Genomic DNA, 51,289 nt, shown 5'->3' with positions numbered 1-51,289 from the left:
AAACTTTGACATAAAGGAGCTATGCCGAATTTGAAAGAGGTCGGGTTTCTTTACATGACGAATTTCGTGAATCCTTCAACTGCCGTCAATGAAAATAATGTGTCTACTGTTAAGCGGCTACTTAAAGAAAATCCGCGGATGACCTATGAGACAATTCGAGGACTATTGGGGATTGGTATGAGCCAAATTCAGAAATTTTTACACGAATAATTGAAAGTTCGAAAACTTTGTTGTCGTTAGATCCCTTATAAACTGACAGTGGAGCAGAAGCGAGCTCGCGTGGAATGGTGCTCACATATGCTAATGAAGTACGACGACGGACATTCTAATGCTGTTTATGACATTGTCACAGGAGACGAAACGTGGATTTATTCTTTTGAACACGAATAAAAACAGCAATCTTGTGAATAGGTCTTCACGAGAATCTTCACACACGACCAACAAAACTAAGTCATTTAAAAAAAAAGTACAATTCCTCACCCATCCTGCACATAGCCCCGACCTAGCACCCTGTGATTTCTGTATTTTCCCCAGAATCGAAGATTTGATGAGAGATTTCACTTTTACCAATTCCAAATAGCGTTCCATCAGCTCATAGAAAACATGCCTTCAGATCTGTGGTACTACTGTTTTAAATGATTCGATCGCATAATAATATCTAACGAATGCATAGATGAGGATGAGTTCCCTGACCTCATGAAATACAGCAAAGTTATACCTTTGTTTAAATCGGGCAGTTGTTTTGACGCTGCTTCAGGCTGCAATTTCAGGCCTATTTCAGTGCTGCTTGTTTTTAGTAAAAATTTTGAAAAACTTTTGCTTCAGCAGCTACAAATACCTTTTTGTAAATTATTGATCAAAAATCAGTTTGGTTTCACTAGGGGCTTATCAATAATTAATGCGGGTACTAGACTAATTGAGCACATCTTTGACGCCTGGGAAGAGTCACAGAATGCATTGGGCATTTTTTGTGATTTGTCCAAAGCATTTGACTGCGTCCACCATGAAACTTTACTCCTAAACCTGGAGTAAAAAATAGAGCCCTTAATCTGTTAAAATCATTTTTAAGCGAAAGAGTTCAGATAGCCGATGTAAATGGCAAACGGTCTTCGGGTAAACCTGTGGGGATAGGTGTTCCGCAGGGTTCTATTCTCGGTCCTTTCTTGTTTCTTATATATATTAACGATCTACCATTTGTGGTAGATGATAGCCATGAGATTGTATTATTTACTGATGATACTTTACTTATTTTTAAAGTGAAACGAAGTGCAGATATTGATGACGAGGTAAACAATGCACTCTCAAAGATAGTGCGTTGGTTTGAGAATAATCTGCATATAAACAGTAAAAAAACCAAGTGTTTACGGTTCATTACACCAAACACAGCGGAGGTACAAACCAACGTTAAGTGCGTTGGTTTGTACCAGTATATGACCAGAAATTGGAACTTGTGGACATTACGGTCTTTTTGGGTATCACGTTAGATAAAAAGCTTCAGTGGTGTCCACAGCAGTTAGACTCAGTTCTGTGGCAAATGCTGTTAAAAAGATTAGAGAGTACACTAATGTTGCGACCGCTAGATTGGTGTACTTCAGTTATTTTCACAGCATCATGACGTACGGTAGTCCCAGCCACTGTTCAGGCATTATCTATAAATAAATTTATATGTTTTATAAAAAAATGCCTCTGTCGTAAATCCTATTACCTACTCCACAGCTGAATATCTAAGTGATCGGACAGCCTGGGACTAGATTATGATTATTTTATAGCAATAGCAATAGCAATGAAAGTACAATATTGTATATATTTATTAAAAAGAGCGCAAGAAAAGAATGCTGGGAGAGTTTCTTGCGCCGCTTCTTCTCTCTCAGAGCGCCAGTTGTTTCCGAAGCGGTAGTAGTATCTAGTATATTAGAAATGACATCAAAAAGAATTCTAAAGAAATCAATTTTGAGAAAATAAATGCCTTTTATGCCTTCTACGAATAAATGATTAAAATGTAAAGGAGAGTATTTTGAAAAGCAATAAACATAATATTCTGGTTATATTTTTGTTGTATTTTTAAGTTACGCAAAACTTTTAGTGTTACGACCGAATTAACCAATCATAAGTAAACGTCCATAATTGGTAAACATTTTGTATATTCTTTGTTTACTCTCAGGTATAATTTTATACCAAGTATATTTTTAGGGCCGTAAGACTCTTTCTCGAGAGTCCCTGTACCAAACAATAGACGAAAAGAAGACTAATTATATTTGATATGCTGGTTTTATTTGACGTTATATTGGGAAATCATATTTGCAACTGTCAGGTTAATATACTCAATAAAATTATTTTGTATTGTTTCAGAATAGAATTATGCATCAACTGTGGTTTAGATCTAGAAGAAAGTATTTTGTGCTAGCCGCTTTTGTGTTATCAATATATTACTGCTTAATATGTTTACAATCTGTTTCAAATCTCGATGAAACCAGAAGGTAAGTGGTAGAAATTAGGGTATCATCCCCACCATCTAGGTGTGTGGCGCTCCTCCACAATGAGGTCAAACCAAGCTCTGGAATGAGCTTCCTTGTGCGGTTTTTCCACGACGATGCGACATCACCTTCAAAAAAGCGCGTATAGCTTTCTAAAAGGCTGGCAACGCTCCTGTGAATCCTCTAGTGTTACAAGAGAATCTGGGCGGGGGTGAGCACTTAATATCAGTTGACCTTGTCCTGCTCTTCCAGAAAAAAACCAAGCATGATTCTCCAGCACCACATTAGCAAATTTTTTACTATGTTGACTATGCTTCTTTAATTTGTAGGTCTATCGAGATGAAGTTAGAGGAGACATTAAAAGAAGACAAAGGTACAGGTTGTCAGATACCGAAGCTGGACCCATTCGCCAAAGAGGTCACCCAGTTTGATGTGGACATGCCCAAAGTTGTATGCAGCGGAGAAGACTGGGTGAAATGCTATGTGAGTGTATTCGAATTTACTAGAGGTTTTTTTTATTAAAAAGTTTTTGCTGTCAAAATTGATAGACAATGCAGAATTCGAACTGGAGTGTTTAACAAGAATACTAACATTACGGTTGATACACTTTTTTAAGTGAGAACTTCACTTGTACCTGAAGTGCGGTAAGTTCTTTACTTTATGGGTATTGAATGGGATCAAGATGTCGTGTTCGGGTACGCTCTTTCAGGAATACCCAAAACTCCTTGATCGCTCTCAAGTTGCAACATTTCGCATTCATTCTTCCGAGACCGTATTATTTGTTACTACGCAAGTAGGTATTTGCAGCAATGTCGAAGCGGACTATGGTGACGACACGGCTATAACTCACCGATACATAGGAGTACTAATAATCATTATCATCATCATCAGCTGGAAAACGTCCACTGCTGGATTTGTCCAGCAGTGGACGTTTTCCACTGGCCTCCCCCAAAGATCTCCGCGACGATCGGTATCATCCAACGTATTTCCCACAACGGTCCATGTTGTGGTGGGCCTACCGACACTGACTTTGGCGCTCCTAAGAATCTCTTTATTTCTGATTCGAACTCGCAGAGAAAGTCCAAGCATAGCGATTTATATTGCAATCGGAGCGACCATGAGATTTCTCATTTGACCCATAGTTAGTGACCACGTCTACGTAACGTAAGTCATCAGTTACAACACACACTGGTTGTAAGTAAACTTTTATCAGTGTCTGACACTGTGGTGTTTGGGACGAGAAGAGTACTAATGCCATTAACAAAATTAAAAATTAGTTAGGAGCTTAGAATACAGAACAAACGAGAAAGAGTGTTCAACCATATTTCTACGCAGCGCATTGTGTCCAAAGTAACTCCCCACCTCCTCACTCCTCACCCCCCGCTCAGTCCGTGCAATGGTCCATATATTACCACTTTAGGTTTTATTTAATAAATTCAACATTTTAATAAAATAACTTGAAAAAGTGCTACTTACAGATCAAATGAAATCCCATTGGCATGCCTGGTAGCAGTTGTGTAAGTGAGAACGGCGTATAACGGCGTAATTATTTATAAGTTGATAACCATTTGTTAATTGACAAGTTCAAAGAGGACTGGATCCCGGAAAATTCAAACAGTTGCAATCAAATCCAACGATTAGGTTCTATTTTATTATTAGGTCTAAAAAGGGAGCTGACTACATATGAGGAAAGGCTATCTCACTTCAAGTTACTGAGCCTCGAGAGTCGTCGCAAATTGCATGGCCTAACGACTTTATACAAAATACTGGATGGCACAATTTCTACTTCCCTCTTGTCGAATATCCATCTAAGAGTTCCCAATCGGTCTTCAAGACATGAATAGCCTTTTATCATTCCGTTCTGCAATAATAACGTGTCCTTCCATAACCTTATCTATAGAATTTGTCGTCAATACAATGCACTACTACTCGAAATCAGTGAAGTACCTGACATCCACAGTTCATCTGTTTGTAAATGGAAATCTAGTTTATATAAATTCCTTAATTAGTTTAAATTTTTAAAAAAGCATCTTAATATAACTACCATAATTATTCACTTCTATTTGTCCAAATATATATTCTCTCTATTTTTTCTTTTATAATACTACATTACCTAAAGTTAGTTTTAAAATCGCTATTTCTGTTGTATTTGCATATTAATTATTTTATGCTAAACATGCTGAGTACACACCCTCGTGGATTTGCAGCCTATCTTGTATTTAGCTGATAGTTTATTTTTTTTTATTATGTATTTGTTGTAATTCTGTTGTGTGTACCTATTAAATAAATAAATAAATTCGGTTTTGCTTCGTCTTCCAGATGACCTCGGACTAGGCAATGAAGGTCGAGATTTGAGACCCAGTATTTTCGATACTAGGCGAGGTATGAAGGGAGCCGTTGCCATGGAACGGTAACACAACAAAATGGATTTGATGTGGTTAAAGCGCTTTGGGGGTAAAATTTAACTAGGTTCTAGAGTAGCATTTACGATGTTGGATTTACTATTCGGGTGCCGAGTGGCTCTAATGAGGTACGTTTACACAATTGAAGGTTGATTTCAGTTGTCAGAATGCAAAGTGGTTCCGCATATATTGAAGACGATCAACAACGTCGTTTGTACCTACAACGATATACTGTACGTGAATGATTTCAAGTTCACCATTGGACCGCCGGTCATGGTTCGGGGTATTAACACTTACATGCTCTCCAAGAGTGACCATGTTAAGATATCTTGCAAAGGTTTACATGAGAACAGGTAAGCGTATTCAGTGATTGCTATCAACAAACTAAAACCCAACCCAAATTTCGTACGATTTTCACCTGTAACGTAACTTTAAATCAATCAGTATAATATATAAAGAGTATAGAATCAGGTGGAATAGCTCTTTGGAACACCCCGTGCGGTAGAAGACACGCAATGAAGCGACGGCTCTACCCAACAAGAGATCTAGCTGTATCTGTTTATTAAGTATTTAAGATAGAAAATGTATTGAAGTAAGTCTACTTGCTTGGGAGTTACGATGTCACATAATACAATACTTACAAAACCTGTCCGTTGCATTATGGTCCAGGCACACACTCACAGACCTATTAATATGTAAAGTCTCATTAGTACAGTAATTTAAAAGCTACAGCGCCCTTCACAACGAAACGTACCTGCACATTACTGCTTCACTTCAACAGAAAAAGGCGCCGCTGTGATCTAGCCGCCATTTTCATAAATAAAAACCCTCCCACTGATTTTTTATTAATCATTAACGTTCGCAAAAACTAGACTCACAATTAGGCTCAAAAATTATCTGAAGAAAAACTCTACGCGTCTATTAGGCAGAATTTTCGTTCAGTTGTATTTCGACCGCGCTTTGAATACAACGCCACGCAATAACAAAGTGTTCATTGAAAATCTGTCCAAATAAAAACATATCAAAACTGTAAAAGGATAGAATGTCGTATATGAGGTGAGTGCCCTTTTAAATTCACAAAATTATGTAACTAACTTGACTTTTTTATTCATTAAATTTTAAGGCTTAATTTGAATAAAACAAAATGTTCTTGCCTCGTGTTCGTGTCCATCTCGCGCGTGACGTAGTGTTACTGCTTCTAATAAGCGTATACAATAAATACACTTTGAACACTAGTGCCACGAAATAAGGTGTTAATTTTAATGAATGTTTTAACATTATCTGTATATTAAGTTAATGTATACGTATATATAACGCTGCTCGGACATTTTTTGGCGATCTTTTAGGAGATTTGGAGTCTAGTTGTTTATTGTACGTCGATGTTATTAACAAACAAAATTATTTTTGTAGTATCCTACCATCAATATGGCATGGTTTTGGTGCCGGTTATCGTAATACTGTCATTCCCAAGAATCCACCGCCAGGCAGAGAGAACACATTTAACATACTGCTGTTCGGTTTTGACTCCACATCCAGGAATGGCTTTATACGGAGGATGCCGAAGAGCTATAAGGTTCTTACTGAAGAGTTAGGAGCGACTGTCTTGCATGGGTAAGATGTTGTTAAAATATGTTAATGACGGGTTTAATGTCACGAAAAATCTTTTTCTGTTATTTTAAAGTAAAACGAGTATGGGTAAAGTAAAAGGCGCTAGCAGCCATGGTGAATATGACGTGGCTCACATCAAGCTCACGAGTTGAATGCAGGCAGGCTTAATCGGGCCTAATGTAAAGAGCGTAGCATCTCCCCCCGCTGTCCGCACGCCTCGCCTCGCGCGTCTACAGTGTAGTGATGTGCCGTAGGCGTCACTCATCGTGTTATCGGATTAATTACAAAGTTGCGATCCCGTATAATTTTTTAATTCTAATAATCACTAATCCGAGTCCATCAGTTTCCGTTCCAAAAAACTAGTTTTTATTCGTCGCTAAGCAAGAGAAATGGCGAAAAATGTTAAAGCCATGTGTGTTGAAGAAAGGCAGAACAAATATTCGTCATTTAATTGTAAGATTAAAATGATGAAAAAGTTAATAAAATAATTGTTTTATCATTTTAACGTAGTGTAAAATGATAATCTTGAAGCTTTGTTTTAATTTTATCGACACACTCATGATTATAGTCATCAATTATAATTAGGTCACATCACTATTGCATTCCTGAACTCTGCATTTTACTCGCGTGTTATCTGTGTGTTTTGCTGCGGTATTTGTGTGTTTTGATTAATGAATTGATGTTAAATATTGTTGTTCATTTAATGCATTTAAATACTCAATTGAAGTTCAAAATAATTCAATGATTTATATAAATATTATAGTCAGCTTTTAATATTCGTCTATCATCGGAATGATTGTATTTATTATATGTATCATGTATGCAGATTAAAATTAAACTGTATAGTTGTATATCTTGTCTACTATAGATTTCCGAATGTCATTCCCATCATAGGTTATAGGTTATCACGGGCTATTATCCGCAACTCGACGACTACAGCGTGCCTATTTTGCGTGGTGAGGAGGGCGGCTAATCCTGCCACCCTAGTTCCTCAAGGTAATGTATCAAACCTCTGATGTCACCCATGACCTCGGGGAGTGTCCTCGGTGACCCCAGGTGTTTGGCCCGGTATGAGGCCACACTCCTACACTCCAAAATGACGTGTGCGGCCGTTTCGTCCGTCTCCGTGCAGGCTCTGCACAGTGGGCTGTCGGTGACACCTATATTGAACAGATGCTTGTTAAAAGGGCCGTGACCCGTTAGTACATGAGTTATTTTCCGTAACTTAGGTCGTGGAAGTTTTACTAGCTTGCGAGAGAGCTTGGGGTCTATTTGAGGTAGAGCTTCTTTTGCTTGTCTACACCCACTTACATTCATCCAGTACTTATTATGTAATTCCTTGGTGTGTTGGCGTATTACCTTCGTAGGCCAGCTAGGCGGGAGAGGGATAGTTGGTTCTGGTCCTTTTGCTGTCATCGCTGAGCCTCTCCTGGCCAATTCATCAGCGGCATCATTCCCTCGTGAGTTACTGTGTCCCTTTATCCATTGAAGAGTTACTTGGTTGTTATTTTCGCATAACTCCCTCAGACATTGGTGACAGTTGTATATTAGCTTAGAGGTGATAGTGTGGCTTTGTAGGGCTTGTAGTACTGATTTGCTATCTGAAAGGATGCGGATGGAGTAGTCTTTTACCTTTCGAGTCAAAGTAGCAGTGACTGCTTCTATGATACCCATACATTCTGCTTGGAAGACAGTGTTATGAGCTCCTAGTGATGCAGCTATTCTTATATTTAGGTCATCCGAGAACACTCCGTATCCCGTGCCCGACCTTGTCTTTGAGCCATCTGTGAAAATCCTGAGGTTTTTTGTACTGAGGTCCTCTTTCAGTTCTTCATACAGCTGTATTTTGTATCTCTTATCGAATATGTATTCCTTTGGAGATCTATCACTTACTGCCAACAGCAGAGGCTCCTTTTCAATCACCTCATTTAGAACCTCTGGGTGGTGGGGTGGATTTAGTGTCTTCAACCTTACTGCGGCGCAGTCCGCCTCTTGTTTTATATAGAGGTGTAGTGCCGGTAGGTTCAGCATAGCTTCTACAGCCGCGGTAGGTGTGGTTCGCATACATCCTGTGATAGCCATACACGCTAGTCTTTGGAATCGTTGCAGTTTATTACAAGTAATGTTCAGCTTGGTGCGTGGCCACCATACAACTGCGCCGTAACATATCATAGGTCGTATCACAGCTGTGTAGAGCCATAGTACGATGTTCGGGGCAAGTCCCCATGTCTTTCCCAACATTCTACGGCATTGCCAGAAGGTTACGGTAGCTGTATTTATTTTTGTTTCCAAGTGGGCCGCCCAGTTTAACTTGCTGTCAAGTATAACTCCTAAGTATTTCACTTCGCTGTTTAGTTGGAGATCGGTGTTAAACAGTTTTGGCAGTTTATAGTTACCCAGAACTCTTTTGTTTGTGAACATTACCAATTCCGTTTTATGTGGGTTGACTGATAGATCGTTATCTATGCACCATCTTTCCACGATTTTCAATGCTGCATTTGTTACTTCACATATAGTACTGGCAAACTTTCCGCTTATTAATATAGTTAGGTCGTCTGCGTAGCCTACCGTAAAGTAGTGATTTTCGTTTAGAGTGGTAATTAGATCATTTACTACCAAGTTCCATAAAAGAGGTGAGATAACTCCTCCTTGGGGGCAGCCTTTAGCTACAAATGCTTTCTGTGTCTCACTTTCATTTAGTAAAATCACTCTGTGTTTGAGCATGTTTTCAATCCATGATGACAGAGTTGTACATACTCCATGGCGGTGTAATGCTTCTTTTATTTTTGTAAATTTTGTCTTATCGAAGGCTCCTTCAATGTCCACGAAGGTTCCTAGACAAAAGGTTTTTTCCGAAAGTGCGCCCTCTATAACGTTCACTACAGCGTGAAGTGCAGATTCGGTGCTTTTACCCTGACTGTATGCGTGTTGGTTGGGGTGTAGGGGTATGTTCTTAAGGTAATTCTCCCTCAGTTCTCTTTCACACAGCCTTTCTAGGGTCTTCAGGGTAAAAGAGGTAAGACTTATGGGTCTGTAAGATTTAGCGTTAGAATAGTCACTTTTACCTGGTTTAGGTATGAAGATCACTTTAACTTCCCTCCATATCCTAGGGATGTATCTATGCGCTAGACACGCCCTGAAAATGTTGATCAGCCGGTTAAGGAGACCTTCTCCTCCCCATTGCAACAAGGCGGGAAAGATCCCATCAGGTCCTGCTGACTTAAAGGGGTGAAAGGAATTTATAGCCCACTTTATTTTATCGGTTGTCACCAACTTGTGTGCTTGTTGCCAGTCAGCTTCCTCAGCGGTTATGTTTTCATTTACCCACTCGATATGCTGCATTATTTTGCATCCTGGAAAGTGAGTTTCCGTCAGGACTCGCTCTGTTTCCTCTGGTGAGTTGGTAAATGTACCGTCAGGTTTCAGCAGGGATCCGAGGATTTGTCTGGGTTGGTTAGAGATTAATTTCCTTGCCCTGTTGGCCTGGTTATGGCATTGGATGCTGCTGCAAAATTTACGCCAGCCTTCTGATCTTCTGTATCTGATGCGTTTCTTGTATTCAGTCTTACACTCTTTGTAGATGTCCCAGTCGTATTGATCGCCTGTGTTCATTGCGCGGTTCAGATGTCTCCTCACTTTTTTCCTGAGCCTTTCTAATTCAGGTCCCCACCAGGTCTGGGGTCTTGGTCTGTCTGATTGAGGGCTGGTGAGGGGACATGTAGCATGATAACTGGCAGTCATGAATTCGTATATTTGTGCTATTTGGTTTTCGATGTTGTCTACTCCGATTATCCTTGCTGGGAGTGTTTCGTCCTTTAGACGCGATTCCATCAGCAACTTGTACTGAGTAAGATTCGTTCTGCGGGGTTTCCTCTTGGGAGGCGGTGTAGTGATGTTTACCTCCATGTTAAAAAGTATCCATCTGTGGTCTGAGCAGGATGCTTCTTTCGACACATGCCAATTGGATATATAATCAGACATTCCCTCTGTTGCTAAGGTGATGTCTATAATTGTTTTGCTCCTTCTATTTACAAAGGTGGGTTCTGAACCTACATTCAAGATATTAAGGTTAGTAGAAAAAAGGTAGTCAGTGAGTTGCTTACCCCTTTTGTTGGTTGTTTGCATGCCCCAGAGCGGGTGATGTGCATTGCAGTCTGCAGCCACAATAAGCTCGCTCTTGGTTGTCTCGCAGTAGTTCACCAGTTTGACAAGTTCTTCCGGCGGTGGGTCTCCCCCGTCAGGCATATAGACGGAGGCGACCACTATCGCTCTCTGGTGAGTTGGAAGGATGTGTCTGTCCAGTATTTTTATTGCGCATAAGTCTCTGTAACAAAAATCTGTTAGGGGTTGCACATGTAGATTATTAGAAATGTAGATACAGGCTCTAGGGTGTTCTGGTCCTGAGTAATGTATAAGTTTACCTCCGATATTGGAGAGATGGCATATCCGGCCCCGCCTAACCCACGGCTCCTGGATTAGGGCGAGAGCTGTAGGGTTAACCTCCAACCATTTCCGAAGTTGGGCCGTTGCGGTTTCGCTATGGTGGAGGTTTATTTGGATGGTGCTGCACTAAGAAGGGGATGCCATCTTTAGCACACCCTCCTCGCCATCCCCGATGCAGAGCTCTTCAATGCCTTTGGTGCAGTCGGCATCGCCTTTGGTGCCCGTCGCCAGAAGCTCTTCGAGCTCCTTTAGGCTGTCGAGCACTTCCTCCAAGGGAGAGCTAGTGGCGCAGTAGCCGTCTGCTGGGTCAATTGTTTGAGCGTCCATGGGTTCCGGCAGTGCATCACTGTCGTCTATATTATTCCCTGTTGTTGTCAATGCCTCACCGTTTGTATCCTTAGAGGGGGGGGTCTCGGTGTATTTACCTCCTGGCCCCTGGAACTTCAGATATACTGAGCCCAGCATGAATGATAGCCGGCGCTCATGCTCCAAGATTTTGGGGATTTGGTCCTCCGGGATGCTTACCACGATGAAGCTGTGGTCGTTGTGGTGATAAAGGGTGTGTAACAACCAGCTGTCTACTTTGGCCCAAGAGTTTTGGAACCGTAGCATCCCGCCGATTGCTTTGGTGTCCTTCCATTCACCTGGTAGTAGAATGCCACACCTGACGCGGTTGGGAATTTCCCAGATGTTTTTTACTGCCAGGGTGTCACCGTTAGGGAGTTGGATTTCCGGGACAGCTATTTTCAGCCACTCCAATGTTTTAAGATTAGAGCACCACAGTTTTAGGATGCCCCCATCATAGACGGGTTTGCCCAGAAACGCAGGCCCTTCTCTGTCTTCATTCATAGCGGCCATCATGGCTGTCATGAGCTTATCTTCAAGCTTGCTTTGTATAAGCTGTGCCATATTCGCGTCAATATGCCCTGTAGTGGTAGATGTTATGGCCACAACAGGGTCGGTTTTCGCAGCGTTGGCGTATGATGTCAGTTTGGGCCGATTTAGCAATTTGGCCCTCTTGTGGTCACCCCTCGGAGAGTTGGTGTCGTCCAAGCGAGTGCGTTTGGTGGATGTCGAGGGTTGGGCTACTCCGCCTGCTTTGTTGGAAGGAGGCCTTTGGTTTTCTGGGGCCTTCCTAGGATCATACCGGGCTTGCTTGACCGGCATATCCGAACCTCGTGAGGTGCTGGGTTGCGGTTCGGGTTAAGAGGAGGGCATTGAGGCGCTAGCTTTCTGAGCGTTGGCCTTGCGAAGGCGAGCTGCTATGCGCCTTTGCCTCCTGTTGGGTCGATGGCGATCTGTGTTGTCATGTGCCGAGTGACTTTCCCCTATTCGGGGTTTGTTTTGGTTTCGGCCCTTGTAAGATATGAGGGTCAAACCTGCCTCCAGTCTGCTGACTGATTGGGCAGACACTGCTGATGCGGCGTCTGTGCCCATAGACGGTTCCCTACTAGGCTCCTTGGTCTGTAATTTCTGGGTGCCAGCAGGTGCTGAACACGCTCCAGAGGTCTGTGTGGTCCCGGTGGATTTCTCCGCCGGGGAATTAGTTTGTTTTGGGGTTTTTTTGGATCTTGGGTTGTCCATACTTTACCGGGTAAAAACTTCGTTCCCCTTGCTCCCCACACTCCACCGAGCCCGCAACTGGGGATGGTTAACTTAACCATCAGGGCTGCAAGGGGAATATAGGTCCAGCTGGTTGGCCTCTTGCGCGACATCGGGAGCTCGAGATGAGCGGCTGATGGATTCGATCCTATCCATCAGTTCCTCCACCCATTCTTACCCCGTCAGCATGGCTGAGCACCTCCCCTTGCGGGGACCAGCCGAACCTCGCCTGTGGCCCCGCCAAGGCGGGGACACTTGACCATTACCCTCGTGGCGGCTACTCACGGGGCTACCGTTTAGCTTGAAATCAGGACCGAAGGAAGCGTATTACGTTACAGGGGTAACTAATCCCCGACCCCTGTCCCGCTCAACCTCCCAGGACTCCGTTATCCCCGCGTACGGCGATCAACTGCGCAGGCCAAAGACGCAGGTGGATGCTGTAAAATCTTCCGGTTGGCACCCACTAACCGCCGGAAGAGTGGAGCAGATATTAGCCACTGGCCAGCAAAGGACTGCCATTACGCAGCGATTAGTGAAAATCGAGCGCAATAACAAATCAGTCACAGGCGCAATGTTTCCAGGGTGCACCGGAGAGGTAGGTGTCACTCTATTCAGAACGCCTAAGAGAGGTTTCATCGTGGATCGACACCACCGCCCACACGTGGAGGTTTCTGCTAAGCACCCCATTCTATTATTAAGTTAAGGCTGACTTTGAACCGGGGTCTTCTGCTTTCCGGATCACCCAATGTCCCATCTGAGCTATTATAGTCTTGTATATAGTGGCGAAGTTTACCTTTGTATTATAATGTTATTCTAGCTGTTCCTCATTAAAACACGGATAAAACTACATTTTTTTAAAATTGAAACCTAGTTAGATCGATTTCTCGTCCCCGAAACTACCTGTATACTAAATTTGATTAAAATCGTTGGAGCCGTGTCCGAGATTCAGATTATACATATACAAGAATTGCTCTGATTAAAAACTCAAGTACAATACCCAAAGTCGAAAACTTTCCGAAAATTTCAGTTAAATGTCTACGATTCGAAAAATGTTCCACTTGCATCGTGGTTTCATTAAACCACATAGTTTGTTTTATTTTGATATTATTTTCTCTTTTAGTTACAACGTATTGGGCGACGGAACGCCAGCCGCGTTATTTCCCATATTAACTGGCAAGACTGAATTGGAGCTGCCTGATGTTAGGAAGAAGGCCAAAAACAACGATACTCTTGACTCTATGCCGTTTATTTTTTACAAACTAGCGGATGATGGGTTAGCTTTATGAATATTTGATATTTTATTATCGAGCCATTTCAACTATATATTTATTTGGAGAGAGTGGCTTTTTTCTCTTGTCCTAATGAGTCCGCTTCCAGAATTGAATAATTGTGTTTGTCACTCATACTTATAGCTCGTCGTCAATCCGCTAGTACTAAAAAAACACCGGTGAACTTAAGAGAAAACATGAGCTGTGGTATTTTCCAAAGAGAGAATATATTGAGGATCGTAAAACAACATACCGTGTTTCCGGGGGTATACGACATGGGTACCTTCAAAAAAGCGCGTACACCTTCCTTAAAGGCCGGCAACCCACCTGTGATTCCTCTTATGTTGCAAGAGAATGTGGGCGGCGGGGATCACTAAACACCAGGTGAACAATACGCTCGTTTATCCTCCTTTTCTATGAATGATGAGCTCCGACTAAAAATTATGAGTCAAAAACTCTAGATACAGATACATATGTTTCATTCAAAAATTAAACAATCTTTTGGAAACTGTATGGGGAGGAAATATTATGTGTCGGACTGTATTCATTTATGCGCTTATTGTTGTCAGATTTGTATTTCATGCACATATGATTAAGCTATTGGTTTAATATTCAAAATTCTAAGAACCTTAGGACTTGTCATCATCATCAGCCAGCTGGACGTCCACTGCTGGACAAAGGCCTCTCCCAAAGATTTCCACGACGATCGGTCCTGCGCTGCCCTCATCCAACGTATTCCGGCGATCTAGAACAGATCTTCAGACACTGCATCTTCCGGTCGCCATTCGAGGACTTTTCCGCCCCTATGTACCCTACCCACTGCCACTTCAGTATCGCAATCATTTGAGTTATGTCGGTGACTTTAGTTAGAATATACCTTCAATGTAATGGTAGCACTGTCCCCAGCCATAGCACTGGACTACTTTACCTCTCTTGATCTTCAGGTTTCGCCGCACGCTTAAAATTTCTATCTACCCTCGTTTTAGTTACCGTACGGCGTACTACGAAGATATGCCCTCGGTGGGCACATTTCAGTACCGGTTCAAAGGATTCAAGCGACAGCCGTCTGACCATTACTTAAGACCTTTTCTCATGAAGGTCGAACAGTCAATGAAGAGCTGGTTGTCTAAGCAACAGTACTGTATTGGGGACACGCCCCAATACCAACTTATGTTTAATCTTACTGAGCAGGTGAGTATTATGTAAATAGAGTTAATATCTGTAGATACCCTCGTTCAGAACAGCAATGAAAATCTGATAATATTGGATCAATGTTTTTTTTTCATTTTTTGGAGACTATATTTAGCCGTTAACTGGATATTTTTAGACAGAGTGGTGTTCCGCAAGGCTGCGTGCTATCCCCTGCACTGTTCCTTCTGTTTATCAATGATTATTATAGGTATTCATTGCTATGACGACGACACTACACTGACCGTACCAACATCTTCCGGGATAGCGTCGACGAGTTGCGTTTTAAATAGTAGAACTAGTGTTTGAAATATAATAATTTAAGTGAAATATAACCTAAAGTTTATAAACAATTTTAAATTATTATTTAATTTTAGTTTAATTTTTTTTATTATGTAGTTAATAATAAAAAGTATGTGTTAACTACACATACTTGTACATTGTCAAAGCAGTAACTATGAATGTTGTGTACATCTGTTATTGGCACTCAAATCACGTATTTAATTTCTTAGATAGTTTTATGTATTTAATAGCAAGATTTTTAAATATTTATTGAGTAGAACATTCCTATTGAATTAAAAAATAAATATTCTTTTCAGGCAATTTATTTTGAACCATTTTGTTTACTTTTACAAATTAATATGTGAAAATGTGAATACTAATAACATAAAAATTAAATTAATCATAACACAATTACCTTGTTGGTATCAAACCAATTCATCAGAAATAAAATTGTTAAAGTACCTTAATTCTTAAATAAATTTAAATTTTGGTTTTCTGTTTTTCTTCTCTTAGTTTAGTTTGTTTGTGCCAAAAAGTAGTATAGTTTATACATGCCTTAATGCTAGATATATTTTCATCTTTTTCCCAATCATTTTTTCCTGCAGAAATATCTCTAGCAAATATACTTTTAATAATTTCAGATGTTCAAGCTAGACGGCAAGAAGTTTTGCATTACATTCGTAGCTGACATCACCCACAATGACTTCAACTACATCACCACGGCTGATGAAGACACCGTGGAGTTCCTGAGGAATTTTCTAAATACGGGGAGGGGAGAGGATACCATGCTGCTGGTGTTTGGTGATCATGGACCCAGGTGAACTAAATTATTCAATTTAAGGGCGCACCCTATGTCAAATTGCTAGATAGCAAGATAAATAAAGTATGGATTTAAAATAATTCTTTATTGCCGTACAAAACATTACAAAAATAAAATGGATAATTGGGCTATATCCGGTATCGCATAGTATATGGCAAACTAAGTTGACTGCGATCTTTGAAGACTGCACACGATCGACACAATAAAATGGTTAGTCTTGAAAGCTCATCGAGCGATGATGACAATGTGAAATTTGACACTATCTTGTCATAAGCTACGAAAGAAGAAAAATGCTAGACCGCGGATATCAAATGATATTAAGTTCAGAGGAGAACGTGGTGATTCCAAACTTTTTGAAGATGGAAGGAGGAAGAGGGTGGCTCACGATATAGCACTGCATGAACTCAGAATACGCTCAATTTTATTGCGTATAGTAAGCCAATAATATATTGTACGAAGTGCGCGTGTACAAATCTGAGTTTGAGCTGAGGTATAGCAGGCCTTAGTTAGCAAGTTATTGCGTTACAAATATAAGAGAGTGCACAAAATTTGACATATTAGTATTATATTAAATCACGCCATAAAGATATTTCTCTATAGTAGTATATAGTGTTGCTAAAATTATTATAGTTTTTGCTCTGCAGAGGAGGGTGGGTTGATCCTACCACCGATTCCTAGCTATGTCACTATGACATAAAAGGAATTGATTCGATTCTCTGATTTAATTTTAAAACAATATAATTCATAATGACCTCCTGAGACTTCTCTCAATATGGGGGTACCACAAGGATCTATTCTAGGACCGTTCCTCCTCCTTATCTATACATTTGGTCTTCTTACCTTAAAGAAAAAATATAATGTAGTCTTATTTACGGACGGCATGAAGTAAACGATATTCACATCGTGTACTGTTTAAGCGCTTGTACCCTAATGTTAAATAGCAAGAAAACGAAATATATAAAAATTACCGTACCAAATGTCAAAAATAATGATGTGAGTGTTTTATTAAACGAACGGCTAATAAATTTTATATATATTTTTTACACTTTGTCATATTTAATTTATTTTATCTAAAAATAATTTTTATACGAACGTTATATTGTAACAACAAATAAATTAAATATCTCATTAATAATTAAAAAATAAGGAAATATATAAATAAATAAACCCTTAAAGTATGGGCACGTTTCTTTAGGTTTGTTTTAGAGTATACGCATGTTCAGTCTATAGAATATTTGATAAAACTTTCCTTCAATATTTTTGGTGTTTTTAACAGATATGCCAAAGTGCGAGCCACGTTGCAAGGTAAGCTGGAAGAGCGGCTGCCACTGATGGCCATACGTCTGCCCGACGCGCTCCGGAGACGACATCCACACGCTCAGGCCATCCTGGAAGCGAACGTGGACGTGCTGACCACGGCGCATGACATACACGCAACTATTCTAGACGCCATGGATCTGAGGAAATACTGGAACCCCTACAGAATCAATGGCGCTGATCTGACCAGAGGATTGACCTTGTTAGAAGAAGTAAATCGACTAATTACGTAGCATTTAAACAAAAATTTTTAACAAAAAAACAACTTCAAAAGCACTATTCCAAAACAATAGATATAATATCCACTTAAAAGTATAAAAAAAATTGCGTACCTATTTTTATACAATTTAATTAATAAATCTATTTCTAGTTATGATTATTGTAATTTTTGGATATTATTCATATTATATCTATTGTTTGGGAATAGTGTTTTTGAATTCTGTTGTTATTTTTGTTATTTTTTGATTTTTAATGAATTTGAATTACACTAACAATTTGTCTAAATATGTGTAGATACCTATACTAAATTTTTCAATGCAGCAATGAATGTAAGTGATTTGCAATTTGATTACAGACAGTTAGAAATTCTGCCACAGATCGCACTTGCCTTACTGTAAGTCGGTAAGGAGTCCCATTGATCATCATATTCGACTACGACAATTACTTGACCATAACAATGTTATGGTAGATGACTTAAATATCCGGATAGCATAAAAAAGATTCGGCCGAGTATCGTTAATTTGCTCCTAAGAATTGAAGAGTTCCGTTACTTTACGATGGATTCCATAATCAAAACCTAACCACACTATCTTTGGAGTATATCCTTTCCAACAAAAAAAGAATCATCAAAATCGGTTGGCGCGATATTGAGTTATTCGTAAATTTATCATCCTCTTTGCTATACGTATGTATAGCAAATTTAAGACCTTTATGTTTTTCTCATTGATGCCATTATCAGATCTGGACCAAATTACAATGGGACCATACGGGAAGCACCGCTTTCAAATAAAAAAGAATTATCAAAATCGGTTCACCCAGTCGAAAGTTTTGAGGTAACGACCATAAAAAAAAACATACCGACGAATTGAGAACCTCCTCTTTTGAAGTCGGTTAAAAAGAAAATATGCTAGCATTATAATTCTAATAAGCAACAAAAAGAAGACCATAATAATTATTTAAGCAAAACTTTTTCCCTTACTCCTGATATCGGATTCTCTTTTGTTGAATAGTTCTCAAAAGGAGGAGTACAGACTTCACAAAGGTAGAAGTAACTGTAATTAATAATGGTTTATCTAGAAATTGTGATAATTATAATATTAGTACCAGGAAGAAATGCTAGTTGTGTGTTGTGCCTGGCTGGTCGATTTAGTTATAATAATATCATGATTTAATGAATTTATCGAAATGATATTTTATGTAGCATTTTTGTCTATGCATAACATAAGTGCCCAGTACTTGCGCCCATTTTTCTCAGGAAAACCGAAAAAGGCCAATCTTTTCGAATTGATCGTACAATTTTCAATGATTTATATAAATATCCAACTTTAAAAAGATTCTGGATTTCTTTTTTTAATTTTATAATTGAAACGGTATACCAAACGCCTAGCCTCACCCTCATCTCATGGCTACTAAACTCCTTGTGTCCTCTCAAGCCGTAAACACTTTTAGTCCTCCCACGGCTTGAGAGAGGAAGCAGGTCTCATTAGAATAAGGGCTGGTTGAGGCGATGGCCTCCAAAACCCAAAGCTTTCCACTAAACCTTGCGGAACTGAATGGCAGTTATAAATATTTAAAAAAGTAAGTAATTGAAACAATCTGAGTTCAATGATCAATGTTGTTTCAGATTCCCAAGAATCGTTCTTGCAGCGAGGCAGGAATCGAACCCCATTGGTGTTCGTGTCTGTCGTGGGAGAATGTATCACCACAGGAGGTGATATACACAAAGACTGCAAACGCGCTCGTGGATTATATTAATTCACTTACAGAATATATGAGGTAAACTAAATCTTACTAATTAGAATTGTTTGTGGCTCATGTGAGTGTGGCAGCGGAATTGTCGATTTTGTTCTTTCACACGCACTTACGTGAATTTTGGCCAGAATGTCGATTTTTTGATATTTTGTTCAAATATTATATTTCCAGGCTAGTTGGCCATAAGTTCTGTTAAGTAAAAATGACGTTATATATAACTGAAATAATTGAAATGTCAGCAATACCGAAAACAGAATTCTATTCGATTCTATTGGTCAGTCTTTGATAAGACACCGCACCCCAAACCATGACTGACGCAGAATGACCATGATGGCTTCTTTTGAGGTAGGAACGTACACTTTGTCATTTTGCTTATTGTATGTATGTTGTCATGTTGCTTAAATTTTCAAAATTATTTCATTAGTGAAAGCATGTTTCAGTACTTTTCACCCGCGAGTCAAAATGTCTTGAATTTAGATATTTAAAAAATATTTTTTTAATTAATAAATAAAATTACAAAATTCTTATCCTACTTTAACAAATGTATTACTAACGGCCGTTCCCAATATTCAGTCTATCTACCTACCGGTTGTGGCCTACTTGCGATAAAAATCGTAACTATCGTTGACTTTTCTGTCCCAATAAACTTATCACCTTATCCGTTACACGCTGTCTGGGAGGACGTATAGCTTACCAGCGATAGAAGTTTGTATGGCAATTGCAATTCACGCGTCCCAATATAAGACGATAAGAATGACTTATCGGGTATATTGGGACAGCTTCAAATTATTGACAGCTAATTACTGACAGTTGAAGGTAGTAATTTATCTCTATCTGATAGTTTTTTGGGAACGGCCGTTAAGCTATGGTAATGTGAATGATGCTGCTCGCCAATGCTACTGTATATATACTGTCGTCCGGTACTCCAGCGCGAGAAGAGGGTTGTCGTTGTATAGGATGTTATTGAATACAAATACCCAGTATTCTTCCATTGTGTTCTTTAATGAGTTCATTATGTGACTCATTGTTTAATAAACTCTTTCTTCGAAGTCCAGGGTGTTGATATAACTGCGTCCTCTGTCTGACCTTTATGTCTATAAGGCCATGTTATATTGTTATCTGTATCTTCATTATGCTTCTTCTTAAAATCAACTGTTAGGTTCTGGGTGGCTTGACTCGAGTATCGGGACAGAAAGCATTTTGATAGAGCCAGCCATATCTTTAACTGTAGACATTGATTTAGTGCATGTGGTATATATGGACCAACAAACGATTAATAGGTGTCTTGAAAATGACCCCATAGTCTGTGTAAGACAACCAGTGCAATTTTGTCTGCCCTATTCCATTTTTTTTAAATTACCCTTTCTTGTAACGGGTTCCAAATCGTGATTTTCCTTTGAAGAAAATTAAAGATAAGCTACTCGTATATATGATTTACAAAAGGCAAGCTTTGAAACAGTTATTAAGTTAATGTTGAAACACAATAAATATATAACCAATATTCTATGTGGCATCCCCAATCAGCTCAACCACCATTTGACCGCGTGCAGGGTAGAGCTGATCGAATTGACGGGGTCCAGTGCTCTAAGTTAAGCCTGAACGGGTCGATCACTTAACGTCGCTTCATTGTGTTTCTTCTATCGCATTTATCACGGGAAGTCTTCCGAAGAGCTGAGCTGAGATTCCACCTTCGCACGACACGCCACAGATTAGGAAATCATCCCCACCATCCAGATGTGTGGAATTTCTCCACGGTTCGGTTTTCAAGGAACTTTCTTCCACGTACCACCAAGCTGTGGAATGAGCTTCCTTGTGCGGTGTTTCCTCGACGATACGACATGGGTACCTTCAAACAAAAGTGTCAAAATCTTTCTAAAAGGCCGGCAACGCTCTTGTGTTTCCTCTGGTGTGTGTGACCGGTACGATCCTCGTCTTCCGTAAATGAAAAGTACCACCTGATACGTGAATTCTATGAACGAAGCCGGGAGTCTCAGGTTATAAGAACATGATTTCAGATCACAATGTGCGATTCGTACTCTAACCAGTATAGAGTGGGTGATGCGACAGCGTGTTAACAACGGTGTGTTGACGTTTGTTGAGGCCAAAGACGCTGATGGTTACGAGGGGAGGTTTGGTGACAAGCTGAGACCTGCTAGAGAGAACTATCAGGTCAAGGTAACCAATATTTCCTCTTAACCAAAACATCTTACTAACCTTTGAGTTTTGGGTGTTTTAAATAAACAATTTTTTAAGTTTCGCCTTTCTAACTGGAAAACAAATAGTTGTTTCTTTGCACAATGCTTGGAGAATTAATGCTTGGCGGGCATCTTGTACTAAGTAGCCGCTTAAGCATAAAATTTAGTGTTCTGCAACAAATGTTCTTAAAACGGTATGAGTTATCATGTTAACCAGCTGTAAGGCTAGCATGCGAACTCGAGATATCGCGACGGGAGAATGAAACGATGTCTTCATGGGCTAATATCTTGTTTACCTACCCTAACATGAACACTACGAGGGACAAAATTTTCGTCGAAGACTTGGCATTGTCGTGTAGACAAACAAACATTTGGCTGATTTTACTTTGACCAAAGGACACAACTCTGAAAAGCATTTATTTATCAAAAGAGGATTTAGCATATATCTCTATCACATAGAGGACCCATGGGCTTCGAGATCCGCCAAAACGACTGGAGTTCTCCATTGCCTAAATCAAAGGGGTCGCACAAATCTCTTATTCTGCTACATTGAAATTAATGCGCCTCTTGCTCTTTGTATATGGATAAAATATTGCTATAATAAGGGACTGTCATTGTAGTTACTTGAAATATCTTCGTCAAATACACATACATAAAAACACATACCAGTAAAAGGCTGCCGGTTGATTATGGGTACGACAACGGCGCCTTTTTCTGCCGTGAAGCAAAGTAAAGTGTAAGCATTACTGTGTTTCGGTCTGAAGGGAGCCGTAGCTAGTGAAATTACTGGGAAAATGAGACATCATGAGTTAATTTATTCGTGTCGAGTAGTCCTGCTGGGCTGCGTTCTTTCGATTGATGTTCTCATTCCAGTCTACCAACGCATAGAGTCAAACCAACATTAGTTTCATTCATACTATATGAAACTAATGTAGGTTTGACAACGAAAGATTATTGATTTAAAATTACGATTACGTAGGTACTTATTTATATTATAGAAAACAACTAAGCTATTTTTACAAGTTGACCTTTTGCGAGGTAGGTACAGTTTTAGATGAAAAAGACAACCTTAATGTCGTCAGAAGGGGTAAGAGTCACACAATAGAAAGAGAGGCAACTTCTAGGTGAATCAAAATGTAGGTTAGAAGCGCTGTGCGATCTGAATTACACCTTATCGTATGGCCGAAAGAGTCCCTATTTATTTAATTGATTTTGGGGAGTGAGACTTTCGTACTTAGACTATTACATATTCTTTGATAACGGTTAGTATTCGGAGGAGCTGTTCAGTTGAGGTAGGTGTTCTTCCTTGTGATACTAGAAACCAGATAAGAGTAAGGTACTAGTCATTATATCTTGTCTCATTGTCTGTTTTGAAACGCTCCCCCGAACATATATTCAAAGAAATTGCCGTCTCTTTTTATCAGGTAACAGTTGGCCCTGGTAGCGGCGTGTACGAGGCTTCGATGACCTACGTTGTTAAAGAAGACAAATTCTATCTGAACTCCCGGGATATCTCCCGGACTAACGCGTAAGCTATTTAACATCTACTTAAAAGCGATTTGGAAGGTACCCCATCGTCCCGAAAATACTGCATACGAAAGTTCATTCCACAGCTTTGTAGTACGTGGAAGAAAATTCATTGAAAACCGCAAACCGTGGAAGACCGCCACACATCCAGACGGTGGGGATGATATTATAATTTGTGGCGTGTCGTGCGAAGGTGGAATTCGGCGGCAGGAACCACCTCAAACAGCTCTTCGGGACACTCCCCGTGATAGATTCGTGATAGAAGACACACAATGATACGATGTCTCAACACATCACCAGGTGATGGAGCCGTTCACAGAATGCTGGATAATTCCCGAAAATTCGAGTAGCTCTGCGTTGCACACGGTCAAATGATTCGAGCTGATACTGTGGTACGCCATACAAGAGATAAAAATCAGTACTCCTTATGTGGCCGGACCTGCGCTGTGTTGAGCGCCGGCTTCATGTACTGCCGTGCTCTATTTATAATGCCCAACTTCTTCGAAGGCAATTTGGCTTTGTCATTCAGATGACCGCAAAATTGGCTCGCTCGAGATTTCGAGACCCAGTATTCCGATACTGGTTAATAATATACTATACATGTATATTATCTGTTTATATGCCAACATACAAAGATACATATTATTTTATATTATTATTTTCAGATATAACGAAGAACCGAGCTGTATCAGCGAGAATCACCCGCACCTCAACATGTACTGTTATTGTAAGAAAAAATTATAGTAAATTGTGAATTTACAAATTGTTTCGTTATTTCACATTTCACAATTAATACTATGGCCACAATACAGTATCTAATAGAACAGTACTTTTACTTCATACTAGAGCGGGAGGATCGACGCACGCACACATACACATGGTGTACACGGACGCAAAGCAATCTAGGGAAGACAAAACTATTGAGTGCCACGCCGTACGCCGCCGAGACTTGTCGCTGTCCGAGTTAAATTAAGCTATGGTCTCCTATTTTATGCCGCGGCGTCTGGCGATAGCGTCAACGTTCAATTCCGTGGCTTCCAACGTCTGGACGCAATGCACAGCGTTGGCGGTCAATACGTCTAGCGTGTCGCAGGTGGCTCAGTGGCTGCATCACAAATTTTTTCCCAACATTGATGCTTTTAAATATTGTTTTTATGATTCTTGCCACTTTTATCATACACTAGTAAGATTTTACTGATTCAATCAACAACCCGTCTTTTCCTTTATCAAACCTCATCATTTTGTGTGACGCGAGCGACGACCTTCACGCTGCAATGGTTTAAAATGACTAGAGATGCGGCGCACGGTTTTTGGATGCCACGTACGGCGTCAACACAGCAGCGTCGACGTGTGGAAGAGACCACAACAGTATATTTATATATTAAGCATTGTGACGCAGCGTACGGCGTAACGAGACGTAAAATAGGAGACCATAACCTTAGCTGCCGCCTTACCATCAATCCTTTTGTATGTAAACCCTAACGCTCCGTTCAGAAATTTCAAGGAGACCGCTGAGTTAGGCTACTGTTCTATTACGTGTATTGTGCAATGGACTTGTAAAATGGGGTGAACAGTAATCAGTTACAATCAGGTTACGACATTACGACAAAATGTGAAATTCCACTGCATCATTTTGGCGTTTGGCAGAATTTTGTTTTAAATATTAATTTTTTAATGAATTTAATCCCAGAAGTGAGGGTTATCATTTTAAAAAAATAATAAATTGTTCCTATATTTAGTTCTTTATCAGGCGTATTGGGTAATAAGGTAGTTTGCTTTCTTTTCTGAAATGTGTAACGTTACTCCACAGTCTTTTCAAGGAAAATTCTGCCATGTAAATAAAACTGTAGAACGATATCCTTGAGCAGTGCTTGCACCTCAAAAGGCGGCTGCGTACTTACTTACTTCTAAACAACCGAAAGACGTTCAAGGGTGGACAAATTCCTTCTGCAAAGATCTACACGGCTATCGGTCCTGCGCTGTCCTCATCCAACTTCTTTGATGGATTTACCAGATCGTCAGTCCATCTTGTGGGGGGCCTACCAACACTGCGTCCTCCGGTACGTGGTCGCCATTCTAGGACTTTGCTGCCCCAAGGGTTATCTGTCCGTCGAGCTATGTGCCTACCCACTGCCACTTCAGTTTCGCAAACATCTGGGCTATGTCAGTGACTGGTTCTCCTACGGATCTCCTCATTTCTGATTCGATCTCGCAGGGAATCTCATAGCCCTCTGAGCAACCATGAGCATCGTCAAAAGGCTCATAGCTAGCGACCACGTCTGCGTTCCGTAAGACATTGCCTGCACCGGCCGCGTATACTGGTTTCTCCTCACCATGACTTACTAGCGTATAAAAAAATTAAGTGTTTCTCGTTCCCTTTTACCAACACTCCGCTGTGTGTCCGTCCATCTGTCAGCGAGCTTTATCTCATAAACCGCAGTAGGTAGACAGCAGAAAAAACCATGGTTGTGAATTCCAAATTATTAAAAAGTCGGAAAAGTTTTTTTAAATAATATAAAATTTTATTTACCATGCTATGACACCCTTCGCGTACAAGTCACTTGACCGGTGCGTGCCTAAGTACTATAATACCGCTTTTTAAAACTATTGGTTTTTTATCTGCCAATTTCATTCAAACAAGATACCGCAGGCGTATTTGCAAAGTCCGGTAACTAATACTACGACCAAGTGAGCGTACTCGAGCCAGTCTCGAACAATGTGTGACGTTGACGTGCCACATTTTCTGTTAAACTTTGTAAATAATTGAAACTTAAATGCCGGGTTTCGTAGTAAGAAATAAGAAAAACTGGGATCACATATCATCAGTAAGTATTTTGTATTTTATTAGTTTCATTGTAAAATAACACGAAGCGTATGTTACAAAATTTGAAAGATACTATTTAGTGTCAAGATTCCACGCACACAAGCATGTACCAGTTGCCGTGATAAAAAGCTATTGTTGTTAGGTAGTGCGGTATCTAGTTGGAACGCAGCTGAGATCAAAACATTAATCAACAATGAAAGCATATTTAATACAAATATTTCCAGCCTTGCGCTATTACCTAATAATATTATTTCCATAATTTTAAACAGATTTTAGGTTTTGTTATTGTTCAGTACAAAAACATTCAAAGTGCATGTTTCCTTAGGTATTCTAGATTAGTTGTTGCCTGCGATGTCGTCCGCGTGGACAAATACTTTGTCTCCAACAGTAACTTGTAGCCTATAATGTTATGTTGTCCCCACCTCTCGTAAATTCATGAAATATTAAATAAACAGACAAAAATTCTATATTAAACTTGTTTGTTAATAAACTTGTATTGCTTCAGTATTTACATAACATTTTAAGTAACTAAACAGTTTGCAAGTCGCAAATTACTACGAACTATTCTTACAATAACAATACATGTTTAAATGAGGATTATTCTCGGTAATACAATGCGGTTCACTGTTGTATCTAAAAAGAAAAAATATATTAAATGCATGGACGAGTAAAAAAAAGAACTCCGCGCCGTGATATTAACAAGTGAAGCACCTTTATGCTAGTGTGTGTGCGGTTACGGGGGATACCAGTTACACAATTTTTTCTCCCTTAAATAATCATACATGACCACAAATTCTTTTATAGTATTGTTTTTACACTTTTGCACAACGCATGAAGGCATTTTTAAAATATTTTATTGCGACGCAAACTGATCTGTCACAGACGATGGCAAATCTCATAAAGGCGGCCGATCGGCTTGTATTAGTGTAAGTGTGTGCGTAGGGCTATGTACTTTCACGTTTACCGGCTTGTGTTGGTGCTTCACTGTTATGTAAGGTGACACGGAGTCCTTCTTTTTGTACTCGTCCGTGATTAAATGGAGCTAATATTATTTATTTTCCATATCTCTTTGGAATACTCCCCTTGATAAACGTGGGAAAAGAAACAGAATAAAGCGACCTCTCAACACCATGTCTTTCCTGAGATTTCCCCGTTTCCGTCGATCTCCGAACACTCTCCACACGTGTGAGGTCTTGCGTACGAGTAAATCATGGAGTAATAATGGCGATGATGGCACATTCTAGCGCTCTACAGGTCCGGCCACATATGGAGTATTGCTGTCATCTCTGGTCTGGCGCACCCCAGTATCAGCTCGATCCATGTGACCGCGTGCAACGTAGAGCAGCTAGAATTGTCGGGACCCAGCTCTCTGTGAACGGCTATATAACTTGGCGAAGCGTAGAGACGTCGCTTCATTGTGTGTCTTCTACCGCATTTATCACGGGGAGTGTTCCGAAGAGCTGTTTCACGTGATTCTTGCTGCCGAATCCCATCTTCGCATGACACGCCACAAATTAGGATATCATCCATCATCTGGATGTGTGGCGGTAGTCCACAGTGCAGTTTCCAAGGAGCTTTCTTTCACGTACTACACAGCTGTGGTATGAGCTTCCTTGTGCGGTGCTTCCGGGATGATACCTTGAAAATAAGCGCGTACACCTTCCTTAAAGGCCGGCAACGCTCGTGTGATTCCTCTGGTGTTGCAAGAGAATGTGAGCGGCGGTGATCACTTAACACCAGGTTACCCGTACGCTCGTTTGTCCTCCTTTTCCATAAAAAAATAATCGAGTGACAAACTCTCTTTTGATTCCTCTCGTGTTGAGTATGGGCTGCGGTGATCAATTACCATCAGCTGGCCCGTCTGTTTGTCCTCCTCTATAATATAAATCAAATCAGTGGCATCCATTTCTCAAGCTTTTCTGTTTAACCGATGATGCAAATAGTTCAATATTGTGGGTATGCTAACATGAACATAATATGCCGATAATTCCTTGCTAGTTCGATTGAAGATCCCTAAGTCGTATCGGTTCGGGAAAACAACAGTCGGTAATTGAGTCCACAAAAGTGCCTGTTCGATTAGAAAATAACTCACGCGTTAGTCCTAGAGATATCCCGGGAGTCCAGATAGAATTTGTCTTCTTTAACAACGTAGGTCATAGAAGCTTCGTACACGCCTCTACCAGGGCCTACTGTTATCTGATAAAAAAGAAAGTGGAATTTGGATGTATGTTCTGTGGATTTTTTGTTGACAAGATAAAAATATATCTCTTAGCTATCATATCAGCCGAAAGACGTTCACTGCTGGACAAAGGTCTCCCCCAAAGATCGATCCTTTGCTGTCCTCAAACTTTTCCGGCGATCTAAACCAGATTGTCGGTTCATCTTGTGTTGGTAACACTGCGTTTTCCAGTACGTGGTCGCCATTCGATCACTTTACTACCCCAACGGCCATCTGTCCGTCGAGATATTATGTGCCCTGCCTACTGCCACTCCAGTTTTGCAACTATGTGAGCTATGTCGGTGACTATGTTGTATTTCTTTTCCTATAATTGTTCGTAATAGTTCTATCTTATAAAGCTTTCCTTAACTCGCATGGACCGGTCTCAAGTTCGATATTGATGTGTGACCGGCATTACATTACTTATTTATTTGAATTATTTTTAAGAGGCAATTTGAGATCAACAAAAACTATACGGTATATATATAGAATAGAAAAAAATAGAACCATTGAACTGATTTGATAATGAGGCCGTAAGGTTGAGTTTCTCCTCAATCCATAATTTCTTTGGATCAATTATTTTCATACTAGAATATTGCCGCTGCATCTCTAATATTACATAAGTTTTTCCTTTATTTCCTTTTATCAGCACAGAATACTCGTAATCTCAACACTTTATAAATATTATTTTTGTGCTCCTCTACTTTTATCTTCTTTGATCAGTAATATAAGTACATACTTTATTTCACTTAGTGCTTGACCGACGATCAGCGCTGACATCGGTCGAGCGTAGCTATAACTATGAAGACATATTATGAACGCGTTCAATCCAGCGCTGATGATTTGCTACGCGCGTACAGCTACGTCGCGCTGACGAGAATCGTCGGTCGAGCTCGTCGGTCCGCTGACGCGCTATGGCGATAAATTAGTGGGTTGAGTGCGGCGCTGACCGAGCGAGCGACCGTACGCGCGTGTATAACATCGTAATCAAAATATCGTGTTCAGGTAAATTCGAATATATTGTACAAAATTCTCCTTCAATTAGCGCTCTGTAATAATTCGGTAAACATGATGTCTTCTCCGTCTTATTCTCTAAGTAGTTTTCACAAGTAGTGCACACATATTACTTAAAGATGTTTAAAATGGATTCATTTTTCTTGCGAATTGTACACAGACAATCAAGTTTGCTGTCAGCTGAGCACTAAACGCAACATGGTCACCGCGTATAGTACGCGCTACGCTGCCCGACGTCAGCGCTGACCGTCGAGCACTAAATGCAGCCTTAAGTCCTTGGCCTAAAACAGCATTGTTTAGCGTACTATAAATAATTTCGCCAAAAAAACACAATTTTTTGGTACCACAGATAATTAAATCTAGTTTTCGTGTGGTAGGTTCATAGAAAAGAAATATTAGGTAATACATCATATTTTCATGTTTAAATCATTATGAAAAAACTTGTTGATATAATTTGCCAAGATGCTAGGTATATTTTGTAATTTTCAATTTTACCGCGTTGGCTTTATGGGTATACCTTTGCCATTCCTTGAAGGAAAAATTAAATCACTCACCAGAGATAAGTATGTTTACTTTTTCATTTCCCGCCCATCGAAGCAGCAACGTGAAAACTTATGATATGTTTTTGTTTAATTTAAAAATACCTAGTCGTAGAAAAATTATTGTATGCGACACGTTGTTTAACTAGGTCAAAAAACATGAGTAACGTAGGCTCGAGCCACGAGCGTGTTCGAGCGACTCTCGTGTTGTTTAACTCTCATTGTACAACAATTGCATAAAATCTAATATATAAAATTCTCGTGTCATGGTTTAAACATTGAACTCCTCCGAAACGGCTTGACCGATTCTCATGAAATTTTGAGTGAATATTGGGTAGGTATGAGAATCGGACAACATTTATTTTTCATCCCCCTAAATGTTAAGGGTGGTCCACCCAAAAATTTTTAATTAATTTTTTTTTAAATTTGTTTGATTATGAGTCAGCATTAAAAAACACATACAACTTCAAATGTTCACCTATCTACGATTAACAGTTACTTTTGTATCGCGATTTTAATATCGGCAATGCAACGTTTGCTGGGTCAGCTAGTACTATAATAAATTAGTTTATTCACTTAAGACGTGATTACCTTGACCTGATAGTTCTCTCTAGCAGGTCTCAACTTATCACCGAACCTCCCCTCGTAACCATCAGCGTCTTTGGCCTCCACAAACGTCAACACACCGTTGTTAACACGCTGTCGCATCACCCACTCTATATTGGTTAGAGTACGAATCTCACATCGCGATCTGAAATTACACACTTATAAACATATGGACAAAGTAAAAGTCAAATAAACTTTATTCAATTAGGCTTAAACTAAGCGCTTTTCAGTCGTGACCATAAATTATTTCTTTTATATTACTTAATTTACCATATTTTCGGGAAAAGTAGAGCTCGTGAGAAGATCATACAAGAAACTCAACGGCCACTCTTTTAAATCAAACAGAGTATTTAACCATGGTTTTAATATACATAAAAAATTAGTTGTTGTAATTTGTATGGTGCTGCATCCAATATATTATTATAACGCGTGATCAAAATTAAAAGCGGACTAAATATAAATTATTTGCTTGGCTTCATTGTTTGTGTTGCTTCTTGATGCTTCGTGAACATAATGGTCGTGATTATGTCTTAATTAGTAATCGCATCCAACGTGCAAACAGGGGACCTGGCAGGTGCATTCTGCATTTACCTGTCCCAGACTCTGCTCTTATAGCTGCGCAATTATTCGTAGCAATGTCTAATGGAACCAGTAGATCGGCGAGTGATATACACGTGTAATCAGCTTTAAAATGTGTGAAGGCTGATGTAATACCAGTTATTTAAGAATTGGAGGGATAGGTAGTCAGTACCAAATCACATAATTCAGGTTGAAATGCGCTACAAATCAGATCATATAGTTTATTATTATTTGCTCGATCTTTAGAGAAACGCTTCACTAAAACGAGTTGTAGCACAGCTCGAATAATCGCGAGATCTAATAATTTGTGAACGGCTTGATCACTTGACGCTGCGTAGAGACGTCGTTGTATATCTTCTCGCGTTCTTAGAGCGGGGAGTGTTCCGAAGAGCGCTTTGACCTAATCTTTGCCGTCATATTCCACATTCTCACTACACGCAATAAAGTTATCATCATCTACTACTAGTACTTCATTATCTGAATGTGTGCCAATAAACTTCACAGTACCGTTTTCAAGCAACTTTCTACCACGTACTATATAACGGAATGAATTTACATGCGTAGTGTTTTCAGGACGATAACATAGTCATGGGTATCTTAGAACAAGTGCGTACACCAACCTAAAGGGACGACAACGTAACTATACCTACTACTAGTGTTACAAGAGATTGCTGGTGATGATCTCCCCATAAAACAAATACAACTCATTACAAAGTCAACGTGCGGTTCATCTGTCCGATTTGAGACTCTAAAGCTGGCCATTCACGACCGTTGCAATAAGTCTAATGGATGGAGGCCAGCCGCGCTATCAGAAACGATTGATTGTGATGCTAAATCTAAATCGTCATGCTCACTTAAATGTCACAACTTGTGGCGACGTCATGGGACGGGTCGTCCCCTTCCCTAAAATATGGTTGAGGGAGGCGATGGCTGGCTCATGCGTCATGCTCGTGAACGGGAGCTGCTTGTGGTGGCAGGATGATCCTGTTACCGGGGAGTCGGTCTCAGATTCTTTAAAATTATTGTGTGTAGTATTGTTAAAGTTATTTATAATCGCTTACAAAATGCTCACAGAATACCTTTATTTATGGTGTATGTGGATGATGCAGCTACTGTACTCAATAACTTTTGTATTAATTTACATTTACTTTTTTGACTTACTCGTGTAAGACATTGACTATTTGACGTTTGAGTGTGTCTGTTGCATCATTTTACATATTATATTGTAATTTGAAATGATTTGTAAATCGATGTACTTAAATATAAATCTTGATATAAAAGAGTGGCAATGAGTTTCTTGCTACTTCTTCTCATTAGCTCAACCCTTTACGAAGTAGCGGTAGATTCAATAAGAAAAATATTTTATTTTTTGTTGACATTCATAAGTGTCATTTCCGTGACCTCCGTGTAAATGATTTTGATTTGATTTTGATTTGAAATGGCATTATCGTAAATGCGTCCGCTGGGCGCCAATTACGCTTAGTTTGATGATGAGTTTACTCCGAGACGTCAAGACGCAGGCATTTGGTGAATTTAATCGTACTTAATCGAATTTAGTGTACTTTGAACACTGACACACACTTTGAACTGATCCTCAAATGATAACGCAGGCATTCAAAGATTTATTTATAGATGAAATTAACAACGATTGCAAAAAAGTGGTTATAATGATAACCCCAAATACATCACTAGACACCATCAACCCAACTCACTTTTTTTTAACCCAACATTCTCCTATGGCATTCTGGATGCAATAAAGTCATTAAAAAACACAAATAGTAACGGATACCATCGTATCCGTTACTATTTGTGTTGTTTTTATATCATCATATAAATACAACAGTAATAAAATATGTCGCTACCAGAATAGCTCCAGTATTAAGTTACATTATGAATCAGTGTATCCAATATGGTATATACCCAGATAAAATGAAACTTACGATATTAAAACCTATTTTTAAAAAAGAAGACAAACTGGATATGCAATTTTATAGGCCTATCGCCTTGATTCCAATCTTATCAAAAGTTTTTGAAAAAATTATACACAAAAACCTGTATTCGTACTTTGAAACATTTAATATTTTGACTAAGGAGCAAGTAGGCTTTAAGAAAAATAAGTCTATCAATGAAGCAATTTATAACTTTTTGGAAACGGTAATGATTAGTTTAGAAAATAAAAAACGAGTGACAGCAATATTATAATTTATGGACATGACCAGAGCTTTTGACTGTGTCGACCATTTAATACTGACCAATAAATTAGAAAGGTATGGCATAAGAAACAATGCTCTTAATTTAATTAAATCATATTTATCTGGTAGACAACAATCAACAGAAATAACTAAAATAAATCTTATAACTAAAACCAAAATGAAATATTTATCAGATCCCCGGAAAACAACATTTGGCGTGCCCCAAGGCAGTATTCTAGCACCACTGCTTTTTCTTATTTATATAAATGACCTTCCTCAAACTATTAAGGATCCAATGGTCCTTATTTGCAGACGATAGTACTGCCATATTTATTGACAACAATCCATTAACATATGAAAATTACATAAACAATTCGCTTAACGAACTTATAGAGTGGTTAAATTATAATAATCTAAAAATCAATCTAAATAAAACATGCATGACGAAATTTGCTTACAAAAATACACAATCTTATGGATTAAATATAAATTATGACGGTAAAGCGATTAATGAAGAGAAGTCCACAAAATTCTTGGGCATTTGTCTTGACCACAATCTGTCATGGAGAACACACATTGATTATGTCATTAATAAACTAAATAGGTTCTCATTTGCTCTACATATGCTGAAGAAAGTAGTTGATATGACTGCGGTGTTAGCAGCATATCATGCGTATGTAGACAGCACTCTGAGATATGGGATACTATTCTGGGGTAATGCTCCAGGGATTTATGAAGTATTCAAAGTTCAAAAGAAATGTATCAGATCTGTCTGCTCACTAAAAGCAACCGAATCATGTAAACCTCACTTTATTAAATTAAATATTCTTAGCATGCCATCAATATATATTTATGAAGTAGCAGTTATGGTAAAGAATAATATCAATAAATATGAAACGCTAATTTCGAAACGAAACGACAACAAATTACGACCTTTGAAGTCCAGAACAGAGTTTTATCGAAACAGCATCTTTTGCATGGGACCAACAATTTACAACAAATTACCTGACAATATTAAGCGCAAAAATAAATTCTACTTTAAAAAGTCTCTCAAATCTTACTTAATAAAAAAAGCATACTACTCATTAAAAGATTTTCTTGACGATAAAATACTAAATAATAAAAATTAACTCCGACTGAACTCAATATCATTGTATAGCTAATGACATTATATTATAAATAAAACTTAATAAGCCTATGAAATAATAATTATTGTATGATTGATGTTAATCTAAGTTTGTTTGGGATGTATATCTTTTTTTAGTATAGTACAATATATTATAATTGTTACAGAAATTAATACGTGAACTATGTATTTCTCTATAAGTTTGAATGCCTTGTGGGTTAGGATAAGAGCACTTGTTAATTATAAGCCAACAACATATTATTACCTTATCTTTCAAATAAAGATGATTTGATTTGATTTGATTTGAAAAAAATCCTTTGCAATTCTGTTTTCAGAAAAAGTTTGATAAACTGCAAAGAAATATAATTATGTCTCTTTAGAAACAAAGCTCATCGTTGAAACACACACAACCAACCTTGCGAAACCAGAACGGAAAGAAGCGGAGACTTATAAATCAGTTCTACAACAGGAATTGATACAGCCAATAGATACCTATTTGTAATTTTGTTAAAGTACGCGAAACTATCATACAGTCGTTATTAATATTAATTTAAGCTGTACTACCTCATATATTCTGTGAGTGAATTAATATAATCCACGAGTACGTTTGCTGTCTTTGTGTATATCACGTCCTCATGTGATATGTTCTCCCAGGTCAGACACGAACACCAATGGGGTTCAATTCCCGCCTCGCTGCATGAACGATTCTTGGGGATCTTAAACAATGATTAACACTATCAGCGTTATAGGTGTACTTGAAAATTAACTTTTGGGTGTAATGGAAAAATAAACTTTTTATGCAAAGGGCATACTCATCTTGGTATAAAATGGCCGAGGCAAAAAAAATTAAGCGTTTCTGTTCGAAAATTTCGGGATCTACATTGCAAAACATAGGCTTTTTGACATTTTTTGACATCATAATAATAATAGTAAATCTTTATTTGTTGCAAAAATAAAATACAATTTTGCTTAAAATTAACCTGGGCCCCCAAATTTAGGACAGCCCGTGACATGGGGATCAGTCTCTTCCCAGTTGTTCAATGTAAAATATCAAAATAACAAAGATGCATTTATTTTAAGGTAACATATTTTTTAACATATTATACATGTGTGTTGTTTTTTCAAACCAATGGATTCGATTCCCTAGGAATATTGATTATTCAAAAATCAAATATTTCAGACACATTTGAGAACTTTTCGTTATCCCTCATAGTTTCGAACTTGGCTATACACAGATATTCGAAAAACTCAACCAACCTCTTCTAACAACGTCAACCCCCTAGTTAGATCAGCGCCATTGATCCTGTAGGGGTTCCAGTATTTCCTCAGATCCATGGCGTCTAGAACAGTCGCGTGTACGTCGTGCGCCGTGGTCAGCACGTCCACGTTCGCTTCCAGGCTGGCCTGAGCGTGGGGATGTCGTCTCCGGAGCGCATCAGGCAGACGGATGGCCATCAGTGGCATCCGCTCTTCAAGTCTACCTTGCAATGTGGCTCGCACTTTGGCATATCTGTTAAAATCACCAAGTATATAAAAGTTTACTTATTTAGTAGACGATCATCTATAGCCGGAGATGGCCAAAGTACGGCACGCGGGCCAGCTTCGGACCATGTAAGCATTTAATCGGGCCGACAGTCCTTCGACATGAATAGTATATAGCCCGAGATCATAATTATTTTTACGGTCCAGAAATATAAAGTAGATTCTACATAGTAGAATAAAAGATGTAAAGGTAAAGGAGCCTCTAACGGGTCGCGGGGCGTTTGGCGTAAAGAAGCGTGGTGAAGTGACAGGGCCCGAATATTAATTACTCATTATTCGAACACTACAACAAATTAAATAAAAAGAAACAATTTATACATACTTGGCCCGTGGGGCCCTGAGGCTCGGAGAATGTTCCTCGCGCGCCTCAATAAGGCTACAGGAAACCCAAGCGCTGGCAGTTATCTCAGTCAACGGACCAGCCTAGCTATCCAACGCGGAAATGCTGCCAGTATTCTTGGTACGCTTCCACGTAATGATAGTTTTAATTTCATGTAGTCATAGTATTGTAAATATAGTTATAAGATTTGTTTTGTTTGAATAAATGTTACATTTTTTTATATAGAATAGCTAATAAAATGCTCGAATAGTGCATTTCTACATAAGACTTGTTTTTGTCTAAAATCACTTAAAACTAACTATCCGCATTTAAAATCCATGGCACCAGTGAGTGACAACAAACTAGAAGAATTCAGGCGTTGAAAAATCTTCACACTGAATTTGAAACTAGGTTTCAAGATTTTAAGATCATTTCACTAGATGTTTTCTCGATGCCTTTTAATGTAGATCCGGAACATGTCTCTGGAGAATCTCTACGCCGTATGCGTGCGAACAGACTTTTTCGGCCATGAAATTGGGGAAAAACACAAAACCGACTAACCAACAAACTTTCAACGCAAAATGCATTTTTCCTATAATTCTGGCCCAACTCTAAAATCTTTTAAACTGTCTGGCCCTATACAAATGACAATCTGTGGAGCTGAAATAATCAGATTACAATATTACAATAAGAAACACGTAAAAACATTTGGGCTGAGCAGAAGAAGCCTGGAGCTAAGTTAAGTTTATCACCTGGGTCCATGATCACCAAACACCAGCATCATGGTGTCCTCTCCTCTCCCCAGCTTCAAGAAGTTCCTCAAGAAGTCCACGAAATCTTCATCAGATGTGGTGATGTAATTGAAGTCATCGTGGGTAATGTCAACTATGAAAGTAAAGCAAAACTTCTTGCCATGGAGCATGAAGAGCTGAAATTTAAATTAATTCAACAATTCAATCAAGGAACACGTAGTAAAAGGCTTAGAATGTTGGTCGATCGATATAATTATACTCATAACTGCAAAAATTAAACATATTATAAAGTTTATACCTATCCTGGATAAGCATAATATAATTAGTCTGGTCATAAACATTGTGACAAGGTTGAAACTTTAACGGCCTTACAAATACATTTGATATAAAGTGAAACCTGAGAATAAATAATATTTATTATAATAAATGAATAATAAAAACCTGTTTACAAACACGGACGAGTAAAAAAATAAAATAAAAGTGAGGTACTAAAACATGCCGGTAAACGTGTAAATACATAGCCCCACGCATACACTTACAGTAATAGAAGCCGATCGGCCGCGTGGTGGATATATGATTATCTAAGAAAGAAAAAATTGTGTATCTGGTATACCCCGTAACCGCACACACACTAGCATAAAGGTCCTTCACTTGCTAATATCACGGCGCGGAGTCCTTATTTTTCCAGCGCGGGGTCCACAAATAGACATTTTGCTTTTGATTGGTTTATTTGGTTAGTGAACAAAAGCCGATTAGCTTAGATAACAATTACTTGATTACACTTAAATAATATAACATAATAATAGAAATAGCATAACTTAAAAAATAATGACCAAACAATGAATACAAGAAACAGACCAATCACTGACGGCCTCATAAAGTAACGACCAGTAAATTTGTCAAAATATAAGTAATTGCCTTACAAAATCACTATAGTGTACCCGTGACATTACAATGTCACTAATATAATATAAATATAGTCATAATTTCCCGGTGAATTGTAATATAACTAGTGAAATTATAATATTACGACTTTGACCATATACCTGTGACATTATATAACACATACCTGTTCAGTAAGATTGAACATGATTTTGTACTGAGGTGAGTCACCAAAACAGTAGCGTCGCTTTGGCTGCCGCAACCATATCTTGCCCTTCGTTGTCTCATCCATCAGCAAAGCTCTAAGATAATGATCGGACGGCTGTCGCTGGAACCCTTTGAAACGGTAATTAAACGTACCTATCCAGGGCATATCTTCGTAAAACGCTGTACGGTAACTGAAAATATGCGACAAAATTGAGGGTAGAAGCAAATAATTTTTCCTCGTTTAACTGTAGGTAGAAAATTCAAGAGGCATGGAAAGTGTGATCCAGCAGTTTCCAAACTATAACTCAAGAGTAGGGAAGTCCGAGTTATCGAAGATGGTTTCATCGACGCAGCATCGATGTAATAGGCAAGAACTAATAAGAAATTCCATGATGGCATAGACAAGTACCTACTGAACATTATAAATTTGATCTTAAGTAACTGGTATCCTGAGCTAATGAGAATCTTATGTCTCAGAGATTCATATTTATCTAAGTTTCTTATATCTCAGGGTCTTAAGTTTTTCAAGAGCCCTGAGATGATCACTTACTATTTACTATCAAGCTTCGAAGTCCTACTATTCTCTTTACTGTTTCTCAAAAAGAAAAAAAATCTCTAGCACTGATGTGATTTGAATGAAAAAAGAAAGATTCATATGATTCAAACACAAGTAGTCATTATAGTTAGTAGGTGCCTTGATATTCCCCATTTTTCTGTATGGCGTGGAGTCGTGGACGAAACGGGCTCGAGAGAAGCAGAGGATTTATGCCTTGGAGATGTGGTGCTGGAGGCCTATGTTGAAACACTTAGACGGCCTAGCGAACAAATGTGTCGATCTTCTCACAGCTCAAGATAAAAATCCGTCTGTCCACGATTTGCCACCAACGAATTCTTTCGTATAGAGTCCAGGTCCTCGAGGTTTAGCTCCGTCGTCAGGGCTGCGATGGACAGAAGCTGATGGAAACAAATAGTTCACTTCAAGTGTGGACCACTTGTTGATGACCACGATCCTCAGTCATGAGGGAACGACTAGAAAGAGTGATTATAGTGTCATCAATTTGATACGAATGATCGCTTGTCTTGTCTTCTGACATTCGTCTTATTCACTTCGTCTTCTAACGGTACGTACCAGAACTTCATATTTACTATAAAATTTTAAATTGAGCAAAAAATTTATGGACGATGCGGGTCTCTAACTAACTAACCAACTAAACCCACTGTCGGAATCAGGCATGATCCATTAATCTTGGTTTGTCTGTTCAGCTTTTGAATTGTGGTTACATTTACAGGATCTTCTTTACAGTTATTGCTCAACCACAATAATTGGATACTAACCTTCCCAAATGGACAGTGCCCCAAGACACTAGATTTTTTAGATACACCAAAACCGAGTGTGCCGTGCGGCACCAAGTTCTGACCCTTATTCGTTTAAATGGTTTATTTTGGCCTTATAGCTTATTTCAATAGCTTTCTGATACATTCACTCAGATCATCCTTATCATACGCAATCTATTGCTACACGTAAAATAATCGCATTGACAGAACGTTGCGCTAGTGCAAAAATCGCGCCAATCTGAGGTATACCGCGCGATCTCAGTTTCCCGGAACGGAAAGGTTGGATTGAAGGATTGATTTGTGATGTCACTCTTTCAAATGTAAACAGTTTGTTATTTTAAATGATATGTCTCGCTTCTGGGATTTAGTATACAAATTTAAGTTGTAGGTACCAAAATACGAGTATATGGACGATGCGGGATTTAAAACCGCGCCTCTCGAGTTTTATCCCAGCGCTCTTATCAACTAAGCCAACGGTCCACATGCCGCCTGATGCGTACTAATCAATTCGGAAGCCGAGGGTGAGAAAATCACAAGATCTTCCGAAAATCTAAAATTGAGAAGTTTTCATAAGCTTCCTATGGGAAGCTGTTGTACGATTTCCTGGAACACAGATGAAAATAGTCTATTTTTTATAAGTCAAGGCTATCCAGTAGCGATTGCTATGATTATCAGCTGACCAATTACGATACGTTGTGATCCTGACCAATGAGCGTTCAGCAACTCGCACCCGCTTACCTTAGTTGTTTGACTGAATTGTGAATAGCACAAATAGTGACCCGGCAAACGTTCTTTGCCATAACTTAAGTACCCCGCCCCCGCTCAATGTATGAATTATCACATTATGTAATGAAATACCATTGGCTGAAATATTTGTAATGATACTTTATAGAAATTTCTAATTGTAAAATATGGGATCCGGATAGATAAGCATATTATTATATCCTAAAATCACCTCCGAAATACGCTGAATCTTATACTATAAGTATTAGTCAAAGTCAAAGTCAAAAACATTTTATTGACATAAAATCAAAAGGTTGCTCGTCAACGTCAATCACAAAAAATACAATCTACATTAATAACACAATAGCTTAAACATACACATATTTTTAAAATAATGCTATCCACTAAAACCATATAAGCATGAACCATAAAATCCATAAAAAAACAACTACAATACTATTCAATTCCGATTTGTACTAATTATTCCGTTCAGTAGTTATTCTTGTAGTATAACCGAAGGAAAGAAGCAACTCTCCATTTATTAGTATAGATTATAATGACGTTGATGTGCGCACATCTCCACTATATGCAATAGGGTAGGAATTACCAGTGGGAGGCTCCTTTGCACAGGATGCCGGCTAGATTATGGGTACCATAACGGCGCCAATTTCTGCCGTGAAGCAGTAATGTTTAAGTATTAGTGTGTTTCGGTCTGAAGGGCGCCGTAGCTAGTGAAATTACTGGGCAAATGAGACCTAACACCTTATGTCTCAAGGTGACGATCGCAAATGTAGTACCACACAGAATTTTTAGGTTTTTCAAGAATCCTGAGTGGCACTACATTGTAATGGGCAAGGCGTATCAGTTACCATCAACTGAACGTCGTGCTCGTCTGGTCCCTTATTCACATTAAAAATATTTTCATAAAAAACATTGCAGAGATGTAGGTAGAGGTATTTCTTGCTCAATCTATTCCTGTTTTTCACACAACACACACACCAACGCAACACACTTTGATGACCCTTACCCATCTTCGGCTGCTTTGTAAAAAATAAATGGGATCGATTCTAGAGTATCATTGTTTTTTGCCTTCTTCCTAACATCCGGCAACTCCAGTTCGGTCTTGCCAGTTAATATCGGCAACAACGCGGCTGGCGTTCCGTCGCCCAATATATTGTATCTGAAAAATAGATCCGAAAATCTTATGGAGAGTAAAATTTTGAGAAGGAATAAAAATTTGAGAATATGGGTCGGCCCAGTATGGCAGCTCGTCGTGGAAACTTCGCAATCAGATTTGAACCAACTATTTATATTGAACCTTTTCAAACGAAAATTGAACAATAAACGTCAGGGATGTCGGTTAAAAACTGTGACTATTATGGAAGTCTTACCCATGCAAGACAGTCGCGCCCAACTCTTCAGTAAGAACCTTATAGCTCTTCGGCATCCTCCGTATAAAGCCATTCCTGGATGTGGAGTCAAAACCGAACAGTAGGATGTTGAATGTGTTTTCTCTGCCTGGCGGTGGAGTCTTAGGATTGACATATTCGCGGTAACCAACACCATATCCCTTCCATTTTGAGGCGCGAGTGCTAAAAACATTAACTTTTAAGTGACTGATGATATTTAATTATAAAATATTAGCCCTTATACCTCCTAAATATATAATATGAATAATCCTATGGCTGTTATAAACTGTTATAACAGCCATAGGATTATTCAAGGCTGATGCAGTTAGAGCACCACGGTCCCTCCTTTCTTGTCCTCGCTCGCCACGTACCAATGTCCTATCGGTTTTCCAATTCACATGTACGTTAATCTGATATTTTATAAGTTTGGCATTCATTGTGAGGTGTTAGAATAATTTAGTCATCACATAGCATCAGGTGACCCGTATGTTTTTATATGTCTAGAGCCTCTTGCTGTTAGGCAACGCATGATAGCAGGCCAGGTTTATTACTTTATTGTGCATGACAAGCCCTCATCACTTTGTTTTAGTGTGCATGCGTTGCTGAAAATAGAGGCTGACAGTTCGTCGCAATTTTTTCAATATGATCACAGCTGTCACAGTCTATCTAGACGTATAAATTATCTAAGAGTGTGTATAACGAATGCCACTATAAAACAAATAATAAAAACTAAGACTTTCAAAATTACAACTACGCAAATTAAAAAGATCAGTATATATTTTTACTTGCCAATTCGACTGATTTTTATGTGCAAATGAGGGTTTTTGCTTTAGAAATGGCCAGATTATTTCATCTAATACAGTTTTTACTCACCTGTTCTTTTGAACACCCCTACAGGATATCTTTACATGGTCACTTTTAGAGAGTACGTAGTTATCTGACGCGTGTACCTTCACTGGAGGTCCAAAAGTGTACTTATTGTCATTAACGTATATGATGTCATTGTACGTACACACTACATAATCGGTCGTCTCCAAAATATGAGGAACCAATTTGCATTCTGATAGCTGTAATTATAAATTTCTGGCTTCAACAAAGATTTATACTCAGTGAGCACATTGATAGACATAAGCAATATGTAAATGTGTTTTCATGGCTATATTATTTAACCTTAACAAATTGATTTCGGTTTGCCAATTATTATTATCTTTTGTTAATCATCATTTGTCAAAATATAAATTATAAATTTTCTGCTCACTAACAGTTTTGATAATAAATCTGCCTAATATGTATTCTACCCTCTAATCTAACACAAAAACCAAAGTGTTTTATACTAGCGAATTAGCGATCAACGTGCTCACTATAACATAAAAAACATTAGCACCCAACAAGCTGTCTATAACATATTAAAAGCGTGTTACATTGGCGCTTGGCTGCCTATATTGTGATACACTGCTTTCTAATCTTACAGAAAAACCAAAGTGTTTTCGACATTCGACCTTGCATCTGGCTTCCATCAGATTCCCATGCGCAGAGAAGGTGCTGAATAAAACTACTTTCTCAAATTTTCAGTTAGTTCGAGTATAAAAGAATGCTATTTATTAAATTTATTCTTAAAATAACAGTTTTATGTGTATTGTACAATGTTTACACATTTAATTTATCTAGATGACTCCATCATATATTCACAATTTCTTTAATCTCATACAAACTTAATGAGTATTCGACGCATATAGAAGCCTTAATTTAAAGCAACCTGTGAAATTGAATTTCTGAGGAAGTAAATTGAATATCTTAGATATTCATTGATAATAATATTAATAATATGGCAGTCAATAAATAAGCCTAACTCTGAGGAATCCTAAAGATAAAATGATTATAGGTCATATGGCAAAAAGACTAGGGTCCCACGCCGAAGAGTTTCATATAAGGCGGCTAAGGGGTTTTAGATATGGGAAAGTCACGCTGCCTTCCTATGACGACAACACGAACGGGCCAGACTCGTGTGGATTAACAGACCTTTTAGTAAGGTGTACGCGCTTCTTTTGAAGGTAGCCATGTCGTGTCGTCCTGGAAACGCCGCACCAGGAAGCTCATTCCACAGCTTGGCTGTACGTGGAAGAAAATTAATTTGTGGGGTGTCGTGCGAAGGTGGAATTCGGCAGCAGGAATAAGGTCAAACTGCTCTTCAGAACACTCTTGGTGATATATGTGCCAGGAGACACACAATGAGCGATATTTCTACGCAACGGAAGGTTATCGAGCCCTTCACAGAGCACGGGATCCCTGATAATTCAAGCAACTCTGCGTTTCACTCGGTCAAATGACAGCCCTTAGGGAGATGTACGCGGAAGTAATATGTGGGAGCCACCTCGGCAGCAACTCTATTATAAGTTCCATAGTCACCGTTAAAATAACTTTGTTCTCCCTTGGAAAATAATCTACTATTAGTTTGAAGTAACACTTACATAGCATTTCACCCAGTCTTCTCCGCTGCATATAACTTTGGGCATGTCCACATCAAACTGGGTCACCTCTTTGGAGTATGGGTTCAGCTTTGGAATCTGACAGCCTGTACCTTTATCCTCTTTCAATGTCTGCGCTAACCTCATCTCTATATACCTGTAGTTGTATATCAATATATTATGTGCCATTGCATTTTATTAACGAATTATAAAAAACTTTTGGTACGTTAAAAATAAGATGTGAGAGTGAATTAATTTTACCTGAGCTCATTTATACGTCCAGCTACACTGCGGCAGTGTGCGTGAAAACGTTGAGGTTGACTGTTAGCCTCTATTTACAAAAACGCACGCACACAAAAATATTGTATATAAGACTGCCGTATCGCGGGTATAAGAAGCAACTTTTATGCACACTAAAGTAATAAACCCGACCTGTTCTTATACTTTGCGTAGCAGCAAGCGTCTGTCTAGACGTATAAATTATCTAAGATTTCATAGTTGAATTCAGACTTCCAAAACTAAAAAATTAATCAAAATAATTCAAAATACCATCACTTACCGTTTGGTATCATAGAGACTTAATCTGGATTTAAGACTATGAATATTATAGAAATCATAATAAATTATTACAGTCACCAAAGCTATCACAAACAGAACATGTTTTCTTCTCAGGCCAAAGCATAAATTGTGAATTATTTTAATCTGAAACAATGCTAAAATTTTAAACGATGATACATAAGACTTATTTTGAAATTACGGTTGATGCTATCATAATTTTTCTATACGCTTAAGGCTGCATTTAGTGCTTGACCGACGGCTAGTGCAGGCATCGGTCAAGCGTAGCTTTAACAATGATAACATAATATTACGATCGCGTTCAGTCCAGCGCTGATGAGTTGATACACGTCGAATCCATTGAATCGTCGATCGATCTTGTCGGTCAGGCGTACGTCAGTCGTCAGTCCACTCCACTGACGCGCTATGGCCTATGGCGATAAACTAGTGCGTTCAGTGTGACGCTGGCCGAGCGACCGACCGTACGCGCGTATGTAACATCGTAAACAAATATATTATAATATCTATAAATTTCTCCATCTATTTGACGCTCTATAATGCAACATGATATCTTCTCTGTCTTTTATTCCGTAATCATTAGCGTAAATATTACGCACATATTAAAGGGGCTAAAAATGGATTAATTTTTCTTCGCAATTGTACAATTGCAATCAAGTTTGCCGTCAGCTGAGAACTAACGTACGGTAACGGTACGTGCTACACTCGACACTAGCAGCACTAATGCATCCTTACGAGTAATTATGATACTCTCTTACTTAATACATGTGGCAGCGTCGTATTCTGAGTCGCCTGCTTCAGTCAAATATAAGGACGTACATCCCGTATGACGGGAACGATGGCTAGTCCATGCGTGGTACAGTAGGCAGTTTACAGATTACAGTAGGTGTAATTTACCTCAAGTAATCTTTTTATTGTTACTGTTATTCGTTTTTATTTTAAGGTAACCTATTTATGATAGATTATGTTATCTATATTATCCATTTTTTTGAGGTAGTTGGAGAGTAGTAGTAACAACTAGGATTTGAAGTAGGAAAAAGCAGGACGCAATAGTAGAGTTGCAATAGCCAATTAAATTAATATGTAATTCAAATAATCATAATATATTTTAATAAATGTACGATTTCATAAAATTTAGTATATAGGGGGTTTCGGGGGCGATAAATCGATCTAGCTAGGAATCATTTTTAGAAAATGTCATTTTATTCGTGTTTTATCGATAATCAACTTAAACATAAACTTGGAAGAATTATAACAAAAAGGAGGCGTTTGAGTCTCAACTGAAAAATATGACTCTTCCTGACATCTATTGGCGAATAATAATACTATTTTTTGTGAGCAACCAATTGCTTTAACGACACAACAGCAGATGGCGTTGTTAAGTAAATAGTAAATATTAAAATATTACTTATTTAAAGACCCCGGTTCGAATCCAGAAGTCCTATTAGTTTTTTTTTTGTTCAAGTTTAGTACATTCTTAAAAATCCGAGCAATGCTCGGTCGTCCGGATATTTAAATATAAAACGAAAAAATGCCAGTAAAAAGCGAGGACGTAAATTAAATATTAACACATTAATTATAATTATCTTTCTATTTTAATCTGTATTCTTTGAAGAAATAATGCCAATAATTTAAAAATTAAAAACCCAGGACGCTGCTAAAAATCTATTCAGGAAATCCCAGGACAGTACAAAAACTTGGATGAAAAAACAGAATGGTTGGCAACTCAACTGCGGTGAGTTACCTGTATTTCGAAAAGCCGACACCGCATGTCGTACTCGGCAGCACGTAGAGTTGTCACAAGTTTTTTTTTATAATTTACTTAAAATTAATATTATTATTAAGTCAATTAATGAATTTCTTCATAGCAATGAATACAAAAACACATTTCGCAGGTACAAATTCTAATAGAGCTTTACAATCTTCTTTATATATATAATTCTTGTGTGCGTGTCATGTCACTGAACTCCTCCTAGACGGCTGGACCGATTCTAATGAAACTTTCTGTGTGTATTCAGGTGGATTCGAGAATGGTTTAGATTCACAATTGAACTACCTCCTAAACGGCTGGACCGATTTTGATGATATTTTTGTGTGTTCCAGTAAATTTGAAATTGGTGTGTGTCTTCAGGTGGATTCGAAAATGGTTTAGATTCACAATTAAACTACGTCCTAAACGGCTGGACTGATTTTGATGACTTTTTTGTTTGTTTCAGTGAATTTGAGATTGGTTTAGATTCTCAATTCCGCCCATATAATATAGTTCTCCTGCTCATGTGTATGTTAGTGGACTGCTCCTAACGGCTGGACCGATTTTTCAAATTTAAAACATGTGTACAGGACAACGTCTGTTGGGTCCTCTAGTGTTTTATATAATCATAAGGCCTTTGTCCAGTAGTTGGCGTCTTCCAGAACAAATGATGATGACGATGTAATGAGATAATATAATGTAATTAATGAATAATAATGGCCACAATTCTTAATGGCTTCGGTAACGTAAACTACGCAGGGCGATCTAAACAAAAAATAAAATTTTGCATTGGCATCCCAAATCCCAATAAAATACAGTTTATTGTAATTATGGTTGCTAGATATTATTTTGCTATTTTGTTTTTATATTTTTTTTTGTTTCAAACGCAGATTTTATTTCTGCTGTTAAATTTAAAGTAGTGAAAGCTGCAAGGTAATTATGTGATAATTAATATAAATTTAAAGTTTTTCAATTTATAAAACTAAAGAATGTATAAATCCAGAAAATAGAATTTAATTGGAATCAGAATCATATCATTTAACTCAACATTGAATATTAATATATTCAATGTTAAATGTATGAAAACCCAAATATTGTTATTGTTGTGATTTTTGAAACCAAGGAGTAGATTTACGTACTGCACGCACCAATGACAAAAAATTCTATTAAGTATATCTATCTAGGGAATTTCAGTTTTTTATTTACAAAATCTTCAATGTATAAATCTTTTATCCTTAAACGAGCAAAAATTCTTATTATATATATATACTAGCTGACCCGACAGACTTTGTTCTGTAGATAATAAAAAAAAAATTGCCAATAATATTTCAAAACATCAATAATTATTTCGTAATTAGCATATGCTCCTTGTGGTTATAATGAAATTGTTTCACAGCAGAACTGTCAAACCGTGCGTCACTAAATACTCTCACAGAAAATATGTTCATACAAAACAAATATTGGAAATAAATATAATTATGGGTCCCAAATCGAAATAAAAAGTATCCTGTCTCTCAAGTTGGACTAAACTGCACTGCATGAAGTAATCCCCATTAAAATCCGTTCATTAGTTTAGGAGTCCATCGCGGACAAACAACGTGTCACGTAATTTATATAAATTAAGATAACGATTTTAATGAAGTTTAGTATACAGGTAGTTTCGGGGGCGAGAAATCGATCTAGCTAGGTTTCAATTTTTAAAAAATGTATTTTTATCCGTGTTTTAATGAGAAACAGCGACAATAAATTTTTTTTACAAAAAAACAACCGACTTCAAAAACACTATTTCAAAACTATAGACATAATATGCACTAAAAAGTATAAAAATAATGGCGTATTTTTATACAATCTAATTAATTAATCTAACTCTAGTTACGTTTTTAAGTTAGGTTTTTTAGTGGCGTTTGCGCAAACTTGATTCTTCTGGGGGTTCTTGTGCCTGGTGTTGGAACTTGGACAAGGTTTATTTTACCCTATTCCGCGACCTTGAAGGCACGGTTTGGATCCTTGGTGCCGCAACCCAGGTTCGATACGCCTGATTTTTTGCAGTCAGGTGCTGCTTTATCTGACGCACCGAAACACTGCCACTAGTTGGTACTACGGAGCTTGGTATAAAAATATCCATGCCCTGTAATATCACATCGGCTACTGCAACGGCGCAGGCAATGGGATCATCCGAAGGGAAATTAACCTTGCCCCAAGGGTAGGATGAAAAAAAAGGAAGGCATTATATCCAAATCTGCTGACTTGTAGTGCCAAATGCGGCGGGTCGCTGGTGGTTTACGACGTGGGCGTTGGATAGGCACTACACTTTTGACAGGCAATGGTCGGATATTCCAAGAGGGGCATCAAGAGGTAGACAGAGACCTGGTTACTATGAGATGTGTAGTCAGGAGAAGATCTAATAAGGATGGAATGGCTATCCACATCCCTAGACTCGCGACGCGACTCCTAAGTCGCGTTGGCGTCTCAACCAATAGAGTATATGCATGATTTAAAAAAATATATTAAATTACATATTTTACATCTTCGAAGTTATCAAACACATAAAATTTTCGATAAGAATATTCTTATAGAATTAAAAAAATATTCTTTAGGACCATATATTTAATCTATTCAAACTCGCCATTCCTCGAGGGGTTTCTGTGACGTCAGAGTCTAACAAACTATAAAGCCGGTTTTTTCCTTCGGTTATAATGCGAAAACTACAGAACCGATCGGTATAGTACTTAGACCATAGGATACAGCGTGTTCTGGAGAAGGTTCTAGTTTATGATATGTTTTTCTATACTCATACGGAACTCATATTTTTTGCCTAACAAATACGTATATATTCGAAATAAAAATAATTCAATTAATTACATTTCATTACATATAACTATTTAAACAATCAGCGGGCTGAATATAATAAATACGTTTTCCGGGTCTGCACCTGTATAATCAAATTTGTAATAATTCTGGTGAAACTTATTAAATTTAATAACATTTCGTGATTACAAAATAATTGACCAAAGTAACCTACATATATGTATGAAGCCTATGTGCAAAAATACTTCGAAAAGTGTAGTAGATAAAGTATTTTCTCTAGTTCCAAGATACTCAATTATTCATGCAAAGTGGTGTGAATCAATGAGATGAGATAAAGTATCTCCAACAATTTGGTTAAATTGTTGTGGGGACCATTTTGAAGTGAGTTTAATAAATATGTTATTTTTTTTATAATTTACTTTATAATTTTATTGTTTTTTACTTTAAAAATGTATCAGAACCTTAACATTGAACCTTACAACACCACTAAAAAACCTAACTAGAATTAGATTAATTAATTAGATTGTATAAAAATACGCCATTATTTTTATACTTTTTAGTGCATATTATGTCTATAGTTTTGAAATAGTGTTTTTGAAGTCGGTTGTTTTTTTGGTAATTTTTTTTTATTGTCGCTGTTTCTCATTAAAACACGGACAAAAATACATTTTTTAAAAATTGAAACCTAGCTAGATCGATTTCTCGCCCCCGAAACTACCTGTATACTAAATTTCATTAAAATCGTTATATATATATAAATAAAACTCATCTCTAAATGAGCGTAATTTTTTTAGTGAAATTTGTTATGATTTTGGTATATTGAATTTACTTGATATCACAAAAACGTCAAACTTTACAACTCTTCTTACCAAGACAATCGTTAGACACTCGGTAACAGACTATTTCCAATATAGATTAAGGGCTCTTTCAAAGAATTTGCTACGGCCCCACGCTTGCTTAATCCGGCACTGGCCCTGCCCACTGCCACTTCAGTTTCGGACTATAACGGTTACCTTGGATCCTACGGATCTCCTCATTTCTGATTCGATCTCGCAGTGAAACTCCGAGCACAGCCCTCTCCATTGCCCTCTGAGCGACCATGAGCTTTCTTATAAGGCCCATAGCGACGACGTCTGCGTACCGTAAGTCATCACTGGCAACACGCACTCGTGTATGTGGTGTTCCACCAGAATAGCACCACCTCATCTCCTCCTGTGTGCGTTTCGTTAGAGGCGACTAAGGGATACAAACAACGGAGGATGGGCAGCAGCATCTTTCGTTAAGAGAACACCATTTACTGCCATCGCCAACCCGCCTGACAAGCGTGGCGATTATGGCAAAAACCCCCCAAAAAAGTGACAGTCTCTATAAGGAGATGACTTGATCTTCGATAGTTCGAGCTGCTCTTCGTTGTATGCGGTTAAATGGAAGCGCCGGCCTATAGGTACAATACAGTACTCCAAGTACAATACAGTACTCCAAGTGAAGCCGAATTTGTAATTAAAAACAAAAAAAACAATTTCCGTCGACATTACAATAATTTAAGCCTCTAGCCACTTTATATCACTAAGTTGAACTAACTGCTGCATACCTACTGACAGAAACGAGGTCGCATATTTACATTTAATTACTATTTAATTATTATGAGCAAAAGTTATATTTTTATTAAAGATAGCGTACCCAATACCGACATGTAATTTTTTCTATTATCTAGGAATTTTTTTAATGTTTTTTTAATAAGAAAAGGCTGACGATAGTAGATTAGTGCGATTATGGCAACAAATTCAAATTCAAATATTTTTATTCAAAATAAGATTTAAAATCACTAACGGCCGTTTTCAATAATCTATCTATCCTTAGTTTAACTTACGGATACATTGCTGTCACCGTTTAATGACAAGATCTTATCTATCCATTATTACGTCCAATATAGTTATAGTCCAATGCTATCTGTCAATAGGTTATTGAAATGAAAGTACGCTTACTTTAACAGGATTTACTTTAAAAGGATAGTTTTGTCTACCTCTGGTAAGTTAAACTAAGGATAGATAGGTTATTGAAAACGGCCGTTATTGAATGTCAAAAGCTATAGCAACTAAACCAACTTTTACGTAAATATAAAAATTTCTTATTCTATTAAAAAAAGTAGAACACACCTACGCAAATAGAGCCTTATATTTATTTAGGGCGTAGCTCTTTTAAGGGCCGTTTTCAATAACTTATCTCTAGTTACGGATACATTGCTATCACCGTTTTATGACAAGATCTTATCTATCCATAGTTATGTCCAATATAGTTATATTATTAGTTATAGTCCAATGCTATCTGT

General features: G+C 38.2%; 2 protein-coding genes across 3 annotated transcripts; one reads left to right on the top strand and one right to left on the bottom strand.

Moving 5' to 3' along the window:
* The first annotated feature begins 2,536 nt into the window (after positions 1–2,536).
* On the top strand, positions 2,537–23,859 carry LOC126973024 (uncharacterized). The gene is made up of 12 exons (XM_050820156.1): positions 2,537–2,541; positions 2,804–2,957; positions 5,036–5,229; positions 6,287–6,487; positions 13,650–13,802; positions 14,784–14,988; positions 15,909–16,084; positions 17,364–17,616; positions 19,248–19,399; positions 21,391–21,550; positions 22,995–23,098; positions 23,763–23,859. The coding sequence occupies exons 1-12, from the start codon at positions 2,537–2,539 to the stop codon at positions 23,839–23,841; spliced, it is 1,836 nt and encodes a 611-aa protein (XP_050676113.1). The 3' UTR covers positions 23,842–23,859.
* A 2,149-nt stretch (positions 23,860–26,008) lies between these two features.
* Positions 26,009–50,547, bottom strand: LOC126975768 (uncharacterized). Of its 2 annotated transcripts, XM_050823805.1 has the most exons (13): positions 50,478–50,547; positions 44,389–44,531; positions 43,833–43,986; positions 42,238–42,431; positions 41,347–41,547; positions 40,983–41,135; positions 37,878–38,088; positions 36,809–36,984; positions 35,453–35,705; positions 34,760–34,911; positions 30,284–30,443; positions 28,014–28,117; positions 26,009–26,554 (listed from the first exon to the last, which is right to left on the bottom strand). In XM_050823805.1, the coding sequence occupies exons 1-13, from the start codon at positions 50,490–50,492 to the stop codon at positions 26,476–26,478; spliced, it is 1,995 nt and encodes a 664-aa protein (XP_050679762.1). In that variant the 5' UTR covers positions 50,493–50,547; the 3' UTR covers positions 26,009–26,475. The 2 variants fall into 2 exon arrangements, with proteins under 2 accessions (XP_050679762.1, XP_050679770.1); XM_050823813.1 differs by lacking the exons at positions 26,009–26,554; positions 28,014–28,117 and adding an exon at positions 29,355–29,434.
* Between the last annotated feature and the right edge of the window lie 742 nt (positions 50,548–51,289).

This window comes from Leptidea sinapis, chromosome 2, assembly GCF_905404315.1.
Source record: "Leptidea sinapis chromosome 2, ilLepSina1.1, whole genome shotgun sequence".
Taxonomy (NCBI): Eukaryota; Metazoa; Arthropoda; class Insecta; order Lepidoptera; family Pieridae; genus Leptidea; species Leptidea sinapis.
Note: the sequence above shows the minus strand (reverse complement) of the source record. Positions and strands in the feature narration are given on the sequence as shown.

Bases quoted from the DNA above. Each gene is read 5' to 3' on its own strand.
- LOC126973024 (XM_050820156.1), top strand. The intron at 16,085-17,363 runs GTGAACTAAATT...TGTTTTTAACAG, and splicing joins TTTGGTGATCATGGACCCAG to ATATGCCAAAGTGCGAGCCA. The intron at 19,400-21,390 runs GTAAACTAAATC...ACATGATTTCAG, and splicing joins TCACTTACAGAATATATGAG to ATCACAATGTGCGATTCGTA.
- LOC126975768 (XM_050823805.1), bottom strand. The intron at 41,548-42,237 runs GTGAGTAAAAAC...TAATGTTTTTAG, and splicing joins AGGGGTGTTCAAAAGAACAG to CACTCGCGCCTCAAAATGGA. The intron at 28,118-30,283 runs GTAATCACGTCT...CTTTTTTATCAG, and splicing joins GAGAGAACTATCAGGTCAAG to ATAACAGTAGGCCCTGGTAG.